The 60,948-nt window shown below is 37.3% G+C and overlaps 7 protein-coding genes and 1 long non-coding RNA gene across 10 annotated transcripts in view; 2 read left to right on the forward strand and 6 right to left on the reverse strand.

Moving 5' to 3' along the window:
* Nucleotides 1–2,580, reverse strand: part of si:dkeyp-69e1.8 (uncharacterized protein LOC100001340 homolog) — a 7,888-nt gene extending 5,308 nt beyond the window's left edge. The window contains exons 1-2 of the mRNA XM_051888433.1: nucleotides 2,424–2,580; nucleotides 1,991–2,093 (exon numbers count right to left, since the gene is read on the reverse strand). Coding sequence (XP_051744393.1) covers nucleotides 1,991–2,084 — 94 coding nt within the window. The 5' untranslated portion in view covers nucleotides 2,085–2,093; nucleotides 2,424–2,580. The remainder of the gene's footprint in view (nucleotides 1–1,990; nucleotides 2,094–2,423) is intronic.
* A 2,650-nt stretch (nucleotides 2,581–5,230) lies between these two features.
* On the reverse strand, nucleotides 5,231–20,823 carry hmgxb4a (HMG box domain containing 4a). Its single transcript, XM_051888158.1, has 13 exons — nucleotides 20,691–20,823; nucleotides 18,832–18,912; nucleotides 18,611–18,750; nucleotides 16,153–16,231; nucleotides 13,639–14,256; nucleotides 12,149–12,373; nucleotides 9,848–10,023; nucleotides 9,676–9,751; nucleotides 9,527–9,591; nucleotides 8,583–8,685; nucleotides 8,311–8,486; nucleotides 6,690–6,812; nucleotides 5,231–6,533 (listed from the first exon to the last, which is right to left on the reverse strand). Exons 2-13 carry the CDS (start codon nucleotides 18,866–18,868, stop codon nucleotides 6,489–6,491), a joined length of 1,863 nt encoding a protein of 620 aa, XP_051744118.1. The 5' UTR covers nucleotides 18,869–18,912; nucleotides 20,691–20,823; the 3' UTR covers nucleotides 5,231–6,488.
* Nucleotides 20,824–20,958: 135 nt separating this feature from the next.
* ankrd54 (ankyrin repeat domain 54) lies at nucleotides 20,959–27,664 on the reverse strand. The gene is made up of 8 exons (XM_051888157.1): nucleotides 26,992–27,664; nucleotides 26,513–26,560; nucleotides 26,314–26,412; nucleotides 24,623–24,694; nucleotides 24,375–24,422; nucleotides 24,072–24,196; nucleotides 21,694–21,801; nucleotides 20,959–21,315 (listed from the first exon to the last, which is right to left on the reverse strand). Exons 1-8 carry the CDS (start codon nucleotides 27,353–27,355, stop codon nucleotides 21,241–21,243), a joined length of 939 nt encoding a protein of 312 aa, XP_051744117.1. The 5' UTR covers nucleotides 27,356–27,664; the 3' UTR covers nucleotides 20,959–21,240.
* Nucleotides 27,665–28,115: 451 nt separating this feature from the next.
* foxred2 (FAD-dependent oxidoreductase domain containing 2) lies at nucleotides 28,116–35,522 on the reverse strand. The gene is made up of 10 exons (XM_051888585.1): nucleotides 35,364–35,522; nucleotides 34,750–34,969; nucleotides 34,169–34,474; nucleotides 33,836–34,087; nucleotides 31,973–32,305; nucleotides 31,732–31,898; nucleotides 31,463–31,628; nucleotides 30,406–30,632; nucleotides 29,281–29,451; nucleotides 28,116–28,824 (listed from the first exon to the last, which is right to left on the reverse strand). The coding sequence occupies exons 2-10, from the start codon at nucleotides 34,962–34,964 to the stop codon at nucleotides 28,592–28,594; spliced, it is 2,070 nt and encodes a 689-aa protein (XP_051744545.1). The 5' UTR covers nucleotides 34,965–34,969; nucleotides 35,364–35,522; the 3' UTR covers nucleotides 28,116–28,591.
* Nucleotides 35,523–36,335: 813 nt separating this feature from the next.
* hmox1a (heme oxygenase 1a) lies at nucleotides 36,336–40,385 on the forward strand. Of its 2 annotated transcripts, XM_051887551.1 has the most exons (7): nucleotides 36,336–36,530; nucleotides 36,608–36,649; nucleotides 36,856–36,967; nucleotides 38,412–38,627; nucleotides 38,744–39,016; nucleotides 39,940–39,988; nucleotides 40,067–40,385. In XM_051887551.1, the coding sequence occupies exons 2-7, from the start codon at nucleotides 36,609–36,611 to the stop codon at nucleotides 40,192–40,194; spliced, it is 819 nt and encodes a 272-aa protein (XP_051743511.1). In that variant the 5' UTR covers nucleotides 36,336–36,530; nucleotide 36,608; the 3' UTR covers nucleotides 40,195–40,385. The 2 variants fall into 2 exon arrangements, with proteins under 2 accessions (XP_051743511.1, XP_051743512.1); XM_051887552.1 differs by lacking the exon at nucleotides 36,336–36,530 and having other exon boundaries at nucleotides 36,636–36,659.
* A 206-nt stretch (nucleotides 40,386–40,591) lies between these two features.
* mcm5 (minichromosome maintenance complex component 5) lies at nucleotides 40,592–49,287 on the reverse strand. Its single transcript, XM_051887549.1, has 16 exons — nucleotides 48,925–49,287; nucleotides 48,362–48,488; nucleotides 47,892–48,020; nucleotides 47,552–47,724; nucleotides 47,103–47,258; nucleotides 46,846–47,015; nucleotides 46,583–46,754; nucleotides 46,371–46,482; nucleotides 46,117–46,260; nucleotides 45,939–46,004; nucleotides 45,671–45,847; nucleotides 44,252–44,364; nucleotides 43,930–44,058; nucleotides 43,569–43,711; nucleotides 41,129–41,256; nucleotides 40,592–41,032 (listed from the first exon to the last, which is right to left on the reverse strand). Exons 1-16 carry the CDS (start codon nucleotides 49,092–49,094, stop codon nucleotides 40,931–40,933), a joined length of 2,211 nt encoding a protein of 736 aa, XP_051743509.1. The 5' UTR covers nucleotides 49,095–49,287; the 3' UTR covers nucleotides 40,592–40,930.
* Nucleotides 49,288–50,115: 828 nt separating this feature from the next.
* Nucleotides 50,116–56,535, reverse strand: gcat (glycine C-acetyltransferase). The gene is made up of 9 exons (XM_051887550.1): nucleotides 56,228–56,535; nucleotides 54,796–54,926; nucleotides 54,612–54,713; nucleotides 54,387–54,533; nucleotides 53,958–54,112; nucleotides 52,908–52,990; nucleotides 51,140–51,311; nucleotides 50,729–50,850; nucleotides 50,116–50,619 (listed from the first exon to the last, which is right to left on the reverse strand). Exons 1-9 carry the CDS (start codon nucleotides 56,445–56,447, stop codon nucleotides 50,468–50,470), a joined length of 1,284 nt encoding a protein of 427 aa, XP_051743510.1. The 5' UTR covers nucleotides 56,448–56,535; the 3' UTR covers nucleotides 50,116–50,467.
* A 151-nt stretch (nucleotides 56,536–56,686) lies between these two features.
* Nucleotides 56,687–60,526, forward strand: LOC127509085 (uncharacterized). Of its 2 annotated transcripts, none has more exons than XR_007929127.1 (4): nucleotides 56,687–57,112; nucleotides 58,173–58,256; nucleotides 58,361–58,461; nucleotides 58,600–60,526. It is a non-coding gene; the product is annotated as an uncharacterized LOC127509085 (long non-coding RNA). The 2 variants fall into 2 exon arrangements; XR_007929126.1 differs by lacking the exon at nucleotides 56,687–57,112 and adding an exon at nucleotides 57,597–57,800.
* Nucleotides 60,527–60,948: the final 422 nt, after the last annotated feature.

The raw sequence follows: 60,948 nt of genomic DNA on the forward strand, positions 1-60,948 counted from the left end.
TCTTCTCATGCATATAAAAGTGAGTGTGCTTTTTCATTTTTAGTAAGGTTGTTTCCTGCATTGTTTTCTGAAAAGTATCTTCCACCAAAAATGTTCTTTTTACTTTGGGGGTTTGGGAAGAACATACTGTAATTAGCAAGAGAAAAAAACAAACAAACATGTTTGTCTCAGTTTCAAGCATCTCAGTAAGAAACAAAAGAACAAAATTATGACTTAATAGCATATTAAGTGTGGCTATAAAGTGTGGCACAACTTATACATGCTTTCAGTATGTATATAAGTATATACTTAAGGACTTGATGCATTTACTATGGTATTTGCACACACTGCAAAAAAAATGTAACCTAAGTTTTGTAACCTTATTTTACAAATCAGAATCATAATTTACATGAGTGGCAATCTAAAAGAGTCACATTAGCCACTTTTTTACAGTGATACTCCAAAGTACTTCAAAAAATACTATGGTATTATAGTACATAGGGTAGAGTTGGGGAAAACGTCCCCTTGGGGTAAAATGACCCCCTACTGTTTCCCCCAAAATAACCACTAGATAAAGTCAAGGTACATTTTGTTGTTGCTATGGACTAAGTGGACAAGAGTGATGTATACGTATTCACTATGAAGCTTACAATGGCGACGTACCACAGAGAAAATGGATTTCATGGTAAATTATCTAATTTTCAGCAGTAAGAAAAAAAAAGAAGGGTTTTAAAGCTTGTTGTTTTGCAGAACATCAGTTATATATGATATGAGAATAGTAAGGCCTGTAGTTAGGGAGTACATGTTATTTAAGGAAAATATAATTATATTTTCACAATGAGATTTTTTTCCCGAACTTAGTCTGTGGGGTAAAACGGGGGCATCGCTTCATCATAATTACTGTAGTTACCATATTCTGAACATCACATCCTTTGTTTTTCCCTCAAATATAATCAAACTAGGTGGTTGAATAAAAATATTTGGACTTTATATTTAAAAATTACCACAAGCTAGCATTAGCTAGCTAGTTAGCATGAGCTAACAATATTTTTCAAATAGTGAACCATGCTGAAAATCAGCCTATTAAATATTCATATTTATCTACTGTTATTTTGGCTTGTCTTTAATTTTAAGCTAAAATGGCTTGTACTCTGATTTTGATGTAAATGTATAAAGCAAACTGCTTTATCAGAGTGGGGGCAATTTACCCCACCTGAGGGGTAAAACGCCCCCTTGGTACAAATTTAATTCGGAGTGTCTATTTACAATAAGTGCAAATAGCGTCCCTTACACAAATGCTATTTACACTAGCTCCACCAACCAATATCTGGTTGGGCCACTCAAGTTTTAAAAAAGACGCGAGGAATTCATGTCTTCAGTGACACAACAGTAGCGTTCAGGGCTCGCAGACCTGGCTTTTAACGTGACAAATAATGTTCTAAAAGTGGAAATTAACTGCAGACGAGTGTTTAATATTAAAAGTGTTTATTGGGTAGGGTTAGGGGAAGGTGTACGGAGGGTTTTTATTCTCCCAATAAGGCAGCATCCATTTAATAATTTTAATAAATATAATAATTTACACTCTATGATATTATTGCATCCTGTTAATGTACAAAAATACTGAGGTGCAAATAGTATCTGCCATTATATAGATAGCATCTAATTACTGTTTACTCTTATTGCAAAGAACTGATACTTTTAGATGGTGTAAATAGAATATATCACTATTTTCACCTAGTGTAAATAGCATCTATCGCTAAGAAAATGCTGCTATTGTGACTTAAATAGAATATATTGCTATTTGCACTTAGTTTTTTACACTTGGTTTATAATGAATTGTCACTGAAAACTAGGATAACTATTCTAGACACATTTAGAAAAATTACACAAAGTCCAAACACCAAGGTATATTTACCATATGGTACAAGGTATATTTAGGCTGGTACCATGTCCACAAAACCCTTGGTGGTTTGTTTTGGTAAATCAGATAAAAAATGATATGACTTCAAACCTCTTTCCTTTGGATCTGTCCACCCTACTTCAGTGCTTCCCGATCTTTCTTTCTCCTCCTGGTGAATTTCATCTTGTGTTGTAGCTCCCTCCATAGTCTGCACCTTTATAGGGCACAACAGAACATAACAATGTATTGTGTGCAGTAGACTATGAATTGCCTTAAAATAAGCACAGAGCAGTTGGCATCTAAAGGGAAAATAAGGGGGGGTGATGGAGGACATAATTTCATTCAGATGACTCAGCAGAGAGGAACGGCCAAACAAACACACATTTCACATACTTCAGTTGCAGTAAAGCACTTTTCAAACTGCCTCATTTCAACTGACAGCTTAAAAACAGCCTAAAATTCCACTAAAAGTGTGCCGTACCAAACAACTGTCTGCTTCTGATTATGTGAAAGCTGATAAATATCACAAGCTTGAAAAGCTTACCTTCAAGTGAGAAATTGATCTCTCGCGTGTGTACCGTGAGCTTATGAGCTGGCCTGCTCTGTGTTTCTCTGCACTTCCTGTTTCTCCTCCTGCTGATCAGCCAAAACACTGCCGGCTATGTGGCCCTGCCCAAACATGTGGTGCTGTTGAGTCGCCTTCCTCCTCCTCCTCTCTCTCTCTCTCTCTCTAAAACACACCTCTTTTACAGAGACTTCTTAAAGGTGTCTCCATGAATGCTGTTTTCATGAACAGGGTGGTTAAAGGGCTAGTGTTACAGTATTTTTATGGCCTGAAACCACAAACAGGAAGTTGAGCACTCTTCCTCGCTTCAGTTACTTAATAGTTCAAAAAATAAAATGTTAATGTTATCTATACTGATAAAGCTTCCGCTGTGTCATTCCACAGGGTAATTAAATCTTGTGGGGACACAAAAGGTTCTTGGAAAAGAGGCAATACAGGAATTTCTGGGTTGAAAAGGCTTTAAATGTGAATGTATCAACCCCTTACAGTAACTCTATTTGTGTCCTAGTAACACATGCAACATATGTGCATAAATACAATAATGTGTTATATTTTCATTGTAACAAACTGCAAAATAACTAAGAAATGTTCATAAAAACTAACAGAAGAAAACAGTTAATTGTTTAAACGTTTTTTTTTTTTTTTTTTTTTGTGACCCCAACATTTATTTGGACATGTAAGTCACATGCATGAATGTATTTACATTATAGAACAAAAATATCAAACCAAGCAGCATTTATTTTAAAGAAAAATATCACAAGATCACTTGTTATTCAGTGTTAAAATGTACTGTTTTACTGGATTTATTGTTCAAAATGAAGACAAAACATATTTGGGATAGGGAAACTTCACTCAAATATCAAAATTCTGTCATCACTTAGATTAATGTTGTCCCAAACCTGTATGAATTTCTTTGTTCTGCAGAACATACAGTATCTCACAGAAGTGAGTACACTCCTCACATTTTTGTAAATATTTTATTATATCTTTTCATGTGACAACAATGAAGAAATGACACTTTGCTACAATGTAAAGTAGTGAGTCTACAGCTTGTATAACAGTGTAAATTTCACTTAGGGGTGTACTCACTTTTGTAGCCAGGCGGTTTAGACATTAATGGCTGTGTGTTGAGTTATTTTGAGGGGACAGCAAATTTACACTGTTATACAAGCTGTACACTCACTACTTTACATTGTAGCAAAGTGCCATTTCTTCAGTGTTGTCACATGAAAAGATATAATAAAATATTTACAAAAATGTGAGGGGTGTACTCACTTCTGTGAGATACTGTAGAAGATAATTTTGAAGAATGTTGGTAATTAAACAGTTTCAGTTCCCTTTTGACTTGCATTGTAATTTTTGTCCATACAATAGAAGTCAATGGGAACCAAAACTGTTTGGTAACCAGCATTCTTCAAAATATATGTTCTGCATAAGAAGGAAACACATACAGGTTTGGAATGAAATAAGTGGGAGTAAATGATGACAGAATTTTAAATTTTGGGTGGACTATCCTTTTAATGGAAAATGGTCATAGTTAATGTGATGAAATACACAAATGTAGTTTCTCTTATCTGATGCAATCCAATACATTGACATTCAGAAGTCTGAAATCATTAAAGTTTTTGAAAGTAGTCTGCTTATCTCACCAAGGCTGCATTTATTTGATCAAAAATACTGTAAAAAAATTAATACTGTGAAATATGAAATGAAATATTATGTATAATAATGAAATATTAAAGGTGGGGTAAGTAGATTTTGAAAAACGCTGTTGGACACTGTTGATATTTGAAATCAACCCAAACAAACCCACCCCTCTCTTCATTGCTCCGCCTCCAAAACTCACACTCTAATCCTAACCACCCTGCTCCGAGTCGGTCTCGAACTTTGTCCCGTCCGCTGCTGGCATGCGAGGCGAGTGCACTACCAATGACACTAAACACCTCGTTCTCTAGCGGTTGTCAGTGTGCAGTGCTTTAACTGCACAACTCTCACTATCTGGCCACTGTTACACATGCAATGAGAGTGGATGTCTGTTTATCACAGCTGACGCACAACAAAATGCTTCACGAAAAATAAAGCGCAGATGATGAACAAACGACAAGGAAGCACAAAAAAATGAACGTACAGTACACAAGAGTAAATACAAACAAGAGTTCACTGTTAGTCGCAAACAGCACAGCAGCTCCAGACAATCAAAACCGTTACTCACGTGTGAAGCGGAATGAAAGCAGCCTCCGCGTCTGTTTTCAGGCCTTCCCACTTAGCTCTCTCCAGCGCTGGAAAGCTTGTCTAATATAAACGCATGTCCTGAAACGCTTGCCCAGTCATAAACCTTCATTCCAGTGATATTCTTTTGAGCTCTTTTGTATTGTCTCATCTCTCTTCCTGCAGGTTTTTTTTTCCTTTTTCAAATCTCCCTCTTGCTCGTTCTCTCTCCTCGACCGTCATACGCCCCCTAATGCCGATTGGTTACACATTTGTTCTTGGTGTCGGCCCGATTAACTTCCAAACAGTGTTCTACTTACTCCACCTTTAACTGGTTTCTGTTGTAATATATTTTAAAATGTAATTTATTCCTGTGATTACAAAGCAGCAGCATCAATACTATACTTTTCAGCATCATTACTTTACTAATTTAAATTGTAAAATTATTTCACAGTATTGCATTTTAAACAAATAAATGCAAAGATTAAGAGACTACTTACAAAAACATTACAAAACCTTAATGTTTCCAAACTTTTGACAGATACTGTACATGTCCAAATATTTTTTGGAGGCCACCGTATGTGCACATGATGAAAATTTATTTATAAAACTCTTTTATAACAAGGAAACCCACTTAAGATCTTTGAGTTTTAATGGAAATAAGTCAATGCAAAATGCACATATATCAATGCAAATATATTTTACTTATTTTTCCATCTTCTAAAAACTACCAACAATCACTTGTTTAAAATGATCACTTTAAAGGTGAACTAAATTGTTGGCGCAGTAATTATCTTACGGCTACTGATACCTATCAAGTTGGACACTGCATAAAGCAAAACTTCAATTGATGCCACTGTAAAATATTCACAGGTATTTTTATAAAGTTAGGTTAGCAAGATGTGAGTAGTATTCATCTGTTCATGTGATTTCAAACTGGCGGCTACCATGAAGTGGGACCTGCTTACAGGGGAAGACCTGGGGTCTTCATGTCATGTAAGTGTACATTATTATAAAAATATTTGTAAAATGAGCTATGTGTTTCTTGAGGTATAAAACATTTTTAAAAGAAAAAAAAAACTTAGTGCACCTTTAAAATGATTTTATACATGCTTGTCCTGTAAACGTGCTAAAACTTGAAAACTACAGGGGTTGGACAATGAAACTGAAACACTGGCCAGTATAGTGTTGGAGGTTTCACAACTATACATGTGCGGCCTGATGGCCAGTCTTCACTGATTGCACATTTGATCAGTAAGAGAAACTGTGAAGGACATGTATCTGTCATTCCCAAGACGAATTGATGTTGTATTGGCTGCAAAAGGAGGCCCTACACCATACTAATAAATGACTGTGTCAAAACCAGGTTTGAGTTTCATTGTCCAACCCCTGTATATTATTACAACATTTACATTACAAAAATACAATATGTAAGACATTAAATGATGAGAGCGCAGTTAAACTGCTGTTGATATAAATTAAGTCAACGTTAAATTATAAAAAAAAAAACATTGGGCCATAAAATTAAACTGCACATATTTGTATAAAAAGCATGTGAATTAGATCACATATACTCAAACACATTTTAAAATGCTAACACAAACACAAAGGGGAAACTTCAAAAGTGTCCTCTAAAATAGGATCTTTTTTTTTTTTTTTTTTTTTTGTACAATAAAAAATGACTAACATTTTAAATACAATTTTTAAAAACATGTCAGAGACCAAGAATGTCCATTGATCAGAAAAAGTTAAAAAACCAACTCTGGTCCTCTGTTTGATGCTTCTGGGAATGTGTCCAAATGTAACCCAGTCTCATGTAAGTACCTTTTAAGAGATTCATAGTCCAGGCATTATGTACGCGATGTTGTCCAAAGTATTTGACTGCAAAAAAGTAGATGAGGGTCAGGAAAGGAGTTGAAATCAAAAACTGTGCATTTGAATTGCAAATAAGAAGCTTTTGCAAACATTTTGGAGAAAACAAGTTCATTTTTGGGGACCCCATAATAAAACACTGCAGTGTGTGAAAGTGTGTCTCACCAGGACGTTGCGTGGACAGCCGTTGAGCTGGGGGACTTGTGCCGTCAAGCAGGTTAATGGACCGAGAGCACATAAAATAGAGTCCAAAAGAACCGAAAGACTGCCAGACACCGCCACCATCCCCTACAGGACGAACAGAGATGTTACAGAGATGATCTACAATGATGAGCCAAAACATGATGACCATCTGCCTAATATGCTGTTGGTCCTCTGCGTGGGTAAAGGAAAATGGGACTCATTGGACCAGGCGACCATCTTTTACCACTCCAAGGTCCAGTTCTGATGCTTTTGCTCCTATTAAAGGCGCTTTTGGCAGTGGACAGGGGTCATTATAGGCACTCTGATTGGTCTGCGGCTATGCAGCCCCATACGCAGCAGACTGTGATGCACTGCGTGTTGTCACACATTCCTTTCATAACCATCATTAAAATTTTGTGTGACTTGTGCCACAGTAGACCTTCTGTTTGCTTGGACCAGACGGGATAGCCTTCATTCAACAGCCTGTCGCTGGTTTGTGGTTTGTTTCTCCTCGGACCACTGTTGGTAAATTCTCTCCACTGCTGAAGGAAAGCAACCCACAAGCCTCGTCATTTCAGAGATACTCTGACCCAGTCGCTTAGGCATAACAATTTGGACCTTGTCAAAGTTGCTTAGCTCTTTATTTCTCCTGTATCCAACACGGTGATTATGAGAACTCATTGTTTGCTTACCATCTAATCTACCCAGACATTAAAGGGTTAGTTCACCCAAAAATGAAAATAACGTCATTTATTACTCACCCTCATGTCGTTCTACACCCGTAAGACCTTCGTTCATCTTCAGAACACAAATTAAGATATTTTGATTAAATCCGATGGCTCAGTGAGGCCTGCATAGCCAGCAATGACATTTCCTCTCTCAAGATCCATAAAGGTACTAAAAACATATTTAAAACAGTTCATGTGAGTTCAGTGGTTCTACCTTAATATTATAAAGCGACGAGAATACTTTTTGTGTGCCAAAAAAACAAGATAACGACTTTTCAACAATATAGTGATGGGCGATTTCAAAACACTGCTTCGGAGCTTTACGAATCGAATCAGTGACTCGGATCTCCTATCAAACGGCTAAACTGCTGAAATCACGTGACTTTGGTGCTCCGAGTCACTGATTCGATTCGCAAAGCTCCGAAGCAGTGTTTTAAAATCGGCCCATCACTATATTGTTGAAAAGTCGTTATTTTGTTTTTTTGGCGCACAAAAATATTCTCGTCGCTTTATAATATTAATATTGAACCACTGTACTCACATGAACTGATTTAAATATGTTTTTAGTACCTTTATGGATCTTGAGAGAGGAAATGTCATTGCTCCCTATGCAGGCCTCGCTGAGCCATCAGATTTTATCAAAAATATCTTAATTTGTGTTCCGAAGATGAACGAAGGTCTTACGGGTGTAGAACGACATGAGGGTGAGTAATAAGTGACATTATTTTCATTTTTGGGTGAACTAATACTTTAATATGTGGGCTTCTTAGGAGATTATCAATGATATTCACTTCACCTGTGACTGGTCATAATGTTTTGGCTCATCAGTGTATATGTTAAAAGGCCCTTAAAAGGGACAGTTTTGTGACACAAACCTCTGTTTCCTGAAGTCGGTGTCCAATCAGAGACAGGGACTCGCCCAGCAGCTGCAGGTGAGCTGCTGCATCTATGGGGTCCACATCAGGTACCCGCACCGGAGACAACGACATACCCAGAGATGAGCGGCCCTGAGGGGCCAATCCTGCTCCTAAACTGACACCTTTACTGGAGCCTGAGACAAGCAGTTACAAAAATGTGTTGATACATTCATAAAAAATTAAATGTGTAAGATAGTTAACTGAGAAAAACTGATCGGCTTTGGTCTTACCTTTACTTTTACTGTCTGAGGTTGTTAAGGTTTTCCGCTTGACCGTCATAGCTTCAGCTTTATTCTGCTTGTGCTGGAGATACTGGGCTTTCTGTCTCCAAACCTTCCGTGTCAGAAAGAGAACAGAAAGAGAGGATATGTAACACTGTCCCACATTTGACTGAAATTACAAAACGCTGCCATTATGTTCAAGTGTTTAAAGTCCACATGAAATGACCTATTTCACTTGTTATTTCCTTCAGATCATGTCGAGATATGCCAAATTATTTGCTACTTTCAGTTTTGTTATTGTTAACTAAAACTATTAAAAATGGCTTTCGATAATTTAAATAAAGCTGAAATAAAATATAATTATTAGATGAAAAACCTAATGAAAATTAGAAACACTGCCTGGACAACTAACTGAAATAAGTTTAAGCTGATGTACTACAATTAATAAAACTATATTTTAGTTTTATTAATTGTAGTACATCAGTACATAATTCTAGTACATAATTTGATAAAATAAATTAAAGCTATATATATAAAAAAAGACAAAACACATAAAATTACTAAAACTCAAAATAAAAAAAAATAAAACTGAAAATCTGAAAATAAAAGCTAATTCAAAATATTAATAAACACTGTAATATTATATAAATAATACAACATTTACACTGGCCTCTTTATCAGCATTAAATTGCAATGTTAACTATTTTAATTTTATTGACAAAGGATACAGTATGTATAACAATAGCCTAAAACAATGAATGAATTAACTAAATAACCATTAGTTAACATTAACCAACCTAGGTGACATCAGTGGAAAAGGAAAGTCATTTGAGAGATGGAGTAAGTTACATTTTGATAAAAGATTCTAAAGATTGTGCACAACAGAAACATTTATTACATTCATATTCGAGTCATTTTTTATTTGAAATCTATAAAGTCAAGGTATTGCTGACCAGTTTGTCTTTTTCAGGCAGCTGTTTCCACACCTCTGCGAGTTTCTTACTCAGCTCCCCGAAAACTAAAGCAGAAAAAGAACAAAAATTCAACCTATCACAAAACAGCAGAGATGATTGACAGATGTGCCGAGAACAGCAGCACTCACCTAATCCAGGCTGCTCTGCGTTGATATTGACCCTGTACTCTTTACAGAACACCTGATAGGCTGTCGTGTTCTTCTTCTTTCGGCTGACAGGATGAAGGACAGAACATTAAAATGACTGCCAAAATCAAACCTCAAGGTGTTTTCACTGGTGTAAGAAAGTGATTTAATTTACCTTGTCCTTGTCATGTTTCTCTCTCTCCTTTTCCTCCTTCTTCTTCTTCTTCTCACCCATCAGTTCGATGCTTTGATGATGATGGGATGAGGTGGGTGGAGCCATAGCGTACATGCCACCAGAAGAGCTGTGATTGGTTGAGCTGTGAGAATGGGAGTGGCTTCTGGACTGATCACCTGGTTAGCAGAGAGAGAGAAACAAGTTTAAATTCAGTAAAATCAGATTCAGGGTAACCACGGTAAAATGAAAAACAACAACCAATCAGTTTTAGCTTTAAAGGGGACCTATTATGCCGTTTATAAGATGTAATATAAGTCTCTTCTGTCCCGAGAATGTGTCTATGAAGTTTCAGCTCAAAATACCCCACAAATCATTTATTATAACGTCAAATTTGCCCCTATTTGGGTGTGAGAAAAAAGGCACTGTTTTTGTGTGTCCCTTTAAATGCAATGAGCTGCTGCTCCCGGCCCCCCTTTCCAGAAGAGGGCGGAGCTTTAACAGCTCGCGCTTCAGTTTCTCAACAACAACAAAACTGGAGAATCTCACGCAGCCAAAATGACGATTGTCAGTAGCAGTGTTCAGCCTTACATTGTTCAAACTGGAGTCGGACACTGACGGAGAAACTCAGGAAGACGTTACAACTTTTAGAATACAACTGGACGTCTCTGAACGGTTAGTGGATAAATTTATGTAGTTGCTGTGGAGTTGATTCAACTCAACGACTAGCATGTGCCGTCATGTTGATCTATTGTGCAAAAACCGGTATGGACGCCCACAATACATAGTGTACCTGTTTGCCAAACAGAGCCATACACACCAGGCTAACGTTTATGATTGCTATCAAATGCTGTAAATGGTCTAATATTTTTTCCAAAATATTGCTCGGACAGAAACGCTCCTTTTTTAGCAATCAGGCTTGCCAGGGTCAACTTGCAGGCTATCCAAGCTAACGAGACTCCATGGCCTTTTGCCACGGCCTTAGAACTGGTACACCGTTTTCGCTTGCGAAAACAAAATGACGGCACCGTGGGTGGAAATGTGCAGATTAAGGAGTGGTAATATTAAAATAAGATCCCCTTCCTATTTCACAAGGCGAGCGAAATCGAATCAGTGGTTCGGAGCGTGTATCAAACTGCCAAAGTCACGCCCCCCAGTGGTGAACCATTGAAATTTCGAAACACTTATGATGTAACGAAGCCTCGTTTACTGAAATCACGTGACTTTGGCAGTTTGATACAAGCTCTGAACCACTGATTCGAAACAAAAGATTCGTAAAGCTTCGAAGCTTCATGAAGCAGTGTTTTGAAATCGCCCATCACTAGATATTGTTAAATAAAGTCGTTATTTTGTTTTTTTTGGCACACAAACAGTATTCTTGTCGCTTCATAACTTTAAGGTTGAACTACTGTAGTCACATGAACTGTTTTAAATAGTAATTGAAAAGTGTTAATTGTCTTGTCACATGACCCCCCCCAGCGCCAGTTGAATTCTGTTTTTCACATGCTATATAGTAGGGAAGTATTCGATTTCGGACACAGCGATTGTTTTACATCCACTGGTTAAATCTGAGTTTTCGGGCCATCATGAAGGCTGTTTCTCAATTCCAAGAACGCAGAGAACGGACTTGCGTTCTCTTGGAGTCCGGTCTTGCCAGGCGACCTTGAAAGAGCGAACTCGGAAGGACGCGAGGACACAGAACGCATCCTTGTGAGAATTGAGATGTGGAAAAAAACATCACAAATACAATTTTAAGTGTTTATTTTATTACACATTATCTATTTGCATCTGTAAGAGTTCAATTACAATACACATCTTTTAAAGAACGTTTTCTCAAAATGATTTTTTTCTCATGCACTGAGGCAGAAATCCCCTCTTTAGTAGTATGTACATACATCTAACTTTTTTTCCACAGAGGGTTTGTTCATATATTATTTGCCAGAGTTTATTCCTAAAAACATGGTGAAAATGTTTTTTTGTTGTTGTTTTGTTCTGGCTGTTGGAGTGATAAAAAGAGATATCCAAAGCCCCCTCTGTAAAAACTCTATAATGTCAACAAAGTGAAACAAGAAGTTTGAACCTGGCTTTATCCAGTGTTCAGATCTTCGTTCTGGACATTTGTGCAAATTAGTGCAAATTTAAATAATGCATATTTAGACATAACTGAAAAACTTGTAATACAAAAATGGTTGCAATTCTTAATGTAATCAAGCAACGGTCTAATCAACCAACTATCTATTAGTTAAATTTTTTACCCAGTTCACCTGAGGTGTCTTGCCTTACAGAAACTAAAATGCGTCTCACCTGGACAGCTTTTCTTCCCTCCACTTCCTTTGCTGTGTTTCTTCTCCCTGGATCCTTTCTCTCTGTCTCGCTCTCTATCCTTTTTCTTTTTGCTCTTCTTGCTCTTTTTCTTCTTTTTAGAAAGATGTGTGTACGAGTCGTCAATCACCAGCTCGCCGGCCTCTAGCTCTCCTCCTGAAGAGGAGCTGTCTCCTCCCATGCCTCCGTAAGAGCCACCGTAATGACCTGATGAATACAAACACACATTTAACACCGCAATAAATTCATGTTAAGGCTTAGATGATGATCTCAAAATAGATTAAATTACAGAAAATTTCAAACTTTCAAGTGCTACTTGTACATAGCAACCACCCACAACACACTAGCAACTACATAGAAACACCCTGGCAACCACCCACAGCATCCTAGCGTCACCATTCAGTAAAAATAAAGTAGTTTTGTTTTCGTTCAGCGGATCAAAACAACTTTGGTGCAAACAAAACCAGAAAATTAGTGGTTAGTGTCTGTGAGGACTTCTTTTGTTTGTTTTTTAGAGCGTTTGGACAAATGGATGTTGAAAGTTATACAGACACCACAAGTAAAGATTGATCAGTGTTGACTTTTTATGACATATACCGACACAGATTATGTTTCCGTTAAAGAAAAATAGATTTTTTTTTTTTGTTTAGGTTAAATATTTATTTCTGCTTTTTGACACAATAATATATATATATATATATAATCAGATGACAACAATAAAAACATGTATTTTTTTAATATGTAATAATAAAATGTATTACTTTTTATTTTCTTTAAATAAAAATTATTACTATTGTTGATATTTATGCCATTATATTTGTGATAAGTTGTTGTTGTTGATCTAAATCTAAACCAAGGATGCATTTATTTGATCAATCATACAGTAAAAACAGAAATACTGTAAAATATTATTACAATTTAAAATAACTGTTTTTTTTATTTGAATATATGTTGAAATGTAATTTATTCCTGTGATTCAAAGGCTGAATTTTCAGCATCATTACTCCAATCTTCAGTCACATGATCCTTCAATAATCATAATAATATGATTTTATGATGCTCAAGAAACATTTCTTACTATTATCAATGTTTAAAACAAATGCTGATCTTTTTTTTTTTTTCAGGATTCTTTGATTAATAGACAGTTCAAAGGATGTCATTACTGTAACTTTTTTATTAATTTAATGCATCCTTGCTGAATTAAAGTATGATTTTTTTTTCCAAAACAAATCTTTTAATCAGTACTGTATATATCTTTGTTTTTATTTGTTTTCTACACATTTCTCACTTTAAAAAAAACAATTTAATTATTATGTTATTAGTAAATATAATTTTATTTATTAAAAAAAACACATTAAATAAGTTATTATATAGTTATTGGGTGCTTTTATTTAAAGATCCACCAATGTCATTTATCAGTAGACCTGATATTAAAGAACAGATTAAAGTAAAAAGTGTAAGTTCTCACTCACCCACGACCTCGACCTCTTTCCCCACCACAGGCAACGGCTCTCGGCTGTGCTGCTTTTTCTTTGGTGGCTTCGACATCATTTTGTCTTTGTCTTTCTCCTTCTTCATCCCTCCTTTCTTTGAGCTCGAGGATGAATGATGGCCTACCACACCCGAAGAGGAAGAAGAATGGACCGGGAAGGAGAATCCCTCGTTCGTCCCCACACCTTCGTTCTTCTCTTTTGAAGAAAGGATGAGCTTCATCTTCAAGCCGTCAGCTTCACAGAGTGTCAGCGGCTCTCCTTTTCCAGCTCCTCCATGGAACAGCAATGACTTTGAGGAGGAGGAATGCTTTTTAGACGAGGACGAGCCGGGTGGACGTGAGTGCGAGTAGGAGTGGCTGCTCTTTGAGCCACCGTCCTGTTTGCGGTCTTTGGAGGAGTGCGAGGAGGCGTGGGGAGGGTAGGAGGGTTTTTTGTAGAAGTGCGGGGTGGGGTCGGAGCCCGTGGCCAGCGGGGAGGTAATGGCCTCCAGGAGGCCCATGGCTGTATCTGTGGACTGGGACGGGTGAGAAGAGGAGAGGGAGGGATCTGAAGACTTGCGCTTCTTCTTGTGGGGTGGCTGACCAGAGCTGTGATGGTCTGTGGGGAGAGTTTAGAAACTATTTTAAAGGGGACCTATTATGCCCCCATTTACAAGATGTAAAATAAGTCTCTGATGTCCCTAGAGTGTGTATGTGAAGTTTTAGCTCAAAATATTCCACAGATAATTTTTTATAGCATGTTAAAATTGCCACTTTTTGGGGTTGAACAAAAACGCGCCGTTTCAGTGTGTGCCCTTTAAATGCAAATGAGCTGCTGCGTTCGGCCTAAGAGGGCGGAGCTTCAAGAGCTGATTCTCTGGTGTCAGGATTCAGTCAGACGCACTATAATGTCAGAAACTGCGAATATATGCTGCATGGAGACAGAACAGGTATAGTTTAGTTCAATTACGGTTATAACTTACATTATCTTCTTGTTTTTATCCACTATATTAGTACAAGCCTTTTGTACCGGACCCCATTCGACTTTACCGATGAGTTTAATGACGTTTATTGTACTTCACACAAAATATGAAGCGTATGTCTTCACTCTGGAAAATCACTGTAAAAGCTTAATAAAACACAGTGTAAGTGTGCATTAAAATATTATCCATAAACTCTCTCTCTCTCCCTTGCATTATCATCAACATACACAGTGAATTACACAGAAACACTTGTTACAACTAACAGTAAACAAATATATACATTATGCCTTTTCGGGTGGTGCTTAATAAACTGGTACACTTTATATCCGTAAATCAACTCCAATGAACTGTAATAAAGTGGTCTCACCTTCATTACTGCCGTATCCAGTATCACTCTGGAGACTGTATGTTTTGTATTGTCCCTTTGTATTGACATTGGTTCACAAAGCAGTCCAGTGTGAAATGATTCACGCAGACATAAACAAATTTCGGCAGAGTTGAGGGAGCATTTTCTTCAAAAACAAAATGAATCCACCTCGTCTTCAGCGGCTCAGATTTCGGGAGTAAATGGGAGAGAGCTATGTGGATTAATCTATCCAGCTACAGAACACCTAAAACGCTTGGGAGATGTTCTCGTCAGTGCAGTAATGGCAAACTGCACAACTCGCTGTGAACTCGCTCAGGGCGGTTCTATGTTAAAACGGCAGTGTCTGTCAACATTCGTGGGTGGGGCCTGTGGCTAATGTGACGTCACATTGCCAAGGATCTGGAAACGGCTTGTTCTGAGACACTCCTTATGATTTATGGGGATTAAAAAAAAAAGGGGCGGTTGGATTTTTATCATTATAGGGTGATTGTATACACACTGCCAACACACATTTATGTACAAAAACCCTGCAAAAGTTTTTTTTTATCACCTATTGTTCTGCACCTATTTTTTATCACCTTCTTCTTCCTCTCTGGAAGTCTATGGCAGCCCATAGAAACGCTTGCAGGAAAGTTATGAAATTTGGCACACTGATAAAGGCCAGTCTGAACTGTCACCATAGGAAATTTGGAGCCACCAACTGTCCAAATTTGCACTTATATTTATGCTAATAACTTTTGAACCGTAAGGGCTAGAAACAAAATTCTATTCTCCCCCAATTCCTTGGCTTAAGACGATTCAATTGAGAATTATATTATATATAATAATAATTATTAATATTTATATGTATGTTAAATATATTTAATTTATTAAATTAATATTTATTTAACATATATTGTCTTATATATATATATATACATATATATATATATATATACATATATATATATATATATATATATATATATATATTACATATACACAGACACACACGCACAATATAGAAACAAAAATATAAAATATTAATGTAATATAAAAGTAAAAAAGGAATAAAATTGACCCATACTTATGACCCACATAATAAAATATGACCCAATATTTCACCCAGTTTTGTGTTGGTTGAACAGAGCTAATGCTGCCTTTAAAACAAGAGAAAACTCCTCACCTCTGTGATAGTAGTCATCACTCAAGTGCTTCTTTTTTTTCTTGTGAGAATCTCCTCCTAATAGGAAAAGGTCAGAATCCTAAAAAGACAACAGTGCATGTTGAAACAAGCGTGATATGTACCAGAAAGATAATGTTAGTGAGGAAACAATCCACGTATGGTTACTGATCTAATTCTACTGCTACAATGGGAAGACTAGGGATGCTCTGATCAGGGTTTTACAGACGATATAATTACTGATAATTGTTATATAATTGATAATTGTTATTACTGTAATTGTTAATGAACTCTAGAGTTCATGTAGAGTAACTGTTGATGTTTTTAACATGGGCAATTCCCTAGAAGTTGGAGATTTAGCTGCTCCATGTCAACCTTTCTCACTTGATGTGACAACTAACCTATGCCACTCGCACAACATACACGTGTGAAAGTAACCGGAGCAACTTTTCTCTATTTGCGGATATAACAAGTCACGCATGGGTGAGTGACGTATGTGTGCAACGTCCCGTGAAAACCATCAACATAGTGCAACTTTAATGAAATAGACACAAAAATATACATTTTAAATCAGTTTTTTTAATAGGCCTAAAAAAAAAAAACTAGTAGGCTTCCACACAAAATATTATCCATATTAAAATACATAAACCTGAGGAACTAAACTACAATTCTTAATGTCATTCAAATATAACCTATACATATAATCAAACAAAATGTGACAGTTTTGTGCATTAAGTCAATATTTAATTAGTGTAATTGCCATTATTTATATTTTATTTAGTCATTTTAATATATTATAATAATATAAAAAATATTGTAATATCCAAATACTGCACATTAAGTTATTTTAATATAATTGTAGTATTTTCATTACAGTTGTAATATTTAGAATTACTCGTCACTCCTGGTCTTAATATTTGTTCTTCGTTGAGCTTGGGGAAACAGGTGCTACTGATATAGGAGTTATTTAATAAAGATATTTGAATTGTATCCCACTTTGTAACCAGTATTTTTATTATCTTACTTACACTTGAGGAAGACTGAGGCGGCACATACATTTTTCATCTTTTCTTGACACTTCTAAAACTATCACACGGGTGATGACAGGAAAGTGATGCTGAAGCCTTAAAATAGTAGGCTTTTTGTCAGTTTATGTGATCAGACAAGTTGCGAGTCACAGGAAGTGATAATCAGCCGAGTGATCGAAGCATCCCTAAGCGAGAGTCAATAACAAGTGGCCTGAGAGGGAAAAACACAGGTCCAAATCCTTCTCAGACCAGATGTCATATCTACCTAGGTAACATAACATCAAGTTGCGTGTTTATTAATATCATTAGAATCTACAACACAGTTACGGAACATACACCGATCAGGCATAACATTATGACCACCTTCCTAATATTGTGTTGGTCCCCCTTTTGCTGCCAAAACAGCCCTGACCCGTCGAGACATGGACTCCTCTAGACCCCTGAAGTGTGCTGTGCTATCTGGTACCAAGATGTTAGCAGCAGATCCTTTAAGTTGTGAGGTGGGGCCTCCATGGATCGGACTTGTTTGTTCAACACATCCCACAGATGCTCGATTGGATTGAGATCTGGGGAATTTGGAGGCCAAGTCAACACCTCAAACTCGTTGTTGTGCTCCTTAAACCATTCCTGAACCATTTTTCCTTTGTGTCAGGGTGCATTATCCTGCTAAAAAAGGCGCCAGCCACCAGGGAATACCGTTTCCATGAAAGGGTGTACATAGTCTGCAACAATGCTTAGGTAGGTGGTACGTGTCAAAGTAACATCTACATAGGTAGCAGGACCCAAGATTTCCCAGCAGAGGACAGGGGTCAGCATGGGCACCCTGACTGGTCTGCGGCTATGCAGCCCCATACGCAACAAACTGCGATGCACTGTGTATTCTGACACCTTTCTATCAGAACCAGCATTAACTTCTTGAGCAATTTGAGCTACAGTAGCTCGTCTGTTGGATCGGACCACACGGGCCAGCCTTCGCTCCTCACGTGCATCAATGAGCCTTGGCCGCCTATGACCCTGTCGCCGGTTCACCACTGTTCCTTCCTTGGACCACTTTTGATCGATACTGACCACTGCAGACCGGGAACACCCCACAAGAGCTGCAGTTTTGGAGATGCTCTGACCCAGTCGTCTAGCCATCACAATTTGGCCCTTGTCAAACTAACTCAAATCCTTACGCTTGCCCATTTTTCCTGCTTCTAATACATCAACTTTAAGGACAAAATGTTCACTTGCTGCCTAATATATCCCACCCACTAACAGGTGCCGTGATGAAGAGATAATCAGTGTCATTCACTTCACCTGTCAGTGGTCATAATGTTGTGCCTGATCGGTGTATATACTGATAAAATCAATGGACAGCAATAATTCTTGTCAACCTCTTGTTAATATGATGCACCTTGATGTTAGATGTTACCGTAACTCCCTGCTGTTACCTTGTGGTGTTTCTTGGAGGTTTTGCGCACCTGCGCTGCGATTTCTTCTTCCTCTCTTAACAGATCTTTATACGAGCGTCTCTTCTCTCTTTGGCTGCGACCCGCAACAAGACCGACCTCTCCTTCCATCCCCGAAATATCTACAGGTAAAACAGTTTCACAGTAGGTTTTCAATGGACATGTTTGAGTGTATTATCGTGCTTTTGTCTGACAATCATTACCCATCATTCCTTTCTTCTTTATCTCCTCAAAGGCCATGTTCAGTCCTGGTTCTTAAGGTGGGACTGGTCAGTCTTGTGACTCTAATGCACAAAAACAAATTAAAATAAAGTTCAGTCCAAAAAACACTCTTGACTAGAACAAAGCATTTTAAAAACAAAGACCTTTCCAGCTTAGATAACTAATAATTCTGTTTCCATGTAACTTGCACTTCTGTATGTACTAGTCACATTCTCACTCTTAAGAACATTTTAATGGACGAAAAAGCTGATTTTTTTATAATTATAATTTTTAACATTATATATATATATATATATATATATATATATATATATATATATATATATATATATATTTTTTTTTTTTTTTTTTTTCCCTGGAAGACAAAGAAACATTATATCAGGACTGCCAAATCTCGTGTTCACATTCTCACACTGTGGAAAAAAACAAAAAACAAAAAAACATTGTGGAGCAAAAAGGACACGGACAATGCGGTGACAGGAGCGTTTTGGCGCTCTAATGTGGTGTGACAGATTGACAGACCTCAGTTCAAGTGGCACGTGAACCGATCATCTCTTCCATTTTACTACTAGTTATAGCACAAAATAATTAATGAACATCAGAGGGTATGTTGGAAAAATCCAGTTGGCCTACAACTTACTGAAAATATATCATGCAATCGCTCAATCAGTGTTTCAACCGCGGATAAAACAGCTTGTAAATGTCACGTAACGTGAACATGTCCATAAACTGTATAATTAGCAAGAAACATACTCTAGAAAGGAAGATTGTGCAAAAAACAAAACATTACATATTCAATATATTTTTACACTAAAAAGTTATTATAATAATGTTATTATTATTATTATTATATAAAAAACAGCCTTATATGCAATTATATACAAATCAGTTGTTAATGAACCTTTAATAATAATGTACGAGCTGACAGGGTTCCGTTTACATTAGTTGAGAACTATTTTTCCCTGAGAAAAGTCCATGTAATATGTATCCAAATGAAAAGAGAGCTAAATCAATTCCATATCAATACCAAACCCACTCCCTAATTCTCACTCCAAGCTGAACTCAAAAGTTGGCAGCCCTAATTATATGCTAAAAGATCATTTCATTATAGACTAAAAGGCACAAAAGCTTTCTTTAGAACACCATGTAATGTAGAAATTACAATACAAATAAAACTGAATTTAAGTTTTCATTTTAATGCCATATAATCAGATGCTTAACATATTAAAGATGTAAAACTAAATAAATAAAAGGAACTAATACTGGAAAAAAACAAAACTCATTACAAAAATCTACTGATTTAAGTAAAAGGTTTCTTCCAATTCTACTAATGTTGCATGCAGAAATGTTAAATAACTCTGAAGATGTGCTACTGAAGGCACACACACTCATTAGTGACAGATCAGGCTCTGCAACACACATCAGCTTTCCTCCAGCCACAACTTTAGTCCAGCTTCCAGTGACATTTGCGGGAATCCCAACAACACGAACGAAAAGATCTGCCTCAACACTCATTATTGAACATTTCCCGCCTACTTTTGAAGAAATGCACACTCACACACCCCCTTCCCCTCGCTTCATCAGGATCCAGCGCTTCCCTGTTTCAGCTCAAGTGGATTCGAGCAGCTGCGGACGTGTCGCGCGTCTCTGACGGATCGTTCAGCGCGCGCAGACCCGCGGCTGCGGTGCACATAGGCCGGTATCGGGTTACAACTCAAATAACCGAGCGTTCTCACCATGCAATTTTATGGGTTTCTTCTGCACTGCAAAAATGGCACAGAATGCATGCAATTTACATGCAGATATCCGAGGTGTTGTGCAAAAATCAGTGAAATATTACCTCGGGTAGGATGTGGGTTTAGTTGGCGCGCGACGCCATCTTTGATGGGAGTCAACAACAAAGCAGCCAAAGATGAGGAGGAGGGACTTTGAGACCAGAGAGTGTATTACAACAATGAAAGCACCCATTTTCTTTTCCAAATAAAAAAACTGACAATAATATGAATTAGCGATATTTACTAAGATAAACGATATGATAAATTAACAGCTTATACTTTAGTGTTAATATTATTACATCATTGCATCAATGACAGAGTCCGCATACACTCTCAGCATTATGTAATTTATTTGGCTGTCATTTACAAAAATGGATATACAGTAAACAGTGACATAATAGGCTACAATAGAGGCATAACAGGAAGGAATTGTTCCAGTAACAGAAATAAAAGGCAGTTCATCATGTTCTCAGTTGAAATTGAATTTAAATAACCATAATTACACAGTTGTAATATATATATATATAAAATGTAGCCATGTCATACATAAATAGTTTTTCCTATTTTCCCAGCCACAGTTGTCCCATCTTCTCACGTCTTTTCTTCAGTCCATCTCTACCTGTCTCCCATATTCTGCATCTGAATACTGAGAGAGGTGAAGCTGGCCAGTAGGTCTGTCACCTCGTCCACCTGTGGATCACATGAAAGAATTACAACGTCCCGAAGCTACAGGGATATCAAAAGACTGTACTTATAAGGAGACCGATTTGTTTCCAATGAGAACAATATTATAACCTATTTTATATTTTCTTTTTTTCACAAATTAGAATATTTTTATAACATCAACCATTTATCAGTTATCAGCCAGAACATGAAAATAATTATCAGGCTCAGCTAATCGATATATGACCAGAATTTCATTATCAATGCATCCCTATACAAGGGTTCATATATTGTATATTTATTAATTTTCCTGAAGTATAACCGAGCCGCTGACTTCTTTAAAATATCAAAGGGAATGAAATACATGCACTGTGAAGCTCGATCCTAGATGTGTGTGAGTCGTACCTGCTCTCTGGTGCGGGTGTTCTGCAGCTGGTTTGAGATGTGCTCTAGTTTCTCTCTCTCTTCACTCTGTCCCATTATATTCAGATATTCCCGCAGCATTTGAATGATCTACAGACATATCCAGAGATCAATGGTTCATCTTTCGTTACAGCACATATACAAGCATGTACAGTACAACAGGAGCATAGGAACAATCTGAAAAGTGGGGGGGGGGGGGGGGGGGGGGGGGCATATTATAAACCTTATCACTCTGGCTCATTAATATTAATTAGGAGACATTATGTTTGCCCAGTAGTCATTACAATTACACTTATGCATTCGACAGATGCTTTTATCCAAAGTGACTTTTATAGTCGACATTAAGAGTGCAAGAAGAATCGAAATTAAACCAAAATCGCGGTATGACTTAGTACAATTATGAAAATTGCAAAGGCCGTGATTTAGTTAAATAAATATATGCACTGCATGTTTCAGAGTGAAGTACGGCACTGAGTGTCTGAGCGGTTTGGTTCACAGTAAGTGCTTCGCTTTGAGGGCACCCTGCTGTTTTCCATCAAAATAAAAGTTTGATGGCTTAACTTTGAAAATGAAGAAATTAAGACAGCCGTAAATATTAGTATGGTAATTTTACAGTTGAAGTGTTAAATAAAATTACATTATTTTTATTAGATACTTATTCGATACAATAATAATATTTCTTGTTTTGTTTGTATTTAGTGATTTTTATTTTTAAGTAATAATAATAAAACATTTTGGCTAAATTGTGCAGCCCTACAAACAAGCAGAGCAAACCTGTAATTTTTTTAGATCACATTTTAAATGTGACCCTGGACCACATAAGTCATAAGTCACATGGGTATATTTGTAGCAATAGCCAACAATACATTGTATGGGTCAAAATTATCTATTTTTCTTTTAAAGATCATGTTCCATGAAGATATTTTGTAAATTTCCTACCGTAAATATAGTGGATATGCATTGGTAAGCACTTCATTTGAACAACTTTAAAGGGGATTTTCTCAGTATTTTGATTTTTTTGCACCCTCAGTTTCCAGATTTTCAAATAATTGTATCTCGGCCAAATATTGTCCTATCCTAACAAACCATACAACAATGGAAAGATTATTTATTCAGCTTTCAGATGATGTATACATTTCAATTTCAAAAAAATTAACCCTTAAAAATGCAATATGATTTCCCCCATATTTCCAACTAATTGGACTAGAAATATTTTGTCATTAAAAAATTATTTTAATATTATAAAAACTTCCTTGTGTGTAATTTGCATGTTTGTATACAAATCAGTTAATTTTAACTTTCAAAATTATAGTAATACCATCTGACAGTGTTCTCTGTATAGTTTACAGGATTAGTTAATTTTTTTTCCTTGAGAAAATTTGCCATGTAATGCTCCTGATATATATTGAAATGAATCGATAACGGAATTGAATCGAATCGCAAGCTTGTAAATCATAATCGCATTAAATCTTGGGGTTGAACGACTTCAGATTTTTTAAAGTCGACATTTATGTGATTAAAGTCGAGTCGACGTCAACTAGTCGCTGATGACATCATTAATGAACAAATAAGCCTGACCCTCGAGCTGAGACTCGAATACGGGTGCAAAGCTATTGCATATGACATATCGCTGCCCACAAGGCTATTGCTCCTACATAACAGCTTATTTTTATCAGTTCTTGAATCTTTTGTCTATGGTTCGTTATATTTCGCACAGATTTCTGCTTGTTCTAAATCAGATACAGATAAAGTAGCACAGTAAAGATTACATTTATTTGAATGCATTAGTAAAAGAGCGATTGCGTGTGTGAATTAATTCTACCTGGCAGCTTTTCTCTACAAATAGTGAAGCTGTGGGTTTTAGTTACTAAGAAATATATGCTAGAACTTTTTTTACTGATAAATCACAGAACAGTGTTGACAATACATTTCTGCGCTACTTAAAATTTCTATGTGCACGTGATGCACACGCTAATGTCTGTATGTGTGTGCATTACAATGCAGCAGCACATTAGTTTAGAAAGGCGATTAACTTTGGTGTACAATAAGCTGTTTAAAACGTTCACTCACCTGATCAATGGTGAGCATCCAGATGGTATAATCAAAGATATCTTGTGGAGCGTTCTCAGAGTATACATTTATTTGTCATTTACTGTTGGATATGGAGCGTAAATGTGGACTTCAAATATTTCTTATCCTGTTGAGCCCTCTATAGGCGACTAGTCAACATCAAGCGTAAAGAGTCATGGCAAAGCATTAAAGTCGACTAGTCGATTAGTCAGTGCAACCCCTAATCAAAGCATGAAATTTGTGTCAATACCCAGCTCTAGCATTAAGTATATCAGGCATGTGTTAATCACCTGTGTGACCTCTCCTCTGAGGGTTTCTAGGCTACGTGAGTCTCCCTCTTGTAAGATGTTGAGCTTCGAACGGGCAAGGTGAAGAGGAGTCCTTCCAGCACGGTCCAGAGCATCAACACGGGCACCTAAGGGAACGTTCATAATGTTTGAACTAGTAATGAATTAGATTTATGAATGGCTTTGGGGTAATTTGTTAAGAACTATCAGAAAGATCTATTTGATAAGAACTAGAACTATCAGAAAGATCTCAGATGAATAAGATTTAGATCCATTGGTTTTTCAGTCGTACAAAATCAATCGTACCTCCTCGCAGTAAGGTTGTGATGACAGGCACATGGTTGGTGCAGGCAGCTGTAAAAGACAATTTAAGTCAGAGTAAGCTTATTTCCTAGACACGGAACAGACATGTGCATTGGCTCTTTTCACTCGGGCTGCCCATCAAAGCTTGCCCAAGCCAACATCAAAGTTTGTTTATGAACTTTAGCTTCTAGTTATATATAATGGTGCGAATAAATGTGTGACCAAACAAATGTGCTTATGCACATTCTTACCCAGATGCAGTGGTGTGTTTCCGAGGCTGTCTCTCTGGTTTGGGTCAGCACCATAACTCAGCAACAACTTAACTACATTGTTAAAAGTGGAGATGGAAAAAGAAAGCGGGAAATGTTTAAAAAGGACCTATTATGACCTTTCAAAAAAAAAAAAACACCTTTTCAAATCTGATCAGTCTGCTGGACCAGAGTGTTGTGACTGATCAACCGCTTCCAATGTCTTTCAGAAATGCCACGCTCCATTACAGTAAGTTTCAACACACTACTAACGCAACTCAACCAGGCCTCGCCTCTTTATTTTGTGTATGCCTTGGGAGAAAATTACTTAAATGAGGAATATTGTGACATATACGTTCCTGGAAGGAAACTCAAGACTACAATCTTTTCTGGGATTTCAGAAACTAATATATAGAATGACTCCCTTTGGAACAGACCTTGTGCTTTGCAGTGGCGGCTGGTGGGTTTTGAAATAGAGGAGGCACACTAAATAGTAGCGGTCTGGGGATCCCCTCACAAGGATTTTTTTTTTTTTTTTGCTTTAAAATGGCTTTTTGGTCACTTTTAGACAGAGCATTTAAATAAAATGACAAATTATGTACAGCAAGACAATATAATTTTACTCACCTAGCCTAGCACAAATCCAATTCTTCTGTCCTTTTAAATGCCTGTTCAAATCGGCACATTCGGTCGTTTAGTGAAGCTGATTGCTGTAGGATATATTCAACTTTTTTTGTAGCTGCTGTTCGAATGGTAGCTTGGTAAATTTGTTTGCGATCAAATATTCATTATTTCTACTCTCCATAATTAAGGTAGTAGAGCCTACATTATCAGCGATAGTAGCAGTTCAAACTAATATCACGTCATTTACGTCTCTGTGATGATTGGTTGATATACCAAGGGAGGCTTGGCTCCTATGCAATGTATTTTTTCTCAACACTCTAACTGCTGAAAGTTAAATACTCAATGGTGATTGGCTAATTTTTTTTTTTTTTTTTTTTTCCTTCTCTATCCCCTCAGACTCAGTACAGTTTTGGCAGATTCGGCACGTCCAGTTAAGAGCAGCGGTGGCTCCAACTTCAGTAATATGGTGTTACAGTGGTGAAATTAAAAACAAGAAATACACATTCTGAGACATGAAATAAATATAAAAGAATAACTGGGAATTTTATTAACATTAAATCATCCTTCTCCCATTTTCACCTGTGAATTTTGGATAGGCTGTGTCACCCATTACGAGCCGCCACTGGTGCTTTGTAACTTTGCAGACCTTTTTCATGCTCAAACAGAAACATTATACACTAAAGAAAGTTGTAAATGTAAAAAACATTACAATATGTCTTCTTTTAATCTTATTCTAATGAAATTTTTGTAAAATTAAGCCACAATTAAAAATGTATATGTATCAGTGCCTAGACACAAAATCTAAACATAAATTCTCAGAAATAGTTAAAGCTAATTGTCTTTTTGAAAAGTATATGTATTGTTTTATCATTTAAAACCCAAACAACCTTTTTGTGCCGTTTTTCCACAAGTGTGCTCATGCTATTTTTCTTTAATAAATGCCACTTGGTTTTATATTTTGTTATGCAAAGCAATATTTGGTGCTACTGCATTTAAGCCATTAAAATGCCATATAATGCAATGAATGCCATTATGAAAAGTTCATATCAATCAGTTTTGTCTGATCTTACCAATACTCTCGTTGCCATTGCAGGAAGAGAAGTGTAAGGCCGTCCTGCCCTTGTCATCAGCAGCACAAGGATCAGTGTCATCTTCTAGCAATCTACGAACTAAGAGGGAAAAAAAGTTAATAATAAAAGACTATAATTTCACTGTAGATCAAATCTTAGCATCAAGTGGGACCACTACTGTCACGCTGATGATCCTCACCTGTGTCAATATCATTGGAGTTGGCAGCTTCTCTGAGCCTCTTCACAGCTTGGAGGAGAAAACGATACAGAATTGGTTAACAGGAACACTCTGGGTCATGATTAAGACAACTGACTATAATATCTAATATATTATACAATATCTATTTTGACATACTGAGTTGATGATCAACACACTCACACAAATGAGGCTTTTAAACACTGATTAAATAAAGTTTACATATATAATATAGCTAATTACACATGAAAAAATACAAACCTCACAAAATAAACCAGCTCATTTAACATTTAGTGACATACTCATTTAGCATATACATATTTATATAGAGTTTCATTCCTGTTACTCGTTTGTGTGGTACAAAATTTTGTTTATAGTGTCTAATAACTGAGGTAACCAACATGTACACAGTATAAATACTATTAGACAAGATGTAACAATTCTAATGTATTATTTTGTGACATTTTTGTTCATGCACACACCATACAGGTCTTTTCCAATGGGCCCCATGTTCCTCCGGGCTCTTCCCAGCCGCCTCACCCTGCTCGACGTCATCTTTCCCGGCGAACTCCGTCCCGCCTGTAGCAGTTCACCGGGCTGCCATAACAAATGCAGATACCGGAGCTCCGTGTCCGCAGACGGTCGGGTTCGGTTGAGTCTCAGCGCGCTCAGCGTGTCTAGACGGGAGATACTGAACCCGACCGCACCTGCAGCTTCCATCGGCGTCTCATCCTCCCGTTTCTCGGTGTCTCTCACAGCAGGTCCGTTCGTTACCGTGTACTCTCCCTCCGAACTGGACCGGTCACCATCCGAGGCAGCTGCAACAAGTGGGCTCGACCCATCCATATTAATAAGGCGTTTACAGGACTAATGTCAGCATGTAAATGCGAGTACCAACAGAATGTAAACACTGTATCTTTTGCACAAACCTAACGCAACACTGTCGCACAAGCGCAATTCTTCAAGACTGCATTTCGAGCGAGGTTTTTAAATAAAGAAACAGAGCTGCTTTTTCGTTCATTGCGAGTAAATGTTGTGATATCGAATATGAATCGTTCCGTGCTCTAATAAGCACTGAACTATGAGCCCAATTGAGCCAAAATGGCACTGTTTCAATGTTTTGCGCTTGTTTTTAGCAAAACACGCCTGTATTGCTTAGTCTACGTTCATCGTGACCTAGATAGCCAATCAGCATCGACGTTGTTAAAGAACTCGTCCATTCGGAGAACGTATGGTGCTAGCGTAATAAATATGTATGTGATTTCCATAAAAGGTGATTTCCCACTTATTATATTTTATAAAAACGGAATAGGGTCTTGGATTTAAGGGCCTTATATGTTTAAATTATTTAACGTAAAATATTTAAACAAAATTATATTGAAATAAATTAACGATAAATTAGCAAAATCAGGAACTATACATGCCTAGCTCTCATCTAACAGCATCATACATCCTTGAAAAAATCGTTAGCAAATGTGAGGTTATTTTATGTTTACTAATATTGTTATTTTGTTTTTTTTGAGAACCAATGTTTTAGATTTTGAAAACTCCTTTTCTAATATCCCAGTCTTTTCAATAACAAAAGATTTTTAAATGACTACAATAATGCGTTTCTGAACCAGTTTTATTTTTTATGCTACAATGCAGTTTATTTTATATTATATATTCCATATTTTTAATTTTACATACTAAGGTAAGTACAAACACACACCTTTCTTAAATTATTCAGAGATGGGATGACTTTATTGTAGTTATAAATATACATACATGCATGTCAACCCATGAAAATACTTTATATACCTCTAACAATAGTAAAAAAAAAAAAAAGTTATGCATTGTACTGCAACACCAAACCCAACACCATAAAACAGTATATAACTCTATACGTTGGCTTATAAAAACTATGGCAAGGTAATACTCATTATTTCACTGTCATTTAACCACATGTTTGATCATAGTCTGAGCATGCTGGATGTGGGATGTTTTCTATAAAAATGTAAGTAAATTCCATGAGAAGTGGGAGGTAGATGAACAGGATTTTGAAAACAGAACAGATTCAGTCTTTGGCACCATTAATGCCCCTCAAAGGTCAAAGTTCATAGTTGAAACAACCGCAGCGCCAGCATGTTTTAGGTATTCAGAAATCGATGCATCATTGCCGGGCGCAACTTCTCCCTGATGATCTGCCATGAGTCCTGCCTCACGGGCATGTTGCCATAGGTGGCTGTTTCCCATAATGCCCTGCTTTCTTAAGTAACCTTGGCGGCAAAAGAGGGGTGGGGTACGACTGGTGAGGGACAGAAGGAAACAGGATTCTGAGGGAAAAGGACACATAGAAGCACATAATAAATTATTAAGTCTTGCAAGAACAGTTGAAAAAAAGTTTTTTTTTTTTTTTGGGCATACACAATACTGTTCAAAAGTTCGGTGTCCGTAAGATTTTTTAACGTTCTGAAAGTCTCTTCTGCTCACCAAGGCTGCATTTATTTGATCAAAAATACAATAAAAACAGTAATATTGTGAAACATTATTACAATACAAAATAGCTGTCTTCTATTGTAATATAATTTAAAATGTAATTTATTCCTGTGACGTCAAATATGAATTTGCTGAATAAAAGTATTAATTTCTTTTTTTTTTTTTTTTTTTTAAATCTTACTGACCCCAACTTTTTGTATTGTAAAATATCCATAATGTGCATATTTAGTGAATTTTATTTGCTGAATTATTGGCACTCAAATGTCTCACATTTGTGTATAGTATGTACTGACCAGCATAAAAGGCCCTGAGGTCAGTTTGGAGGCAGTGCTCAAGGAAGCGTCTGAGAGGTTGGCTGTGTGATATGGGCTGATCCCATTCAGTCAGGAAGTCCTCGACCATGTGATGAATGGCCTCAGGTCGTGGTAGTGGCCAGCCAACTGGACGCTGTCTCATATCTTTCTCTATAGAAACATAAAGCACACTTATTTTAATAGGACATCGACATAAAGTCCAAAATATATTCTCAAAACACCCCAATCTCATACACTTCCACATATGTGAGAGTTCAAGCGATTTAAGAATTAAAAGGGTTAGTTCACCCAAAAATGAAAATTCAGTCATTTATTACTCACCCTCATGTCGTTCCACACCCGTAAGACCTTCGTTCATCTTCAGAACACAAATTAAGATATTTTTGATGAAATCCGAGAGGTATATGACTCGTCCATAGACAGCAATATAATCAACACTTTCAAGGTCCAGAAAGGTACTAAAGACATCGTTAAAATAGTCGACGTGACTGCAGTGGTTCAACCTTAATGTTATGAAGCGATGAGAATACTTTTTGTGTGCAAAAACAAAAAAAATATATGATTTTATTTGAGAAACTCTTCTCTCCTACGCTGTTGACGTAGTGAACATAGTGCAACGCTCCCATGTTTACGCCCAAACGCCGGCTCATTATTGGCCGGCTCCTGCGTCAGCATCACACACGTGTCGTACTGCTCACGTGAACAGCATTGGCCAATACTGGGCCGGCATTCTAATGTAAACATGGAAGCGCTGAACGTCAACAGAGTATGAGAATGACACAGAAGAGAAGATATTGTTGAATAAAGCCGTTATTTTTGTTTTGGTGCACAAAAACTATTCTCATCGCTTCATAAAATTAAGATTGAACCACTGCAGTCACATTGACTGTTTTAACGATGTCTTTAGAACCTTTCTGAAAGTTGTAGTTATATTGCTGCCTATGGACGAGTCAGAGAGCTCTCAGATTTCATCAAAAATATCTTAATTTGTGTTCTGAAGATGAACGAAGGTCTTACGGGTGTGGAACGACATGAGGGTGAGTAATTAATGACAGAATTTTCATTTTTAGGTGAACTAACCCTTTAAACATACAATATATTCACCTGTAGGTAGTGTGTTGTAGTAGTACAGGACGGGATGGAGGAAGTTGGACCTCCAGGCTTTGGTCCATTCTGACTCAGCCCGACCGGGCCCTAGTGTATCAGTCCGGTTCAGTCCATACTGCATGACCAAGACCAGAAGACCATGATCTGAGAGGGGTCGCCCAGAGAGAGCAGACAGCTGGGGCAGGGCCTGCAGAGGAAACTCCTCCAGATATTCACAATAAGACCTGCGGAAGGCAGGTCTTATTGGTCATCAAATCATTTTAATCAGGGTTGGCAGGTCTGTGGCCAATAAAAAAATTGCGCAAAAATAGCCCAATGCAATTTTCTCAGTCGGGGGCTGAAATCTCAGCTGTTTTAGTACATCCAGGATGGGTGGTGTTGGAGCACCAAAACTGTACATTGTTGCGGTGGTATTAACTCACGGAAACAACTTAAAATGTAAGCAGCCATATTTAATTTGATATGAATGAAAACAAGGTTGTGAGGGACATAATCAGTCTCATCAAGATCAGTTTATTTAGCAAGGATGCATTAAATTGATCAAAAGTGACAGTAAATTTATAATGTTACAAAAGATTTCTATTTCAAATAAACACTGTTCTTTTGAAGATTCAGAAGACTCCTGAAAGAAAATATATGGTTTCCACAAAAATATCAAGCAGCACAAATGTTTTCAACACTTATAATAATATTAAATGTTTCTTGGTCATCAAATCATCATATCAGAATGATTTCTGAAGGATCATGTGACACTGAAGACTGATGATGCTGAAAATACAGCTTTGACATCACAGGAATAACACTTTAAAATATATTCAAATAGAAAATAGTTATTTTAAATTGCAATAATATTACTATTTTTTACTGTATTTTTGATCAACTAAATGCAGCCTTGGTGAGCAGAAGACATTTCTTTCAAAATACTTAAATAAAAAAAAATAAATAAAAAAGTAAGCTTCAAATCCAGATCAACTTTTGAACAGTAGTGTTTATTTAATATTTTATCAGCTGAATGATTGACACCCAGATACGACATTGTACATGCATCTCTTACCCTCGCAGTAAAATAATGTCCCCAAGAACCCCAAACATTTGGTACGGTCCAGAGGCTTCATTCACCCTCTTAAGAATCCAAGACTGCAGCTGACTGATGGGTAATATTGTAGCAGGCCAGGCAATGTTATGGTAACGTTGCTCCAGGATTTTATGAACGGCACGAACTGTAGTAGCAAAACAGAGAAACTTTAATATGACCTCCTAAATTCTTATGACAAACTTTTCATTCTTGTGAAAAGTTATGTTTAAGTGAGGTGTAATCCTTACCAGTGTAGCGGAACCCATGAACAAATCCACCAGCAGACATACGATAATCTCTGGAGTGGGCTGCCGTACCCAGGACAAACATGTTGGGTGTCCCTCTGCCTTCATACCAGGCTGTTACACCTGGCAACCGGCCTCGGGCACCGCTGCTTTGGGGCGGCCGTGCAGATCTGGATCAATAATGAAAATATTTTGTCAATCTGAAAATAATTCATAATAATAAATGTAATTGTTCAAATCTTACCCATCAAAAATGGAGAAGTTAAAACGGAAGCCCAGGCAGCGGATCACTCGGTCATACGGCTGTCTGAGGGAGAAGTTATCAGTGTGGTAACCAGGCAGATTTTGACCGCTGACCTCTGAAATGTTCTTGCCCTTCTGGTCATCAAGGAGTTCAGTCAGAGTTAAATACAGCGGCTCCTTTCCCTCCGTCGATGTTCGACTTCTTTTCTTTGCTGTTCTTCTTTTCCCACCATTTTTTCCTCTACGGACAATGGCAATATCCTCCAGTCGTCCTTCTACTAGACCATCTAGAGATTTCAGCTGGTACGTGTCTAATAGCTCATTATTTACTGCCCTAAAAACAAAAATGGCAAAGTCACCATGAAATCAAAATAGACAATTCTTGAATTTAGAATGTTGCAGTGTTTATTATAAAATTATAAAAGTACACTTGTAATCTTTAAACATAAATGTTAAACTCCCTTCCCCCTCCAAATGACATCTGTTCTCTTCATGATGTGTCTCGGCAGAGAGTGAGAGTAAGGGGCCGTTTAACACAACACCGTTTTCAACTAATGAAAACTTTTTATGCATTTTGGCCGTTCATTTACACAACAACAGCGTTTTGACGGCCTGAAAGCGCAAGCTTTTGAAAACGATACAGTTATTGTCTCCGTGTAAACTACAAAAATGCAAATTTGTGAAAATGGTAACGTCATGCTCATGCGTATTTTGTGTTAAGTCAAAAGTTAGCGTTTAGTTAGCGTTGCCCAACTTCCTACGATCCAATCAATTCCCGAAGGATGAAATCCAGTCTTGCCCTACATTCTCATTCCAGAAGCCGTTTCACTCAATGTTCAGACGTTTCACTCCGTCACAATATGGAAGAAAAGACTATCGCAACTTCCGTTTCATGCGAACTTTAATTTCAATTTAAGAAACGTTAATTTCGACTTAAGGTGCAGTAACATTAACGAAATTTTGTGGGCAAAAAACATCCATTGTCAATAGTACAACGATGCATGAAGTAGGGATGTGCAAGATACTGCTGCTAGCCGATATTGCAAATATGTTTACATTTTATTTAGCGCATTTATGTTTTGCTTCATATGTTTCTTAACAAAGGCTATGTTCAAATTGCTGTCATGTTAATGTTACATTTTCAAAATAAAACATAAAATCCTATTTTGCCTCAGATTTTCATTCGTTTGTGTTCTCCATGTCACTTGGTGTGGGCTCAGAGAAATGTCCACTCATAAGACGAGCAAAGTGAGAGAATATTTTGATTTAGAAGAAAACGGGAACAAAGTCCTAATTGTCCTATAAACTCACAATTGTGAGGGGGAAAAAGTCAGAAATATGAGAAAGTCATAAAAGGTCATACAGTGAATTTGACTTTTTGTTGGCATGAGCATGAGCCAAGTATGAAATGTTCCTGGAATACATTCGTTTTTTTGGTCCTGGAACAAACATTTTAATCAGGGTTGGCAGGTCTGTGGCCAATAAAAAATTGCGCAAAAATAGCCCAATGCAATTTTCTCAGTCGGGGGCTGAAATCTCAGCTGTTTTAGTACATCCAGGATGGGTGGTGTTGGAGCACCAAAACTGTACATTGTTGCGGTGGTATTAACTCACGGAAACAACTTAAAAGTACCCAATTTCGAATAACTTGGCAACACTGATTGTAATCATCCAATCAGTGCCCTCTGATTTTAGTGGAAGGGTTAGAGTAGGTTTAGTGCTTTAATTGGTTGAGAAGAATAGGATGAAAACGTTAATCCTACCTGGATACATCACTTGTGAATTATTGGTTGCAGATATAAGAATACTTGAAAACATTAATTTTATGCTTTATGCAATGAGTTGGACAGAGTGGATTAAATACCTGAGGTCCCCAACGTAGTGTGTCTGCCATGCGAGACGTACTGGGCTGGGACTATACAAGTGAACCCGGCTCGCTCTACCCAAGATGCTTTGTGCCGTCTCAAAGGCGGAGTTTCCTTTGCCAAGGATTAACACAGCTTGTTCTTTAAACTCCTCAGGATCAGTGGGAATAGACTCATAACCCTCCACGAGGTCAGAGCCAAGAAAATCCACCTGCTGAGGAACCCAAAGGCCTGTAGACACCAACAGGACACTATAGAGACAAAGAAAAATTTAAATAAATTACATTTTAAATTCAATTAAATATTTAAATAAATGAATGTAGTTACTATACCTGCACTGATAATTAACACCATTCTGATCGGACAGGATGTATCCTCGGTTTCCATTAAATTCTGATGCTTGAATTCTCCCTATATCAGCTCCATATTTAACCTTCAGCCCCAGCTCTTTCTCAAACATTGAGAGGTAACGTGGGAAGTCATCAGCATTGGGGTAAAGCTCCCGGCTTATTCGTTGAAACAGGAGGTCAGGCCTGTCACTCAACAAGGAGTTCCAATCATGACGCAAGTTGAATTCCTTGTTCCGCCTCCCAGTGTATATTTTATTAATGCTGATGAGCTTTCTGTGGCGAGGATATCTGAAAGGAATACAGTAATTAAGATGGTTCAGCTTCAATAAAGAAATATTAGTAAATCTTAAGATACTGAAAGCAAAGGAGTTATATTGCATTATATTTTAATTATGTTGCATGTTATATTAGATGTAATTAAAATTGACAAAAATTTAAATTGAATGCCATAAATGTATTTTACTCAGTTATGTTCCCTTTTTACTGCAATAGTTTTCATTCCTAGTCTAAATTATTCTATCTCAGTTTAAGAAAACATCCTTAGTCATTCAGATATCACGTACATGTTGAAGAAGCTGCCTGGTCCTGTGTTTCTCTCTAGAATGATGTAATCTCTCTGGCTCCTGGACAGAAAGTAGCCCATCTGGAGCCCTGCAGGTCCAGCTCCCAGCACACAGTACTCATGGCTCACGGTCTTATTACGGCCATGAAGACCAGAACCAGAAGTGGCCAGGGACAGGACACACAGGAGCCTGAAGAGAGACTGAATCACACTCATGGGGCCTTGGGATGGAAATACAAACAACTGATTAAAGCCAGACGCTCTACATGTAATTGGAGGTTTACCTTAAAATCATTACCGATCATTTAAAAACTAACTGCATAAAGTTACAAGCCGAAAATAATAAGCATTTTAACTATAACTACTTCATATAATAAAGCATAAGAAATAAATACATAAATAAGCATAAAGATAAACACAGTAATTGAGAATAGAACTACAAACTATAAATTAATAGACAATATATATTACTTTTAATATATATATAGGTACATGTTTACAGATACAGCCAATTATGGCTCCCCTGTTCCAATACTGGGGATGCGGCAACATCCAACACATGTAAGAGCGAAAAACACAGTATAGTGTAAATATATTGGCATTAAATCAACGTACCGTCAACTACAGCTGCTCCTGCGATCCTTCAGTAACAGAAAATATGGAAATAATCGGCAGGCATTTCGTAAACTACATCTTTGCAATCGCACGATTTGCATAACATCTTCCACAGACAGAAGACAGAGCGTACTTTCGACGTCACGAAAGAGATGGACGTCGAACGCGAACCAATGAGAGGTCAGAGGGGCGTGGCTAAATAGTTCACGCCCACTGAAATGCTCTTTCTGTTGATTCTTACGGCATCCAAGTGTTTTGTTTTTATTTTCAACGGAGACTTTTCTTAAAGTATCGATTTTTATTACAACTTAAAAAAAAAAAAAACTTTCCTTTTTATTTTCTCTTTTAAATTAATTGTTATTTTTTAAGAACATTAATACTGTTATTATACACTCATAATTTATTTTTTCCACTTTTCAAATGCCTTTCAGTTGTTTCCCTTTTATTGTTTTGTCTGTGTCATTTGCGTATATTTGCTTAACAAAGATTGCATGCATGTATGTCTACTATTGGCAGATCAATTAAATGAACTAGTGGAAGTATAAAATAGAGAAAATTTAAAAGTATTTTCTAAATGATATTTAGAAGATATTTAAAATATTTTATATTATGATTTTTGTCTACAATATGTATATTTAATAACCTGAAATTAAGCAGTACATTACAAAAATAAAGCAATACAACATTAAAACTACACTGTCATTGTTTTGAGGTTTTGCTGTGTCATGTTTAGAGAACCACACCAAATGAAGAAACTGTACAGTCATGAAATCAGCGTAAACTATAAAAATGCCCACAACACATTTTTTAAAACTTTATTAGACTTAGTACGCTTAAAAACATACTTTGCAACACACTTTCTAACTTTATAACCCATATAAACATTGACTCAAACAAGTTATGTTGGTCTCATGTCATGTGACTCTCATTGCTTTGTCATGAGAAACCATTGAGATTTCTCAGTCGAAGAAAACGTCCAGTCATGGTTAGCGTAAGCATGTGGAACTACCTCGACATTTTCACTTCCCTTTTCCATAAATGTAGTGACTCAGATGGGAAGGAGAACGTATAAAAATGAAGTGGCGAGGTCAGGGAGATCACAGCCTCTGTGAACTGTGAAGACAAGAGAGACACAGCAAGAAACACATAAGGACTTCGACACTGCAAGTAAGACGACAAAACTTCATTTAAATCTGTTACAGTGGACTTTATGAGATTTAATAACAAATATTTATTGTTTTAAGGATGGAATCCACGAAAAGCAAACCAAGAGATAGCACTGGCAGGTAAAAAAAGGTCTTTTTATTTTCATTCAGCCAATAAGCATCGAATGAAACCACATTCATTTCATAGTGATTATGAGAACATTTCAGCTGCAGCATTAAAGCCTGAAGTAAATCATACCAAAAGTCGAGCCAGTGATTCTTAAAAGCATAAGTATAAATCAGTTTTTAGACTGCTAATGAGTGATTGTGCCATGTTTTCTCCGCAGTGATCTGTCTGAGCAGATAAAAGCAGCAACCAAAGACAGTCACGTGAGAGCTGAGAACACACAACTGATGCTCAACTACCAGAAAGGACAGATCACGCAAACACAGTACAAGGTAAAGCTACACAAAGATCATACATTCCCAATCAGGGTGCAAACAAATGCATGTAACTTTAACATGTAAAAAATACAGTAATTACAGTAGTCAGTATTTGAAGTGGATCAAAACCTTTCATCAAAGTTGTCCTAAAACCTTCTTCTTAGGACAACTTTGATGAACTTTTTTGATATTATATATTATATAATATATTATATATTATGATATTATATATTATATATTAACTATATTATAGGCCTATATGAAACAATAAAGGGGTTTAAAATAAATGTTTTTCAGGAAAATATGAGGTATTGTGTTTTAAAACACTCTAAAAGCTTACAATATAAACAAATACAAAGTACCAAAAATGACAGTGAAAGTGCTAAGGCTTTTTTGGGCGTGTAACATAACAGTATAGTTGTTGAGATATGTACCATGATAAAACAGGGTATTTTTAAATACCTTAGATTACTATATAAATTCCATGGAGCATCAATTTAGTAATCATTCAACACATTGGTGTATTAAAAAGTAACACGGTAATACTATCTGCTGTACCTAACTATTTTGATAATCGATTAATCAGTTAAACATGTCTTTGATTAATTGGTTTATTAAATTAAAAAGGTCATGACTTCCTGTACTTTAATGGAAAAAAAATCCACATGTTGCTGAATGTTATTTTACAGACAATTGAAGGCTATAAATTTAAATGTATGAATTATGCTACATATTGTATGCAAGAAGTTTAAAATATAGATTGAATATCAATTAAATGATATCAACAGATTTCCACATTATCAATAATAATAATAATAAATAGTGTTAAGAATTCGGAGGAACTTTAACAAGAAGTCAATACTTTTTTTGTAAGGTTCAATGGGGTTCTATATAGAACCCTAGGGTTCTTGACTTAATTTTAAAGAACACTTTATGCTAAAATGGTTCTATATAAGGAGAAATGTCTTAAACGACTGCATAATACTTTCATGTTTAACAGGTTATTTCATTTTTTGTCTAGTAATGAAGTATGTTTATGTTTATGCTTAATTCGTAAAATTTAATTACAATTGGTGTTGTGTGTAGTTGTGCTGTAGAAATAAAATTAACATTGACATTGACATTAAAACAAAATTAATTAAAACGAAATCCATAAAATGATCCCATGATGAGAACCCCTAAAAGGTTCTATATATGAAGCGCCTGACAGAACCCTTTCTATAGTTTGTCTCAAGTCTGTCTTAATTGTAATAATGATTAATTGTTGTTTGTTGTTGATTTTTTTTTTTTTTTTTTTTATTGTACGGTGTCCTTGAGTGTCATGTAAGGTGCCTATAAATAAAATGTATAATAATAATAATATAGGTTCTGTAGAGCCTTTTCTTCTAAGAGTGTACTAACAGCTAACTTCATCTGTGTCGTGTGTAATAATTGCAAGTTACTCTTCATGTGTTTCCAGCTTCTGCTGTGTTCTCTGTATGAGATCTACAGAGCGCTAGAGGAAGAGCTGGACAGGAACGCCGACCATCCTGCCGTTCAGCCCGTCTACTTCCCTCAGGAGCTGGCCAGACTGGAGTCTCTGGAGCTGGACCTGGAGCACTTCTTTGGACCCCACTGGAGGAAGAGAGTAACAGTGCCTGCCGCCACACACAGATACACACAGAGACTGAGAGAGGCGAGTCTGTGAATCATCTCTTTAAGTGGAACGCATGAGGATGTGAAATTAGAGCATTCAACAGTCTTCTATTCCAGTGATCCTCATTCTAACTTAGTGCTCTCTCTTCCCTTTAGATTGGCAAAAACAGTCCAAATCTTCTGGTGGCACATGCCTATACACGCTATCTCGGTGATCTGTCAGGAGGCCAAGTGCTGGGCAAAATTACCCAGAAATCCTTGGGACTGAGCGGCATCAAGGGAATTGCATTCTTCTCATTTCCTGGAGTGACGAGCCCCAATAAATTCAAGCAGCTGTACAGGGGCAGAATGAACAGCATTGAGTTAACAGAGCAGCAGAGACAGGAAGTGCTGGATGAGGCAACCAGAGCTTTTGAGTTCAACATTGAGGTGAGCGCAAATATAATATAATATAATATAATATAATATAATATAATATATGGAATATGGCGTCTGTTACCCCAAACTTATATGTATATAACAGAAAAATATATATACAGTCAAACCAAAAATTATTCAGACACTAGATATAATGTTTTTTTTTTTTTTTTACTAGTGGGTGCAGGACACTATAGTTCATTTATGTAAGTGAGGATATCAAAATAAACTGTGACATATTATACCCCAAAATTCTTCATACAGTGGGCTACCAGTAAAATTGATAAAAATTTGGAACCAAAAATTATTCAGACTCTTTGTCCTGACCATGTTTTGCTGAAGTGTTATCTGACATAATTAAGATAAATTTTTTCTGACACAGTTTAACTCTGAGATCTTGTCATATTTTATTACCATTTTTTAAATTGTAGTGAATAAACTGTAAAAATGAATGAAATGTTCAAGGTGTCTAAATAAATTTTGGTTTGACTATATATATATATATAATTTTTTTTTTTTCCCTGTTATATACATATATAACTTTGGGGTCTGTTCAGGGAAAGTAATATTTTTATTCAACAAGGATGCATTCGATTAGTCAAAAGCAAGATATTTGTAATAGCTAAAAATTTAGCTTTGCCTTCACGATAAAAAATATAATGAAATAGAACTGTCATTTTAAATTGTAATAATATTTCAAAATATTAGTTTTTGTGTTTTTGAGCAAATCAATGCAGCCTTGGTGAGAATAAAAGACTTCTTTGAAAAACATTACAAAATATTACTGACCCCTAACTTTTGAGAAAGATGGATGGATGGTACATCAGAGCTAGAATGATAGATAGATAGATAGATAGATAGATTTTCTTGCGAGAAAATAAGGTTGAAAAAACTTTAAACATTGATGCAATGTTTGTATTTGTCATTTCAAACAGGTTTTTGATGATCTTCAGAAAATGCTGAGCATCACAGAGGAAGCTTCAAGTGAGTATCAAAAAATAAGTCAAATTACTTAGAAATAGTAAATATATATATAATAATTACCATATTTTATTTGTTTAGGTGAAAAAAGAAATGACACAGCATCCCAAAGTCAATCAAGAACCTTCTCCAACTCTCCGATTCTCCAGTTTGCGTTAGGTGTGGGAATCACTTTGGCAACTGTTGGAATGGGAGTTTATGCTTTTTGATTCAGCATTTTTTTAATTTGTCAGTGTGTTACATCTTAATACCACAGGTCAAATCTACAGGCTGATCTTTAACCAACACTAATCATGGATATTATAAAACATGCACTCAGTAATAAATCAAGCACATTTTCAAGTGATCCAAATAGTCATTTAGAATTAACTTTAAAATGCATCATGTCAGCATATATTTTTCTTTAAAATATGTACCAGCTTTTAAAATACATGCATTTACATTTATACATTTGGCAGATGCTTTTATCCAAAATGATTTAGTGCACTCAACAAATATATATTTTTTTATCTGTCCATAAAAATGCAATTGTTTTATGTATTCTTGAAAAATACAATAAAATTATAAAAAAAAATGATGTCTTTTTTGCTACAAGACAGACACATATTCATTTCTTAAATTGCTTTATTATGTTATCCATACAAAAGTCATATCTTTACTTTGACAAGTGACAAATTAGATTTGTGATGAAGCATGCTTTTTCATTGAAAAACCACATGAAGACAGTAAAGCATACCAAGCATTGACAAAAAGATGAGAAGAACTTCTCAGCAAACAGGAAGATTGATAAACAGGGCATTTCTCCAGCAATAGAGTGTCCAGACAACTATGTACAATAAATCTGAATTGTATATCATTTCTGCGGTGGCTTCAGTCTGCACATCTGTGTTTAGATGCCAGGCTCTGCTGACAGATTTGTGTGTGAAACAATCACACAACATCTCTCTACTTGACCCGGTAGAGAACCTTCCTCTGCATGCGGTGCTGCAGTTCACCCCTCCTCATCATCAGATGAAGGACCTTGTGAATGGCGTGTTCTGGGTATTTCTGATAATAGAACAGACAATGTAATTACACACTAACAGTGAAGAATAGTGATGTGATGAAGTTTGATTGTGATCAACCCCTGGAGCTTTAACGCACCTGTTTGGTGAAATCCTGTATGATGCTGTGTTCAGACACCTGGGAGCCGATGGCGAAGCGTCTCTTCAGCTGTTTTTCTATGCGAGAGATCATCTCCTGATCCTCCTGAGTGGTAAATCCTTCAACACCTACAGACATACAGCATACATCAGACTCTCCAGCTACATTTACAGAGGCTAAAAAAATTCAGGGGCTCAATAATGATAAGCCGGCAGGTTTTCTCTGATTTATTGAACATTTTTGATAAAAATTGCACCGTTTTAAACATGGCTCTGGCCAACATAGTTGAAGTTTTGTCAACTGTGAGAATGATTTGAATCTTAGGAGCATCTAGGGCTGGAAAGACACGTCGATGTAATCGATTAGGCAGTGTTTATGTTCATCCCTAATCCAGTCATGTTTCACACAAAACTCTAGCGCAGATGCTAATGGCTAGTATGGCAGCGCTGCTTAATACTGTTGTGTTTATACAGCATTTTGTTTTTTTACTGACACCTGCACATGAGAGCCACAGTGAACTGTATAATCATGACAGGTTTAGTTTACTCATGGAGACTAAGAAATTATTTGCGTTCATCCACAGATCCCCCGTAGCTGCGAAGTGTGCGGCTCAAACATACTCTTTGCACTCGGGTAGGCTGGCCACACAAGATTTTAAGCCCGATTTTGGGTCCGATTTGCAACCCCCAAAGACCTGGGGGGTGTGGCCCGATTTGAGGCTTCTCGCAAATGACTTTGTCCAAAAAAATCCTCAATTGTGTGGTGTCATTACGATTATTTAACTGCTCTCGATCACGTCGGAGCACGCATGATCCCAAATCGTAAATATCAAACATGTTTGATATTTACAACTCTTGATTTGGCTGCCTCTGATGTAATAACCATGATAACCAATGAGAGCGAGCAAGCTTCACCAACCGAATGTTGTGTGCTCCTATAGCTGAAACTTGGCAGCCACAAACATGCCACGATAGTGGAGAATTGAGAAAGATCACCCATATTGGTTTTTTCCTCATTTGTTTTTCTTCCCGTAAAACAAAACTCACGACAGGAGAACCAGCTGACGACGTCGATTGTCCTCCATTTGTTTGTTTTTCCTTCTCAAGTCACGTTTGATCTCGCGAGTCTCTGTGAGATCTTGTCCCACTGTGAATAAGTTTAATAAAGGCCTTCTGAAGAAGGGTTGGGCGATGTCTACTAAATTGGCATCAGACGATGTCTACAAGTGAAACATTGCGTTGGACGATGACATCGGGGTGGGATTTAATTAATTAGAATGAATTAAACACTCGCTCTGCGCCAGTGGACAATTAATGTGGCGCGCGCCTGGAGAAAGAGAACATGCACAGAGCTGGAAGGGCTTGAATGAAGGTGTTTGGCTTTAGATAAAACTACTAGAGGATATAGCACTGAAATATCATTACCATTATCATGATCCTGAGTGCTTGTGGTGTGATCCACACCACTGTTTTGTCACGCTGCTCACTTCAACTAGAAACAGTAAAATGGTGCTACCGTTATGTCTCGCGGTCCGCCATTTTAATATCAGTGGTTTAGTTCAAATTACGATGACGGCTCAACATCGTGATGTCTGCTAGCATCAGCGATGGACGATGGCATAGTCTATCAGCCCAACCCTATTCTGAAGCGATGCATTTTTTAAGAAAAATAAATTTATAAAATAACTTTATAAACTGTAATTACTAGCTTCCGGTAATGTCCGTCCACGTGTTTACAAGAGAGTCGAGTTCTGGCGTATGACGTAGGATGTAGGAGTAGCGTAAGCTTAGTTGAGAGTAGATGCCTATCGCAGTTCAAACAAATAGGGCTGGGCAACAAACTCAAGATCCAACATTTCTCTTTAAAAAAAAAAAAAAAAAAAAAAAAAATGAAGTCTCATTTTAGACTTCCAATTCCTGACCAGCGTTTTGTTTTGCTCTATCCTCTGCGCTTCCGCATTCGTCAATGTCTCATGAGTCGGGTCAGAGGTCACTCTTCTGCCAGAATTGACTCATGTATGGGAGCCAGTGATTCTAGTTTATAAAGTTTTAAATATGGATATTTTTCTTACAAAAATCCATCGCTTCGCTTCAGAAGGCCTTTATTAACCCCGTGGAACCGTATGGATTACTTTTATGATGGATGGATGCAATTTTTTGGGCTCAAATCTCGGTTACCATTCTCTCCCATTATAAAGCTTGGAAGAGCCAGAATATTTTTTTAATGTAACTCCAATTGTTTGACTGAAAGAAGAAAGTCATATACACCTGGGATGGCTTGAGGGTGAGTAAATCACGGGATAATTTTCATTTTTGGGTAAACTATCCCTTTAAATTGATTATTTCATTTATTTTCAGTGGCAGTCCTAATTCTCCATAGGGATCTACATTGATGTGTAATATTACAGTCTATTCTCTGCTTTAAAGACCAACACACTTACCGGACAGACTGCCGGACAGGGCCGCATCTAGCGTGGACACCTGGAAGAGTCTCAGAGCCTCATCTACCTCTTCCTCTCCAGCGATGGGCTGCAGCTTCATCTTAGCGAGAGACTCTGCGATGCGCACCACGGCCTCCAGCTGCCTGCAGGACGACAAATGATCATCTAGTTAATAATAACTTCATAAAAACAGCTAGACAAGCGCTATGTATGAAATAAGCAATGGTACTGCATACAGACTGGTGAACAAGTATATACTATATGCCACTGTGCTACATTCTAAATGCTGGCTGAATAAATACACATATTGAGGAATAAAATGAGTAAAAACAGGTGCCATAATACCGAATTTACTTGTTACCTGACAGTGATGGGGATGGAAGCACGTCTGTCGATCTCTCTCTCGTGTTCCTTCGCTCCGCTTCTCATCAATACGTATCTGTTCTTCAGTTTCTCTGCAGCGGCCGCAGACAGACGTGGTCCACATTTCCTGTTTGTGAGTTGACAAAGCATTTTAATTCTGATAGACAATACACACAGTTTCCATACAAAGCCACGAAAATTGTCACTTCCTGGGAAATTGGTAAAAAACATCTAATAAAAACGGAAGTTGCTGCAATCGGGGAAGCCACTGTAGCTTTTTTTTTTTTTTAAATCGTCATGTTATCTTGACCCAGACTTACACTCTTGCGTAGGCAATGTATTTCTTCAGCATGGCCAGAGGAATCTCTCCCTCCACACCCTCCGTCTGCGTCTGAGCACTCAGGTGAACGTTCATCACATGCCGGGCCAAAGTCTAAAGAAAAACACACAGGCATGAGCATTAGCAAGAAATAATTTAAACATGTAAAATTCTTCAATGAACTTTAAAGGATTAGTCCACTTTCAAATAAAAATTTCCTGATAATTTACTCAACCCCATGTCATCCAAGATGTCCAGGTTTTTGATGAAAACATTCCAGGATTATTCTCCTTATAGTGGACTTCAGTTGGCCCCAAACAGTTGAAGGTCAAAATTACAGTTTCAGTGCAGCTTCAAAGGGCTTTAAACGATACCAGACGAGGAATAAGGGTCTTATCTAGCGAAACGATCAGTAATTTTCTAAAGAAAATAAAAATGTATATGCTTTATAAACACAAATGATCGCCTCGCAAGTGCTTCCACGAGACCGCCTTCCGTATTCTTCAAAAAGCTTACGCTAAATGTCCTACACCTTCCCTATTCAACTTACGGAAAAAAACCGAAGTGGCGCCGCGTTCGTTCCATTTTTTGAAGAATACGGAAGGCGGTCTGGCTGAAGCACTCGCGAGGCAATCATTTGTGTTTATAAAGCATATACATTTTCTTTAGAAAATGACAGATCGTTTCGCTAGATAAGTCTGGTATCGTTTAAAGCCCTTTGAAGCTGCACTGAAACTGTCATTTTGACCTTCGACCGTTTGGAGGCCATTGAAGTCCACTATGAGGAGAATAATCCTGGAATGTTTTCATCAAAAACCTTAATTTCTTTTCGACTGTAGAAAGGAGGACATGGACATCTTGGATGACATGGGGGTGAGTAAATTATCAGGAAATTTTTATTTGAAAGTGGACTAATCTTTCCCTGCCACTGACGGAAATTTCCGGTTTTCCGTGTTTTCACTGTTATACGAAAGGGGGCGCAATTACACATCTTCTTAAAGAGTCTCCGGATCAAAACACAGGAAAAAAAGGAGCAGAAAGTGATAAAAGCATTGCTTATGCATGTTGTAGTCTTCAGGGGTGGGAAAATCCTGTGATTTTTTCAGCTTTTTTGTTTAAAATGTTGCTTTTTTTATAAAACCCACATTCAAGTGTTGACAAAAACAAGTGTTGACAAAAACAAGTGTTGACAAAAACAAGTGTTGACAAAAACAAGTGTTGACTCTTGATATACTGCATGTTCAGATATTCATACCACAATATATTCTGGGGCCATTACATTTTTATAAAAAAAAAAATGTATCAAAAAATGCTGGCGGTGACTGGCAACTTTATAAAAATAAAAAATAAAAAAATAAAAAAAACCACTAGAATTTTATCTAGAGTTAATCTATAAGCAGCAATTGTTTTGTTCACCCACCATGTCTCGCTGTTGGTCGTGATGGTCTTTGATGATGAAGATCATGTCGAATCGAGACAGAATGGTGGGCATGAAGTCAATGTTGTCCTCTCCCTTTGTATCATCCCAGCGGCCAAACACAGAGTTGGCAGCGGCCAATACAGAGCAACGGGAGTTCAGAGTGGTGGTGATGCCAGCCTTTGGGTGAAAACACAAAGAAATTGATGAGTTTGTCTGTTTGATGAGAGAGTAATAGTGGATTTCTATTGCAGTTAAAAACACCTGGTACCTTTGCAATAGAGATGGTCTGCTGCTCCATGGCCTCATGGATGGCGACTCTGTCATCCTCTCTCATCTTTTGAAAAGAAAAACTTCATCGTTTAGCATAAAGCTCAAAGCATTTCATAAGACTGCATGAACATATCACGTAAGTTCAGGAAATCTAGACTGCTTAGAAGAAGTCCAACCTTGTCAAACTCATCAATGCAGACCACTCCACCATCCGCCAGCACCATGGCACCTCCCTCCATGATGAAACCACGAGTGTTGGGGTCTCGAAGAACCGAGGCTGTCAAACCAGCGGCACTGCTGCCCTTACCAGAGGTGTAGACCTAACAGACAGACACATACATTTTAACGCAAATTCTCAATTACAAGAAACATTTATGCATTTAGCAGACATTCGTGAATGAATGATGGTCCATCTTCATCATAGTCTTACCCCAATGGGAGAACATCTCTCCACAAACTTCAGCAACTGAGACTTGGCTGTGCCTGGATCTCCCAACATCAACAAGTTAATATCCCCTCTGCGTGTCAGACCATCAGGCAACCTAACAAAAGCCATTTTGAGCAGATTAGAAAGGTGGTGAGAAAAAAAAAAAAAAAAAAAAAACTCAATGTGAAGTTGAGGCAGCTTCTGTGTTGTCTCACCTCTTCCTGGAGCCCCCAAACAGAAGGCACGCTATGGCCTTCTTCAGGTCATCACTTCCATAGATGGACGGGGCGAGAGAGCGAGCGAGGGAGTCATAGACGGATGGAGAGGAAGCCAGAGCCCTCAACTCCTCTTCCTCCTGAGGGGAGACTGAACCAGTGGCTCCACGGCCTGAAAGACGGTGAGAAGGACATGAGAATGGCTAAAGAGACTATTTTCAACCCAAGACAAGCGTTTCTCATAATGTTTTGCACATGCTCACCTGCTCCTTCAGTATCCACTTCAATGCCGACCACACGAAGGTAAGCTGCTCGGATGCCCACACCGGCTCCCTTATCGCGACCTTTGGCTTTGGTTTGAGCCACCTTTTTGATGGAGTAGATGCCCATCACAGTTACTCTGTTGCCTGGCACTACACGGTCACACAAGTACCTGGGAGGTGAAAGTCATGAATTAGAAACACTGCAGACAAAAAAAAGCATCACATGACAACATGAGGCTGTCGGTGTGTCCCTCCACCTGTCGCAGTAGAGCTGCATGTGTCGTGGCATCTCTCCGTGAGGAACGGCATCAGGAGCTTCCTGCAGACGTTGAGTTTGGAAATCCACACACACACACCGGTCCGGAATGATGAAATACGGATCCACAGGACACTTGACACGGCCCGCTTGCTCACTGCAGGACAAAAAGAGACAGGAAATTGACATAAAAACATGCCTATTCTATGTATCTAGTAGGGATGGGTTGACAACATCAGTTAATTGATTTAACTGATGCAACACCCTAAAATAGTGTAACCAAATCATTTTAAATAAGAAAAAGTTTGTACTGATGAAAATTAGTCACATGATATTCAAAACTGGGCAGACCAAAAAAAATATATGTTTTACAGGCAAGTTAGCACTAGAAAATCCCTAAACAGAATGAAGTGTGTTAAAACTAAACTGAGTATTTGGCAAAACACTCACGTGTTGCACTTGCGGGGCAGAGCGTAACCCTGCAGTCCCGGTGGCAGAGGAATGTTACTGATGACCGCTCTGCATCCACGACACTGAAGGCACACTTTGGTGGCTTTGGCCCTCACAGCCGTAGAGGATATGATTATACCAGGAATCTTCACCAGACGTGACACCTGCTCCGACTGCAAAAGATGGAGACAAGTAGAAAAAAAATTTAAAATCTTAAAGTGTTAATGGTTTTCATTGTAGATGTATGGATGTGGCACGAATAAACACTTAGGAGTAAACAAATACTCCGCTATCCACCTGTTTTCATTTTGTAATTGTCAAGATAACATTATTTTCTCACTTTCAGGTTGCGGATGGAGGACGGGTGGGCGTCGCTCTTCAGCATGACCTGTATGTCCTGTACGGTCTCTTCTCCTAGTGGCCGTGGACGTGTGACCTCATCAGCCACTTCCTGCGCCGCCTCCTCCAACTGTCAATCGACATCATTAAATGTAAAATCTTATAAACAATGTTCAAATTGGACTTATGCATTGCATAAATATAATACAGCATCCCAAAGTCATAAACACAATATTATATTAAGTTACATTTATTAAGAAAGTCCGTAATAACCTGAAATTAGAGCAATACATTAAATTTGTAAATAAACAACTTTGAGGGTGAGTTTAATTACATTTCCTGTTAAATACTTATCAAAAATATGATTAATAACCAGTAATTACTTTAAATCGTATGCTAAAAAATCCAACTGAAGTCTTGTGAAATTTCCAATATTTATGCGAAAAGTTATTACTGTAATTCCGTCCTTACCAAAGGCAAATTCTCAGTAGGAAGTTTGTAAAGACAGTCTGACAGATCTTCATCAAAACTGGCCAAATCCTCCATCTCCACCTCAATCCAGTACTCTCCCAAAGTATAGTGCCTCTTGAGCTCATCTCTGAGGGAAAAAAAAAAATACATTTAACAGTGGAGCAAAGCATTAAAATAATAAAAACAGTAGACGAAGATGATAATCCTAGCTTAAAAAGGTACATTTTATGCACATAGTTCACTTTATTAGCGCAAATTAGCGTTAGGAAATCATTCATTTTAATAGATTTGATTCTTTCGAACAGTTCGGATCACTGAACCGACTCAAAAACGATTCCGTCATACAAAACATGTTCCAAATCGGTTCTACTGAGTCACTCTGATGAAGAACGATGCAAATCGCGCATAACTCCAAAATAAATCTACAACAAACTGAATATCAATTAAGGAAAAATAATAAGTGGATATATAATACGCAACGACTAGCACAAGGAAACTTTAATTACACATTGTGAAAAAAGAATCATCAGCAGCAGGATGCAAGAAAACTGCTATCACAATACCTGTATTTGTAGGTGAATCCAGTGCGATCGGTTCCGACTCTAAATTGCCTCAAGAACTCACGAAACTTCTTTTTGATCTGGCTGCGTTTCACGACCCCCTCATCGCCAATGCCATCACCTCCACCGAAACTGTCACTGTAATAAACTCCTGGATCATCAAATCCCGACATTATGCAAATGTTCTGGAGTGGACTCCTTGTAATAAACGATCAATAAGGTATCACTTCAAAAAGTGTTGTGAATGATAAATCTAAGTATTGCTAATATTCTGCGTCGGTCAGAATCAACAATGTGTTCCCTTAACACACGCGCGCTGACTTTCGCGGCAAAACCTCTAGCCCAGCTTGCGCAGAAGTCAGACTCCACCCTCATTGACTTTTCCGTGCCGCTTATTGGTCCACAAGCCGTTATGACGAGGTACGTCACGAAAAAGGCGCTACCAAAGCGGAGTACTGGCGGGAAAAACACAAAGCAAAGTGCAGGGACCGGAACTAGCTGTTTTGTTTGGCGCGGAATATCAGCATTGTTGAAGACTTTTCAGTTTACAGTTCACAAAACCTTATTAATATTAAAATAAATGTTGTTAAATAGTAATATCAAATAAAAAATAACATAAGTCCCGAAATGATTGTTGTGTGTATATAGTGGAGACCGAGCTCAAAACAACAATGACATACATTCAGACAAGAGTCAAACTATATAACGAAGACAGATTTTAGCTGAAAGCTTCAACTGTGATCTCAGAATAACAGTATTAGGCATAGATGTCAAGTTGTGTTTTAAATGCTATACATTTATTAATTACAGTATATTAGCAAAAACAATGGTTTGACTATTGTTACCTTTTACATTTTTGAGGTTTCATGAATTGTTCAGGGTTCCTTGATTGCTTTACTATTTATATCATTAAAAAGCTTATTTAATAGGCTGTTGTGACATAATGACAGACTCCATTGTAACATGCCCCACTATTGGGCTATGGTTGAAGAAACGTTGTAAATGGTCATAAAAAGGGCTTTTTTGTTTATTAAACATCAAGAATTAGGTTTCAATTTATAAATAGAAGAGACAGAGTATATCTCAGATCTTGTAACTTTGGTTTAGTAAGTAGTCCATTTAAAGGTCATCAGTCTGTAAAGAAATAACTAAATGTTGTGTGCAAGTTTTAGATATAGCAGAGGAGACATTAAATGGCATCATCTTTTTATTTTTATTTTTTTTATTTTTTCATGTTTACCCATTTTTTTAATGGACAATCGCAGCACAAGCATGATCTGTACATGATTTAGCAAATAATACAAATGTCTCAACTGAAAAAAGTCAAGACACTTTTGGTATAAAGCTGCTGTACAAGACTGCTGTTAAAGTAGCAACTATTAATCATAGAGAAAACATTTATTCTGTCAATACTGTAAATATACAAGTACCCTTTGACCTTCACTGATCTCAGTAGCATTAGAAGAATTTCTTTCTATTTTTTTTCTGTGATATGTAACTTCAGCCTCAATCTAACAGTCAGCAACTTTTCCGTTCTGTTCTGACATTAGGAAATGACACCGTGCTTCCTGCCTGTCTGTATGAAGGCATCTACGGCACGATCAATGTCCTCATCAGTGTGAGCCGCAGAGATCTGGACTCGAATGCGGGCTTTTCCTTTGGGAACAACTGGGTAGGAGAAACCAATCACATACACTCCTGATGACAAAGAGAGAAAAACACCTGTTTTAAACTGTGCTGCTGGACTTGAATAATTTATTAGATTTATTAATTTAGATGGACACAACATATACGCCTGAATTCTCACCCAGTTTCAGCATGTCGTCAGCCATAAGCGAAGCCAGCCGAGCGTCTCCTAGCATCACAGGACAGATGGGATGAGCTGTGCCAGAAATGGTGAACCCAGCCTGGGTCATGTTGTTTCTGAACCTTTGGCACAGAAGAAAAGATGCACAATAGACCATTGTTAGCACTTCTGTTGAGAACTGCCATCATTAGCTCAGTGAACTCTAAAAATCCTTTCTTCTTAAACGCATTCATACTTTCATACAAGAATACTGCAAATGTCAGCTTGTTTTGACTGAAAAGCAAACTCTGTTAGGTTTAACCCTGCTTATCTTCTACCCACAAAAGATAAATGCAGTGACACAAGCTAAAGGGTGTAACCGAATCTACAGTACAGACATTGCAGAACGCCGACTCCCACCTCCAGTCCTACCTCATGGTTTTAGCTGCCATGGACTGAGCGATTTCGTTGGATGCCAGCAGCAGTTCCACAGCACGGGTGGCACAGCCCACCACAGGAGGGGGGAGGGAGTTGGAGAAGAGATATGGACGAGACCGCTGTCTCAGAAGCTCAATTAAAGGCTTGGGTCCGACAGTGTAACCACCTGACAGAGAATCAGAAAAATATATGTTTGAAAGGACTGAAATAGCTTCAGCCTTATTATTTAAAGGGATAGTTCACCCAAAAATTAAAATTATTCCATGATTTACTCACCCTCAAGCCATCCTAGGTTTATATGACTATCTTCTTTCAGATAAACACAATCAGAGATATTTTTGAAAATATCCTGGCTCTTCCGGGGGGGGGGGGAAGCCCAAAAAAATGCATCCATCCATCATAAATATAATCCATACGGCTCCAGGGGGTTAATAAAGGCCTTCTGAAGCAAAGTGATGCATTTTTTGTCGGAAAATATCCATATTTAAAACTTTATAAACTAAAATAACTAGCTTCCGCCAGATTACCTACTGCTCAAGTCGGCTTGCACCACAGGAGTAACCCCCTGACACTATGTATGACGCAGGATGTAGGAGTATCGTAAACTTAGATGTCTCTTGCTGTTCAAACAAATAGGGCTGGGCAACAAACTCAAGCTCCTCTTCTCTTATATCGAAATCATCCAACATTTCTCTTTAAAATTTCTCATTTTAGACTTCTAATTCGTGATCGATGTTTTGTTTTGCTCTATCCTCTGAGCTTCCACGTTCATCATTGCGTCAGGTCAGGGGTTACTCTTTCGTTGCAAATCGATGCGTACGGCCATCTGCAGGAAGCCAATTATCATAGTTAATAAAGTTTTAAATATGGATATTTGTCTTACAAAAACCCATCGTTTCACTTCAGAAGGTCTTTATTTGCCCCCTGGAGCCATATGGATTATATTTATGATGGATAGACGCATTTTTTGTGGCTTCAAAAAAGGCCCCCGTTCACCATTATTAACCTTGGAGGACTAAGGATATTTTTAAATATATCTCAGATTGTGTTCGTCTGAAAGAAGATAGTCATATACACCAGGATGGCTTGAGGGTGAGTAAATCATGGGATAATTTTCATTTTTGGGTGAACTATCCCTTTAATTTGTGATTTTACCCAACATAAGCTGTTTCCATCCACCTATTTTTGTGTGAATTTTGCAATATCGCATTTAAAAAAAACACTGGATGGAAATGGCAAGATGTGAATAGATGCAAGTGCCTTAACAGTGGCTGTGATTGGATAACTGGACTAACTAACGGATTAGTTTCATCACACAGCATCTCAAATGTTGGCTTGATCATTCTGAAACACCTGAGCCAAAGTCTGTCATCAGAATGATTTGGAATAATGACCTCCCAGAAGTGTCTCACATGATTGCGTTCACAAACACCAGGCGTCCGAACAAAAGATAACAAGGTTTATTGCGTTTCGTCTGCGCTCTGAGACGCAAGTCATTTATGATGGAGAAAAAAAAAAGAGCTACAGTGGCTGTAGCAACTTCCATTTTTATAACATATATTTTGCATCAGTTTCCCAGCAAGTGACGATTTTGTTCTCTTGAACACATGGGATGGAAATGGTGCTTTATTCACAAATGTTTTATGTAATGTTAAAGTTAAATTCTTAAAGGTAAACTTTGGATGGAAACTTAGCTATTGTTGCTTGACTATGTAAACTGTTCAGGTGATGGTTAATATCTAGAAATGTAAGACATACGCACCAGCAGCACCTCCCAGAGCTTTTCCCAGAGTGGAATTGACAATGTGCACTCTATCCATCACACCCAGCAGCTCATCGGTTCCTCTGTGGCAAATAAATGCACAGATGTCCACTTGTAGTACTTTCTCACACAGTTTAAATGAGTCTTTAAACATAAAAATACATAACTGCCATAATATTTTAGGAAGAAGGTCCCTTTAAAGCAGTGGTTCAAAACCGGGGGGCCTCAAGATGGCCGCCAAGATGGCCTCCCCTCCTCTTCCAAGAGGGCCTCAAGATGACTTAATTATTTAAAATAAGACAAACAAGCATTAAAATAAGCTAAAATCAAGATTTTCTTAGTAATTGGTTATTTTTGTAATGAAATACATCTTTTTTGTCTCTAAAATATTTTATTGGGAAGAAATTGAGAGTGTGGGGAAAAATGTTGTTGTGGAAAATGGGGGGCCTTGAAGTCAAAAAGGTTGAGATCCACTGCTTTAAAGGGATCGTCAAATTAGGGAATTCTTAAAAACCCCTAATAGAGTGAAACAATGCATTTTTAGCAGCCTTGGTTTCAGAAGTGCGTTTCCCACTGAGATTTTTAAAAAGCCATGGAGCAAACCAACCAGCTACAAGGTGAAAATCACAACATTACAAACTTTGATTTGAAGCAAAAAAATAACTGAAACCTGACAAAAAGGCAAAGATACAAGACTGTCTACCTAACGGCTTTAATAAGGGAAAGAACTACAATCCCAAGAAGCCTTGCTAATGACACAATCAAAATAAACACAATGGAGGAATATAAAACTATTGATTTAAATATATGTTGATCATACATTTATAATGTATTTTACATTTATTGCAAAACACTACAGAGCTCTTGGTGTGAGTTGCTAGTTTCAATTCTCTGATGGGTGGAGATTTCTTGCAGAATCATGGGTAATATAGTTTTTTTTTCTTTACAAGGAATTCCGCTGTTAAACATGAATATTTAAGTTTAAATAATGTGGGCTGATGGCTTTAACAAAAGCATATATCATCAAGTGTTTTTTCCCCATCTACTCACCGGCCACGAGGACCCATGAATCCTGTGGCATGACATTCATCAATGAAGACCAATGCTCCGTACTGCTCAGCCAGATCACAAATACCCTTCAGAGGAGCCACATCCCCATCCATGGAGAACACGCCATCTGTGACCACCAACCTCAGACGAGAGGACTGTGAATCAAAACACTAAATTCTCAAAAATGTTCAAGCTCAGAAGGTCTGTTATAATTGAAATGCAAAACTAAAAGTTATGCAATTTTTGATTACAATTACATCATGCAGTGTAGTTGTTTACAAAAGTTTTAGTTCAGTAATTTTACTACAAACTTTATTTTTATCTCACCATGCACATTAGCCACTTGAAGCCTCCAGTGCAACCTCTGATTTGCATTAAATCTATTAACATGAGATTAAGTCATGAGCAAAATCCAGTGATGGCACCTACCTGTGATTCTTTCAGCTTTTCTTCCAGGTCATTCAGGTCCATGTGCTTGTAGCGGAACCTCTTGGCACGGCACAACCGAATGCCGTCGATAATAGAGGCGTGGTTTAGCTCATCAGACAACACGGCATCATCGGGACCCAACAGGACCTAAAGCAAAGAGCACCAATGTATTGTTACAGTGCATTGGCAGTGGTGCATGTGGCAGTGGATCATTGGTTGAGTCACCTCAAACAGACCAGCGTTGGCATCGAAGCAGCTTGCATACAGAATGCAGTCTTCTCTTTCGTGAAACTGGGCTAGTTTCTCTTCCAAGTTCTTGTGGAGGCTCTAGAGAACAGAGATTAAAACAAACTTATAAGCATCAATAAACATTGCTATCAATGTGTTCAAATACATTATTTTCCCTCACCTGGGTGCCGCAGATGAAGCGCACTGAACTAAGGCCAGCGCCATATTTCTGCAGGGCATCTATTCCAGCCTTTACCACCTCCGGATGACTGGATAAACCCAGGTAGTTATTTGCACAGAAATTCAATATGTCTACAATAGAAATAGGAAGGCATGGGCCATCAGAAGATGAAGAAGAGCAAAAGATAAAATCCTTTTTTGAGCTTCTTTATTCACATACATGTGGTTATGCTGGGCACTTGTAAGCTGCTTTCCTTCACTATCCAGTCCAAAACATTTACAAAACATTGTCCACACCAGTGTTATATTAGTATCGAGATACTATTATAGTTTGTGTTCATATTTAAATTAGTTTTTATTTATATATTTTACATAGTAATTTTATAGTTTTAGTTGCGTTTGTCATTAAAGGGTTAGTTAACCCAAAAATGAAAATTTCTGTCATTAATTACTCACCCTCATGTTGTTCCACACCCGTAAAACCTTCGTTCATCTTCAGAACACATATTAAGATATTTTTGCTGAAATCTGAGAGGTATTTGACCTGCAGTCACATCAACTTTTTTAACAAAGCCTTTAGTATCTTTCTGGACCTTGAAAGTGGTGGTTAAATTGCTGTCTATGGATGAGTCATATACCTCTTGGATATCATAATAAAACAATATAATAATAATAAAAACAATAAAGACGTTCTTTAAAAAAATTATTTTAGGTTTACTTATTTAGTACATTGAGATGAAAATGATAAATGTTTCCTTGCCAACTAGCTGAAATAAAATAAGTTTAAAATGATTTTATAGTTTTAGTTAACTATAATAACCCTGGCAGGGTCCAAACTATTTAGACTGTATTTAATGTACGCACAAACCTTTGGATCAAATGAGCTTTAAGATGTAAGATATATTTTAAGACAATAGATAGATAGATAGATAGATAGATAGATAGACAGATAGACAGATGTTAGACAGATAGGTAGAATGACAGTTGTTAGACAGATAGATAGATAGATAGATAGTTGTTAGACAGATAGATAGATAGATAGACAGACAGACAGTTGTTAGACAGATAGAGAGATAGATAGATAGATAGACAGACAGTTGTTAGACAGATAGATAGTTGTTAGACAGATAGATAGATAGATAGATAGATAGATAGACAGTTGTTAGACAGATAGAGAGATAGTTGTTAGACAGATAGATAGATAGATAGATAGATAGATAGATAGACAGACAGTTGTTAGACAGATAGAGAGATAGATAGTATTGTTTAATTTAGAGGTGGACAATTTTAAAATAATATTGCAAGATTTAATTCTCCTAGCCAGATGCCCCCGGGAATGTACAGCCTAATCATAACATTCTGCCTTTAAGTATATATTTTAAGTAACGTTATATGGCTCGGTCACCCTGGGCTGCCAAAAACCTGCTGCTCACCGCCTCTGCTGCCGTCCACGTAGATATGAGGACCCTGCTTGGACGTGATCACTCGCTCCCCCTTCCATGTGCCCGCTGCACGGATAGAGTCCAGCTCGCTCTCCAGGACAGACAGCGCTTGAGCCACCGCCGCATACGGTCTGTTTGCATTAGCAGCGCAGGGCTGTACAACACTCCTAAAGGGAGCACTGAGGCGACGGACAGCTGTGCGAAGTGACATTTCTCCCCCACTACCACTGAAACCAGGACAGTAAAAGTATATGGACTAAAAGTGTGACGTGACGGCGGATATATGTGATTTGTATGGGCGTTGAAACACCAACCAATCAGACGCATTTGCGTAAGAGGGCGGCGCACTCTTCATCCAATGGCAGAGCAGCTGAGGTTCTGCGTTTTAAAGAAACAGACTGACTTGACATATATTGTGTAACCAATCTTCAGTTCCTAAATATAATGTAAAAATAAATTGTTAACGTCGGGAACTACTATTGCAAGCTCTGTTATGCATTTGATAAATAAAAAAAAAAAAAAAAAAAAGTTCAGAAAAAGTGAAGTAACAGCAGAACCAGACAAAACGAACTGTTTGAAATAAAAGAGGCGGACTTCCCGCTTGGCCACTACTGCATGTGCAACATGTGTCATATACGCGGGAATATCCATCTATCGCCCTGCAAATGGCCGGGAAGTTATAGCGCTCATCTACAGAAGGAATAAAAGTTTTTAACTCGTGTTATGAAAATGCTGGCAAGAACACATGAACGCAATAACACATTTTTAAGACTGGCGATGTTGTCTGGACCTATTCAGTTTGGACTTTTATTCAGTTTTTATTTCCAGGCTTTATACGACAGTTTGCAGTTGAATGAGAGGGGGAAACTTTAAATGGTAAGCAATTCTAATGAAAATGTTATATTTTATCTTTATAACAAAAAAGCGTGTAGCCCTTGAACACACAAACACCGGGTGGTTTAGGTTATTTATAATAGTTATTTTATTGGTTATATCAAGTTTAGATTAATAGACTAAATACTGATATTCAAATAATTATGTGCACCTCCTATAATGTTTCTTAATAAAAGTATAAAAAGTTGACGTTGGGTAGATAAATGACATAAAATATATAATGTTTAATATCTCGGAAATTCAGTCAGCACAAATGTTCGTTTTGCAGTGTAAACTAGAACAATGCACAAATTCATCCATTTGTTCATTATTCCATTATATGAAGCGCTGACTCGAGTTCACAGCATTTTTATTTTTTTTAATGCAACAATAACAAAAACAAGATAGTAAAACAATAATGAACAAATATAAGCAATTAAACACATTAGGGTTACAATACAAAACGGCTTGCACAGAAGTTTGAAGATACCTTTTAACAAAGATTGAAAAGTCAAAAAAACAGCAATGGGAAGCGATCATCTGAAACGTCAGAGAGGGGGCGTTCCCTATCCGCGGGAAATCCAAACCCATTCGTGTTGCGCTCATAGAAAATAACTAAACACGGAACTCTAGGAAACAATGGTATGGAATGGAATTCGAATGGAATTCTATATGGAATTCAACAACACAGGTCAGACTGGTTCTGCTTTATCCACATGTGTATTCTTAAACTATAATGGCTTTCTTACGCGGACTGTTTTCTGCTTCCTGTACCTACTGTATTTAATAACAAGATGGACGACATCATTCATGTCATAGTTAACTTATAGTCGCGATTTCAAGCGATTATATGCAGTATGTGTAAATGGATAAACAATTAGCTATCATAAGACATTGGTGAAGAAACTTTTGAGCACTCGCTATGACAATAAAAGACGTTTTAACGAATGTTGATTGAAGCGAGTATAACCTTGTATAGCAACCCGAGATCAGAGCTATATTTGATTACACAAAATATGTCGCTTTCTAATAATTATACTAATTTAAGTATTTCTTACCACAGATAGGACTACCATAATTGAACGCCTATGGAGGTTTCTAAGAAGAGCCTGGACGTTCCTGTGCCGCGGTGGACATAATAACTCTGGTGTGTAACTACATTATTCTTGAATACATTTAAATAATAAAAGTGTATAAACAAACTGAAAGCATTGGGAAGTCAGACAATGTGCTTATCCAATTCATAAACAGAGATTCCGTTGTCAGTTGAAGAAACAGCGCCACCTCTTGGTTTGAGCACTGTACGACCATGGAATTACAGTGAGGATGGAGTTATAATTAGAACGGTTTAGGTGAGACACTTTCATTCACTAAATTCAGATCAAAGTGAAATTATCTATTTTATCAATTTTGAGTGATGCAAATTGATGACATCATATTGAAGTGTTCCATTGAACAATTCTAATGGCCACTCTATTCATTCCATACAGAACACTTGGATTAAGATGAAGAAACTACTTCATAAGTTTCTTACTTCAGAGATGGAGGATTAGCCCCCTTGTAATCATCTTCGTCCCAGCCACTTATATCACAAATTCGTGAGAGGAGTCGATGTCAGGAGGTGGGGCAGAGTTATGGTGCTCTCGCCTCAAGTTGTGCACAAGGAGTTTTGGACCTCTGTTGGGTTTGTTTTGGTCCATGCAAGGCATCAGTAGAGCATAATCTAGTCTATTTGATGTGGGAGTCCTGCCAAGTTGTTGGCCAGCCCTAAGATATAATTTGGCCAACAGTGAAAATTAGATTTCTGTAGTCAAGTGATACAATCATTCATTCACTCTTCATTGTAAGACAGATTATCAGGGCTGATGAGTGTGATATTCCTTTTATACCAAAATTCTAATTGTAAGTAACCAGTTAGTAAGTACATTTCTTCTCTTCCAAAGAAAATAGTTTCAAAAGAAGCCAAAGCATCCAGCTTTTTGCATGTTACCAAACAATGCACACTGAATACTATGGAGGACAGTAACAAAGTATATTTACATTTATCTGTACGTTATTGTTTTATTTTCATTTTACTTAACTTCAAGGCATAATATCTTACTTTTGCTTCACTGCATTTCATAAATATTGTGCCTTGCTCCTCATTCATGTGTAGACATGGTGGTGATGTCTGATAGGCAGTGCTGGGTACATTACTTACAAGTTCTTTAGAATTTATGAGCGAAAAAAATGTCTGTAGCCTATTCTTTTAAACTAAAGTTGCAGCTATCTCATAATCCCATCACACAAGCCGGTATTTTGTTGTTGTTCCGTCTCTTTAGTTTCCTTTTTTTACTGTAAAACAACGGCCCAGGCAAGTGTTAACACCTTGTGGAACAACTGATTAGTGCAAAACAAATTCATTGTGCACGAAATTTGCATCATGGACCCTCGAATACACGTAAAAACAGAAGTAAACTTTGGGCTTTAGGCCTAAGCATTACATCACGAGTTTTCATGGGGTTTCATGAAAGAATTGCAGGGGTTTATGATCAAATTTAAATCAAAAATTAAATCATAAAAAAATCTAATTAAACTAATTAACTCATTTTCAAATAAAAGCAAATAAAAATAAAAAATACCTAAACAGTAAAAATAGAAGTATGTTACTGGAGAAGTACCGGAGTGTGTGCATTTACACAAAATGTAAGTGGAATAATTTTTTAGAAAGGAAATTTTAAAAGAGAAATAAAATATGAATATAGCGAATCAGTAAATTATGAATAATCTACTGCCATTGTGTGAATAATAATATGTAAAGATGTAATCCATAAAAAGTAACTGTAACCTGATTATGAGCATTTAAAAACACTTAATTTTTTTAATCTGATTAGATAATCCAGATTACACTACCCAGCACTGCTTATAGGAATGAATTATTCTTTTGAGATTATTCTTTTGATGATCATGTTAAATTGGTTCACAAATCACAATGAACAATTCATTCATGAAGTAGAGTGATCCAGCTGTAATCAGGTCAGAGAGGGTCTCTAACAACTCACCAAATTGGTCATGTCCAACTCAAAATGGACCAGTGACCCTCAACTTGAGCTTGCAGAGGATTTGACTGAAAGTGGAAAAAGTTACCAAAGCCAAATGTTAGTATTGTTTTTGTTTTTTGTTTTTGTTTTTACATAAAATTCATATTTATGTTATGCATGTTTTTGAGCTAAATCTGTCTAATGAAATGCTTGAATGTGTATATACGTCAGGTAAATAATTGAAAGCCATTTAAAATAAACCAGTGCCTATAATGCATCTTTCCTGCTGTACTATTAGTTTGAAAATTAAATTATATAATTAAAAAAACTATGTTTGCTTTGAGTTATTAAAACATTCACACGTTGCCCCATGCGAGATCATCTATAAAAAACAAAAACAAAAAAAACAAACAAATGAAAAGCAGGTAATTGCTGAAGATTTCTCATCCCTCCTCTACCAGGAAAAGTGTAGTGGAACTGTTTGGGATGGGCGTGGACTGCGCTTGACCACGCCCTCTGTTGTAAAAACCACACCACCTACCAACTCCACGTCACGAAGCCCCGCCCACGTTACGAACCCCGTTCAAATTGGAATGGTTCAAGTTCAACCACCATAACACAATTACCTGCGTTGAGTTCACCACTTCTAAAGTAACCATTTCCCCTCAGCGTCAAACAAACAGGATTTCATCTGCTTTATCAGAGCCATTTATATATTACAAGCATCCACAATACAAACCAAAATAATATGTTGTTCTCTCAGCCAAGCTGGTGTTTAGTCCAGCTGATCTCCCTGACTGACCATTTGAAAAGTGACCA

The sequence above is a fragment of the Ctenopharyngodon idella genome, chromosome 3 (genome assembly GCF_019924925.1).
Source record: "Ctenopharyngodon idella isolate HZGC_01 chromosome 3, HZGC01, whole genome shotgun sequence".
In the NCBI taxonomy this organism is placed as follows: Eukaryota; Metazoa; Chordata; class Actinopteri; order Cypriniformes; family Xenocyprididae; genus Ctenopharyngodon; species Ctenopharyngodon idella.

What these genes read in the sequence shown, in the direction of transcription:
- hmgxb4a (XM_051888158.1), bottom strand. Translation starts at nt 18,868, where the DNA reads ATGGCCTTTGAGGAGATAAAGAAGAAAGGAATGATGG. An exon ending in AAAGAAGAAAGGAATGATGG is followed by an intron (nt 18,751 to 18,831) that starts GTAATGATTGTC and finishes TTTTACCTGTAG; the next exon opens with ATATTTCGGGGATGGAAGGA. An exon ending in TGCCTGAAAAAGACAAACTG is followed by an intron (nt 8,686 to 9,526) that starts GTCAGCAATACC and finishes CTGACACGGAAG; the next exon opens with GTTTGGAGACAGAAAGCCCA.
- ankrd54 (XM_051888157.1), bottom strand. Translation starts at nt 27,355, where the DNA reads ATGGATGGGTCGAGCCCACTTGTTGCAGCTGCCTCGGATGGTGACCGG. An exon ending in CTCCAATGATATTGACACAG is followed by an intron (nt 26,413 to 26,512) that starts GTGAGGATCATC and finishes TTTCCCTCTTAG; the next exon opens with TTCGTAGATTGCTAGAAGAT. An exon ending in AAACACACCACTGCATCTGG is followed by an intron (nt 24,423 to 24,622) that starts GTAAGAATGTGC and finishes TGTCTTTTACAG; the next exon opens with CTGCCTGCACCAACCATGTG.
- foxred2 (XM_051888585.1), bottom strand. Translation starts at nt 34,964, where the DNA reads ATGAGTGTGATTCAGTCTCTCTTCAGGCTCCTGTGTGTCCTGTCCCTG. An exon ending in AACTTCTCCATTTTTGATGG is followed by an intron (nt 31,899 to 31,972) that starts GTAAGATTTGAA and finishes TTATTGATCCAG; the next exon opens with ATCTGCACGGCCGCCCCAAA. An exon ending in TCATGGGTTCCGCTACACTG is followed by an intron (nt 31,629 to 31,731) that starts GTAAGGATTACA and finishes TTGCTACTACAG; the next exon opens with TTCGTGCCGTTCATAAAATC.
- hmox1a (XM_051887551.1), top strand. Translation starts at nt 36,609, where the DNA reads ATGGAATCCACGAAAAGCAAACCAAGAGATAGCACTGGCAG. An exon ending in CCAAGAGATAGCACTGGCAG is followed by an intron (nt 36,650 to 36,855) that starts GTAAAAAAAGGT and finishes TTTTCTCCGCAG; the next exon opens with TGATCTGTCTGAGCAGATAA. An exon ending in ACACACAGAGACTGAGAGAG is followed by an intron (nt 38,628 to 38,743) that starts GCGAGTCTGTGA and finishes TCTTCCCTTTAG; the next exon opens with ATTGGCAAAAACAGTCCAAA.
- mcm5 (XM_051887549.1), bottom strand. Translation starts at nt 49,094, where the DNA reads ATGTCGGGATTTGATGATCCAGGAGTTTATTACAGTGACAGTTTCGGT. An exon ending in AGAGATGTTCTCCCATTGGG is followed by an intron (nt 46,261 to 46,370) that starts GTAAGACTATGA and finishes TCTGTCTGTTAG; the next exon opens with GTCTACACCTCTGGTAAGGG. An exon ending in TACAGGATTTCACCAAACAG is followed by an intron (nt 41,033 to 41,128) that starts GTGCGTTAAAGC and finishes TTCTATTATCAG; the next exon opens with AAATACCCAGAACACGCCAT.
- gcat (XM_051887550.1), bottom strand. Translation starts at nt 56,447, where the DNA reads ATGTCACTTCGCACAGCTGTCCGTCGCCTCAGTGCTCCCTTTAGGAGT. An exon ending in AAAAGCTGAAAGAATCACAG is followed by an intron (nt 54,113 to 54,386) that starts GTAGGTGCCATC and finishes TTTGATTCACAG; the next exon opens with TCCTCTCGTCTGAGGTTGGT. An exon ending in TTCATGGGTCCTCGTGGCCG is followed by an intron (nt 52,991 to 53,957) that starts GTGAGTAGATGG and finishes TATTTGCCACAG; the next exon opens with AGGAACCGATGAGCTGCTGG.